Source organism: Mixophyes fleayi, chromosome 8 (genome assembly GCF_038048845.1).
Source record: "Mixophyes fleayi isolate aMixFle1 chromosome 8, aMixFle1.hap1, whole genome shotgun sequence".
Taxonomy (NCBI): Eukaryota; Metazoa; Chordata; class Amphibia; order Anura; family Limnodynastidae; genus Mixophyes; species Mixophyes fleayi.
The window spans coordinates 114,482,577-114,554,665 of record NC_134409.1 but is presented as its reverse complement, the minus strand read 5'-3'; the positions used below and the strand labels follow the sequence as shown (position 1 = coordinate 114,554,665).

Here is a 72,089-nt window from a genome sequence, read left to right as displayed (position 1 = left end):
TAAGGAGATATTACACTATAAAGTGCAATATAAAAGCAAACATCAGCAGGTAGTGATATTATGCTGTATACTGGCAAAAGGTCAGTGTGACTTGGTACTTGTGGACATCCCATTCAGTTGCCTATGTATGGTTTTTTTTCACATGGAGATGACTGTATCTACTGGTAAGACGACAGTTATAGAACTATGAGGCAGTGTGATGTCATGATGTGATGTCACCATGGTAACTGCTAGTAACAAGGGATAAACATTCTATCATCACTCATTGTCATCCAGTCACTGAGGAGATCAGTGTCCACCAGGCACTCTGGTCCACATACCCCAGTCCACATCTGTCCGTCGTCATTCTTCTAATACATCCACTGCAGGTAGACTGGAGACCTACAGAGGGGTAAGTGCGTTGTGCAATTAACCCAACAAAATGTCTATTGGCTATGTACAAAGATTGGAAACAAAGCTAATTTGAGGTTCCAGTGTTAGATTATAATATGAAAGCGTTTTTCTTTTATACCCCACATAACATGTGTCCTAATGTGTCTTCAAATATGTGTCGGCCCTGTGCACAGTAATATTATTTTTAATAACTATTCTTGTAAAGCAGAGACTGGCACTCACAGGTTTACTGAATATTTTAAAAAGATTTATTTTAACAACATCAACGTTTAAGTTCTCCTTGGAACCTTTTTCAAGACAATTGAACCAATTGAAAGGCTCTGAATTTTGCGCCCAACGTCAGTCAGCCATGTGATCACAAAATAACAAACACCTGTTATAAAGTGTATCAATTACTTCACTTTGATGTTTATAAATATTATGCTAAGTGACTACTCTCATAATATTTATACAGTTAAATAATTAATTAAAAAATATAAAGAACTTTTAGCTTATACAAAAGATTAATTAATTTTAAAATGAAATATTAAATTCAGTGTAGTGTCATAAAAATACCAATATAATCTATACTTGTAGGGTTATATATCTTTATGTTAAGCCTGTCAGAGCTTGCTCAGTCCATGATCAGTTTATTACATTACTAATATACAATAATAATAATGATAATAACAATAATAATGATGCCCGATTGGTTTACTTAATCTCTGATGTTTTTACATGATTATCATCAATCATACGTATACATGGAATTTGTATCTTTAAAATGTACGGATAACCCCACATAACGTTTGAAAGTAAACCATTTGAATATTTTTACAGTTAGAGGTGTATACATGGCAAAATAATCTACAATTTCCATTTTAACCATTTATCTATAAATGAAGATAATTGGGTAAATGCATCAAAGATTAAGTACTCCAATATATATATATAAACATAATCTCATTCAGTTGCCTTTGTATTGTTTATTGTATCACATGGGGATGACTGTATCTACAGCTCAGATGACAGTTATAGAACTATGAGGCAGTGTGATGTCACAATGTGATGTCACCATGGTAACTGCTGATAACAAGGGATGAACATTCTATCATCACTCAGTCTCTTCCAGACCTTAAGACAACATGAGCATCTGCCCAACACTCTGCTCCACATACACCAGTCCAAATCTCGGCATCGTCATTCTTCTAAAACATTCACTGCAGGTAGACTGGAGACCTACAGAGGGGTAAGTGTGTTGTGCAATTAACACAACACAGTTTCTATTGGCTATCTACAAAGATCGGAAAAAAATTAATTTGAGCTTCCAGTGTTGGATTTTGATTTGGAAGCATTTTTTTAATACCCCACATAACATATGTCCTCAAATATGAATAAGCCCTCTGCACAGTAATAATATTTTTATTAACTATTCTTAGAAAGCAGAGACTGGCACTCACGGGTTTATTGAAAAATGAAAAATATTTTAAAAAGATTTATTTAAACAACATCAAAATTTCGGTTCTCCTTGGAACCATTTTTCAAGACAATCCTTTGAAAGACCCTGAATTTTACATCCACAGTCAGTCATGTGATTTCAAAAATAAAAAACACCTGTTATAAAGTGCATCAATTACTTCACTTTGATGTTTATAAATATCATACTGAGTGACCCCCCCCCTCATAATATTTATACAGTTAAATAATTAATTTAAAAATATAAAGAACTGTTAGTTTATACAAAAGATATTAGTAACACAATCAAATTATTTTTCAAGCTATATTTCTTTAGAAATATTAAATGTAGTGTAGTGTCATAAACAGGCCAATATAATCTATACCGGTAGAGTTATATATCTTTATGTTAAGCCTGTCAGTCCTGTTATGGTGCTCAGTCCATGAGTAGTTTGTTGCCTTTTAAATATATAAAAATAATAATAATAATAATAATAATAATAATAATAATATTGATGCCAGATTGGTTACTTAATCTTTGATGTTTGTACATGATTATCTTCAATCATAGATGTACATGGAATTTGTATCTTTAAAGTGTATGGATATCCCCACATAACTTTTGACTGTAAACCATTTGAATATGTTTGTACTGAATGCCTTAATAGAGGTGTATACATAGCAAATTAATCAACAAATTCCATTTCAACCATTTATCTATAAATGAAGATAATTAGGTAAATACATCACATTTTAAAAATACAATATATATATATATATATATATATATATATATATATATATATATATATATAGCATCTCATTTAGTTGCCTATGTATGTATATTGTTTCACATGGAGATGACTGTATCTGCAGCTCAGATGACAGTCCTACCGCTTTCATACTGCCGCCCCGGCAATACCCCGGGTTTTTCAAGCCGGGTTTTTGCCGGGGCTGGGAGCGTCCCAGCTCAGAAACACCATTCATACTGCACCTCGGACCCGGGAATTTCCCGGGTTGACCCCATTCATACTGAAAAAGTCTGTGCCCTGGCAATTTGTGGGAGTCATCACCAGAGCAGTTTTCATTGGCTGAAAAATGGTGATGTCATTGAAAGATGACTGGTTTTTTGACGCATAAAGATGATGCAAAAGTGGGTGGTGATTGTTTACCATATTACTTTTCATCATGGCCAATCAGCTTGTTTTCTGCGCAACCCGGGTTGAAAAACCTGGGTTGCACCATTCATAGTGCAGGCAACACGGGTCCGACCCGGGAATTACCCCTCGATAAATCCCGGGTTGAAGACCCGGGTTTTTAGACCCGGGATTTTTGACTTGTACCATTCATACTGCACCAAGACCCGGGACGTTTGAGCTCGCCCCGGCAAAAACCCGGGATTTTGGTGCAGTATGAATGGGGTATTATAGAACTATGAGGCAGTGTGATGTCACAATGTGATGTCACCATGGTAACTGCTGATAACAAGGGATGAACATTCTATCATCACTCAGTCTCTTCCAGACATTAAGACAACATCAGCATCTCGGCATCGTCATTCTTCTAAAACATCCACTGCAGGTAGACTGGAGACCTACAGAGGGGTAAGTGCGTTGTGCAATTAACACAACACAGTTTCTATTGGCTATGTACAAAGATTGGACAAAAATCTATTTTGAGGCTCCAGTATTAGATTTTGACTTGGAAGCATTTTTGAATACCCCACATAACATATATATATATATATATCCTCAAATATGAATTTGTCCTGTGCACAGTAATATTAATTTTATTATCTATTCTTACAAAGCAGAGACTGGCGCTCATGGTTTTACTGAAAAATGAAAAATATTTTAAAAAGATTTATTTTAACAACATCAACATTTCGGTTCTCCTTGGAACCTTTTTCAAGACAATCAATTGACAGGCCCTGAATTTTACATCCACAGTCAGTCATGTGGTCACAAAAATAACAAACACCTGTTATAAAGTGCATCAATTAATTCACTTTGATGTTTATAAATATCATACTGAGTGACCGACCCCCCCTCATAATATTTATACAGTTAAATAATTAATTTAAAAATATAAAGAACTTAGTTTATACAAAAGATATTAGTAACACAAATTATATTTCAAATTATATTACTTTAGAAATATTAAATGTAGTGTAGTGTCATAATAATGCCAATATAATCTATACCGGTAGGGTGATATACTCAGTCCATGAGTAGTTTATTGCCTAATAAATATATAAAAATAATAATAATAATAGTAATAATAACAATAGTGACGCCAGATTGGTCACTTAATCTTTAATGTTTGTACATTATTATCTTCAATCATACATGTACATGGAATTTGTATCTTTAAAATGTATGGATAACCCCACATAACTTTTGACTGTAAACCATTTAAATATGTTTGTACTGAATGCCTTATTAGAGGTTTATACATGGAAAATTAATCAACAAGTTCCATTTCAACCATATATCTATAAATGAAGATAATTAGGTAAATGCATGAAAGATTAAGTAGTCCAATATATATATATATATATATAAACAACATCTCATTCAGTTGCCTATGTATGTATATTGTTTCACATGGAGATTGCTGTATCTACAGCTAAGATGACAGTTATAGAACTATGAGGCAGTGTGATGTCACAATGTGATGTCACCATGGTAACTGCTGATAACAAGGGATGAACATTCTATCAGAACTCATTCTCATCCAGACATTAAGACAGCAGCAGCATCTGCCCAACACTCTGCTCCACATACCCCAGTCCACATCTGGGCAACATCATTCTTCTAATACATCCACTGCAGGTAGACTGGAGACCTACAGAGGGGTAAGTGTGTTGTGCAATTACCACAACTTAGTTTCTATTGGCTATGTACAAAGATTGCAAACTAAGCTTATTTGAGGTTCCAGAATTAGAATTTAGCATGGAAGCATCTTTCTTTTATACTCTCACATAACTAAGCCCAAGGAATGGTTATATTCTCCAAACAATTGCAGGTGTGCAAATAGGTATCTGATATGTTCAAATTCCCAGGGCTGGAGCCAGATACAGGATTAGGCATGTAAGACCTGTACTTGAGGGAATGAGAAAAATCACCAGATGTGAGTTTCTCTTAGGAGAGGATAATGCACCTATATTGTGATCTATGTCAGGAGAGGCCAAGCTACAACTTGTTCTGTGTAAATGAGATGTTGCTAATGCATAGAGTGGGCTTAAGGGAAACTAGTTTCATGACCATACAAGTTTCAATGATGGGCTCTCAATTATGGACTTATGAATATTTTCCCGTACAAATTGTTTCCCATTTTGCTCTCTCAGTAGAGTGTAAGCTACTAATAAGTGATGGAAATATGGTGGGATAGATAGCAGAGGACACTTTCCTAGCCACATTGTCTGCATATGCCTTGGCATTTAATGTGATGACCACCATATCAATGGAACATGTATAAATGCTGTACTTTATAGCAACTTTAAAGTCATAGTTCATATATTGATATATTGATCATATTTCCCTGTCTGTCTATATCTTATGTATAATCATTTATCTATTTTTTATCTTAATGTATAGATAACTTTTTTTCAACATCCACAAATAATTTTGAAATGTATAGTTTCCCCCATTTATTTCGCCATTTTAAAACAAGCTTTATGGCTCAGTTTTGACATTACTTTTTTTATACAGCCTCTTAAAACAGGGCAATCCATCTAAGGGCCCTATTTATTAAGCCTTAAACCATACAGAAACGGCTGTTACCACATGGTTTAGGCACAATTTAGTATTTAGGCAACTAAGGGATCAAACACTGGAGATCAGAAACAGAGCCCAAGGGAGTATCCAAAAGTTGAATCAAAAGAAGCAGAGATAGCAAACAGTAGTCAGGCATATAGCTTAAGAGAAGCAATGGAATTCGCTGAATCATAGGGGATAATAATATAACAATACTCTGCCACCCAAATGGTGCTGGTGTCATCTATTTAAGGGGAAGAGTAATTTGCCCGGCAACCAGATGTGGCTGCAATACTGGAAGCAGGCACTTGTCCCTGTGTGGAAGCAGAGACACAGGAACAGCGTCTGACAATATCATAGATATCTCCTGCATTAAGCTAAGTATCGCATTATACCGCAGTCCACATAATTCTCAATGGAGACTGTGGCCTGGCTTTTTGGAGATTCACCCTGATGGCTAACTTTATCTGCAGATGGCATTAGTTGCAAGTATTGCAGGAGAGAGATCAGAGGTCTTTGGCATGCTTCATGCTCTCCTTCCATTAAATCCCAAAAATGGCTCTGCATTATAATCTGGCCATTAATAAAGAGCCCCTAAGGTTTCCAGATATTTCCTCCACTACAGAGGTTGTGGTGGTATATCATCTCATGAGTGTTAAATAAGTCTCCTGTAGTGTCAATGTATCTGCCATCTTTGGTAAATTGGATAATTCCTTCCTAAACAACTGGAATCTGTTAATGTTACTTTCTACTATCTAGTGCTGGCACATACACAGTGAAGCCCAAATCGGAGCTTCGCTTTCTTTTCACCAGACCAGAGCATGTTCATAGGAGTCTCCACTTGCTATTTCTCAAAGCAGAACAGTAGACTTGGGAGGGCGACCTGAAAATGTTGTATAGAGGTGCCAAGAATGTTCTTTGCAATGTACATCACTTATCAAATGTTCTCTGTATTGCATATCTGTCACCAGATTGCTCTCTTTATTGTATAGAAATTACTAAATCACAAGACTGTTCTCTTTATTGTATATATATATATATATATATATATATATACTTATTAAGATGCTATATATATTGTATATTTGTGAGGGACTCACCTGGTAGTCAGAAGCCCTGGTGAGTCCCTCCAGTATGTCTTTGGCTCCCCAGCGGCAGTGACAGCAAATACGGAGTAATTCGCTGACAGTTACTTGGTGGTTCGGCCATTTTCATTTTTGGCGCCGCATTAAGCCAGTCCAGGCTCGTCAGAATGCCATGTGACGTTGGTGTGTCAGCGACTACTTAAGCCACTCTGCCCAGTGCCATTTTACTAAATTCAATGTAGTGGTGTCAACGAGAGACCAGACTGCTGAATCCAAGAGCATCACTGAATGTTTAATCTGGAGATATGGCTGCCCTGAACGGATCCACTATGATCAAGGAGCATGTTTTCTGGGCCGACTGAAGCCTCAAAGGCCGACTGTGCCAGATGTACGGGATTCAGAAGTTCCGTACTATCCGTAATATCCCCAGGGAAATTACATTTGTGAGCGCTTCAACCAGACCTTGCTGCACATGTTGCAGGTTCTGGACAAGGAGCAGAAGATGCACTGGCCGGAGGTTGTTCAAGTCTTGATGTGGGTCTGCAACAACCACGTGCCTCATACCACCAGTTATGCTCCTTATTTCCTGATGTTCGGCAGTGTTGGAAAGAGTATGCATGAATTGATCCTATAGTCATCATATGAGGAGAGCTGGACGTGGCCAGGATGGGTCATGGAACAGAGGCATCAGTTGAAGACCGCCTGTGACATGACTAAGAAACTCATCAAAACCAAGGTCCATGCCAGACCGGATCAAGGGAACACTGCTCCATTCCGTACATTGTTTGATGACAGTGGGCTCTGGACATTCACGTGTATGAGTGAGAGCCCACTGCGGAGCTGGGCCAGACAAAGATACTCCATGAGGACAAGCTACCACCTTGCTTGTTTTTGGATGAAGATTCATCTGAGAGGAAGGGCGAGGTCTCCGACACTCTCCCCACCCAAGAAGGAGGAGAGTGGTGGATGGCACTATCCACTGAACCCTTGCCCCATTTGCTTCCCATGGGAGAGCCCTCTGTGGACCCCATTACCGTCTCCTACATATTGATTATTTATATGTCCTTTTTATTGTATTTTGGTTATTGGAATACTTTATGTAGTTTATAGGGATCGTAATAATGTTCTATATATATTATAGATATATTTATAATGCTCTGTGTATTGTATACAGGTAAATAGAATGTTCTCTTTATCATCATCATCATCATCAACAACATTTATTTATATAGCGCCAGCAAATTCCGTAGCGCTTTACAATTGGGAACAAACATTAATAAGACAATACTGGGTAATACATACAGACAGAGAGGTAAGAGAACCCTGCTCAAAAGCTTACAATCTATAGGACAATGGGAGTTAGAAACACAAGGGCATGTGCTACATCATATTGCACAATGGAACAGCCAGACTGCAAAGGTAAAAGTACTGAGTGGGCTGTGTGTGTTGCAATGTTGGTCAGAAGGTTGTTGTCTTGCGTTAGCAGTGTAGAGGATGGCAATAGGGTAATCTAGGGAAATTAAGATGATGGTTGAGGAATATCATAACCTTGTCTGAAGAGGTGGGTTTTCAGTGAACGCTTGAAGGTTTGAAGACTAGAGGAAAGTCTTACTGTGCGTGGGAGGGAATTCCACAAAGTAGGTGCAGCCCGGAAAAAATCCTGTAACCGAGAATGGGAGGATGTGATGAGAGTGGAGGAGAGACGTAGATCTTGTGCAGAACGGAGGTGTCGAGTAGGGAGATATTTCGAGACAAGTGAGGAAATGTATGTCGGTGCAATTTTGTTGATGGCCTTGTATGTTAGTAGAAGAATTTTATATTGGATTCGTTGAAATACAGGCAGCCAATGTAGAGACTGACAGAGTGGCTCAGCAGAGGAATAACGGTTTGTAAGGAAAATCAGTCTAACCGCTGCGTGCAAAATAGATTGTAGGGGTTCAAGTCTGACTTTGGGAAGACCAGTAAGGAGGGAATTGCAATAGTCGATGCGGGAGATGATGAGTGCATGAATTAATGTTTTTGCGGTGTCTTGTGTCAGATATGTGCGTATTCTGGAAATGTTCTTTAGGTGTATGTAACATGATTTAGATATAGAGTTGATGTGGGGAATAAACTACAGTTGTGAATCAAGGATTACACCTAGGCAACGAGCTTGCGGGGTGGGATTTATGGTCATGTTATCGACAGAAATAGAAATGTCAGGCAGGAAGCTTCTGTTCTTGGGTGGGAATATTATTAATTCAGTTTTTGAAAGATTGAGTTTGAGTTGGCGAGAAGACATCCAAGATGAAATGGCAGAAAGACAGTCAGTAATGCGAGACAACACAGATGGTGAAAGATCAGGAGAGGATAGATAAATTTGTGTATCATCCGCATAGAGATGATACTGAAATCCAAAGGAGCTTATTAGTTTTCCAAGAGAAGTGGTGTAGATAGAGAATAGCAGAGGACCTAGGACTGAGCCTTGTGGAACTCCAACTGATAAAGGAAGCGGAGCAGAGGTGGATCCAGAGAAATTAACACTGAAAGAGCGATTATTTTACATCACTCATTTAAATGTATCTTTCACTAGAATGATCTATATTTCGATTGCATAGAAATCAGTAAAATGCTCTCTATACTTTCAGAATGTTTTCCAGAGCCACTTAAGTTGTCAATCCGCCTCCAACTAAGTATTGTATAGAGATCACTATAATACTCTACATATTTTATAAAGATTACTATAATACACTTTGTATTGTATTAAGGTCAATTTGATATTCTATTTATTGTACAATGTTTATTTAAATGCTCGCTGCAGTGTATATCTGTCACAAAAAGTTGTCGCTATTGTATACAGATCACTAGAATGCTCTCTGAATTGTATAGAGATCATGACAATGATCTATATTTTGTATAGTGATCTCAAAAATGCTCTGTCACAAACTCAAAAGATTTGATGGATTCTTGTGGCCTGCTTGGCTTAGCACTACCCGACTAGGAGGCATGGAGTCTAATGAGGCAGAAGGTGTTCACCAGGGACCCCGCAAGGAGTTATGGGCTTTGCGGCTTCCAGCCTGCAGATCGCAGTTCTCCAAGTGGGTGCCAGGTGAGACCAGCTAGCAAACACTAAAGGCGAGCAGGTTTGGGTGGAGCAAGAATGCTAGAGGTGGAGATGGTATGAAGGCTGGAGATGTCCGAATGTCCAGGTAAAGCTGCGAAGCTTGTGAGCTTGAGATCAGGTGAAATACTAGTCTGCAGGCACGGAACCACAGAAGAACCAGGTAAGCTAGGAAGCTGATAGATACAGGTGGAACAATAATCTGTGGCAGGGAACCACACAGATGACCAGGTAAACTAGGAAGCTGATAGATACAGGTGGAACAATAATCTGTGGCAGGGAACCACACAGAGGACCAGGTAAGCTAGGAAGCTGCTGGATACAGGTGGAGCAATAGCCTGCAGACATAAGTGTAAAGGAGCCACTGGGAGCCACTTCTGAACTGGCTGTGAGACTTAAAGACCTGGTTCCATAGCAGAGGGTCAGGTGCCTTAAATAGTCTGAGAGCCAAAACTTATTAACCAATGAGTGATGGAAGGAGTTAATAAAAGACGGGTCTGCATATGTGCAAGCCCAAATCCAAAATGGCATCCACAATGAACAAGCCATGGTGCTCAGTGCTAAAGAGCAGAGCAGGGGTACACAGGTAAGCGTGCCGGACTCCGACCAGGTGGTCTACAGGTGCGGGCCCAGCACATGACATGCTCTCTGTATTGTATAACGGTCAATAGAATGTTCTCTGCATTGTCTATTATTTAATAGTTTGCACTCTGTATTTTGTATTGGTCATTAAAATGTAATAGGCACTAGTTAACTCTACTGCTTATGGTCTCTCTATTGTATAGACAATAGAACCTGAAGGTTCTCTGGATTGCATGAAAAACACGAGAATGCATTCTCTATTGTACAGAGGTCCCTAGAATGTTCTCTGTATTGTACATTGTTTAATAAATGTTATCTGTATTGTATATTGTGCACGTGAATGCTATGTGTATTTTATAGAAAACAGTAGTATGATCTCTTTATTGTATAGAGATCACTATAATGCTCTACATATTGCATATTGATCATAAATTTGTTGTCTATATTGTATACAGATCACTAGAATGCTCTGTACAGGGACAGATTGGCCATAGCTTTCAACTGGAGTTTCCTTGGAGGCCAATGGCGGATACTTCATGCGTTTTTTTAAAATAAAATATTATTTTTGTTTTAATTTTATTTTTTTCAGCTGGGGCAGCCCTGGCCTATTAACGTCTGACATTAGACTACTTCCTGGTGGCTGACCCCTTCCCAGGGATTAAGGTGACTACCTTATTACATGTGCCGCGGATCACTCCTTAAGTTACTGTGCGGTTGGGGCAGTGCATGTATTGCATTGCCCCAGCATTCAGTAACTGCAGCTTAGCTCTGCACACGCTCTCTAACATTCAGTCTCAGACACGTGGCACTGGACACCATAGGAATATGTCCAGTGGCGCACGCAGGGGGGGTTTCTGAGTCTGCAGAACCCCCCCCCCCCGCGCTAACTAAGTGGCCGCTATAGCTGCACTGTCCTAAACAGCAGCCGTGGTGCTGTCAAAGAAGTGTCCAGGGCGGTGCTGTAGTGTATACAGCACCGTCGCGGACGCTTCTTAGACAGCGCCGCGGCTGCTGTATAGGACAGCGCTGAAGAAACGGAGCTGCAGCAGCTCTCGCGGGGGGTGGTTTTTTTTGGGGGTCGGGGGGGAAACCCCCCCCCCCGACATTCCTCCGTTCGCCCCTGATGTCCTTAGCCCCATTTGGAGAAGGTCAGAACATGGTTTCAAAGTGTCGCTGCAAAACAGTGCATGTACCACCCCAGCTGCACTGTGGTTCCAGGAGGAAATGGAGGAAGGAGAGAAGGAAGATGAAGAGGAACGATGAGGACAAGAATAAAGTAGGAGAAGGAAGAAGAAAAAGAAGGAGAAGGAAGAAGAAAAAGGATGAAGAAAAAAAAATGATCTCCCCAGTACATAGAATTATTGGGACTTAGTGAGTCTGTATTTCTGTATTTTAAATGGTTTATTTAATATATTTCTATATTGTATAACAGTCATTGTGATCTGTACTGCATAAAGATCACACTATATATTCTCTATATTGTATATAATATATATGTATATATGCTTAATATGATTTGCTTGGTAGTGTATATTGATGATATGTTTTCTGTATTATATATTGGTCAAAAGGATGCTCTCTGAATTGTATATGCATGACTAATATAGGGCAAAAATACTATAAAACAGGATAATATTTGCTTTGTCTTGCTTGCAATACATTATGCATGATGCATTCATGTGAGCATTGTTGTTTATTTTGAAGAACAAATGTATCTGATGAATTTTGATGTAGTGTTATCACAGTTATTTTTAAGTATGTGCTTTTTATGTTTGAAAGCCACACTTGCCCCCAAGAAGGGAACAGAAGGAATTGGGAGGGTGAGACCTCTTCTTGGGGGCAAGGCATTGGCTGAGACACCACTGTGGCTGAGACACCCTAAAATCTTGGGTGCAACAGCCACGCGATAACAGTGTTCTGTATTTACACTGCTAGAGAAATTTTGGACACCAGTAAAAGTGTTCCTTATGTCCAAGTAGTAGGACTTCAAACTGCAACAAAAAGTTTGTATAGTCAGTGTAGTCTCAGATGGAGGAGTTTATGGCAATGTGACTGGATCACTGATAAATAACTTTTGGTATAAATTTATTTAAAGGAAATAGCGCAGGGCGCTTATCTATATAATTGCACGTGCACTTATTTTAGATATTGTGTATATTTTGAGATAAGAAATGCATTATGTCTGATGTATATATCTGATACAAAGAGCCTTTGTTTATAAAGTCTGCTGTGTATTGTGATGTGGGGAAAGGACTTGTTAGAAGTTTATACCTTTCTTTGGGACTGTGTATTCTGCAACTGTTGGAACAAAAGGTCTAATGCTAATCAGGCCTTTGATGTGTGAGGTTTCACTTGGAGACAGGAAAGTTTAATTTAAAATGTGCTGCTATATATCCTGCGTATAAAACAAAGATGTAGGACATCATAGCGTTTCTAGAATTTCACAGATAAGTGTAAATATTGTTAGCTTTGCGATGCATGTAAATCTATGTTTTGGTAAAGAGGGTACATCCTGATTCTAAAAATAGACTGTGTCCAAATCTGTATAAAAAGCACTGTATTGTACACTGAAATGTATCTTTCTGATTTCATCTGACCTGAACGCTGGTACCTTCAATCAGTATTTGAGCAAATAAACATCACTTGCTCCATAGACCTGCTTGAAAATATCTTCCATGCTGAAAATCCTGTGACCTATAGATTAGACCCTAACTCTATCCGTTCTCCGGCTGATTCTGAAATTGTACAGCTCTCCAGTATTACCGCTCTGCCTGATGCCCATGCAGCCCTGGTCAGTGTGATAGGCCAGGGGGGATCCATCCACAGCAACCCTGATCTACAGTAAGAGGTCAGGAGTACCAGCCCAGGTACACCAGCAACGAGGTACGCTAGCGGCGGCAGTCACCCAGAAGGAACGTGGTTCTGAGTGCCATAAAAGGAGCTCAGTGGTGGAAGCAGGCCCCTCCCACTGCAGCAGGAGGGGAGTATTCGAAATAACGAAAAGGGACGGAGGCAAAGTAAGCCCAGCCGGTTCCCAGCAACAACAGACAGGGTGGCATAGGCGGTCCATCCTGTCACAGGCAACTACAAGTGTGAGGATGACAGCCAGAAGAAGAAGCTGAATTACCCACATTAGTGTAGATAGTATACTACAAGGTTGACATACTACTTTATTGTTTAAAACTTTGTATGATAGCTTTAGTTGAATTGTTGATGCTAGTGTTTAAAGAGTCAACCGCAGCTATTTTTAAAAGTATGTGTTTTGTATCCTTGAGAGTCACCCCTGTCCCCAATAAGAGGTAAAGAGGGCATTGGGAGGGTGGAACCTCTTCTTGGGGTAGGGGCATGCCACCACTGTGACTGAGACACCCTGAAGTTTTGTGTACAGATATACAGAGGCAGTGTGATTTACTTTTTTGATTGAGGAATCGCTAAAATGTTCTTTGTATAGCATGAAAACCACAGTAATGCTCTGTTTATTGTATACAGATCCCTAGAATGTTCTCTGTATTGTACATTGTTTTATAAATATTCTCTGTATTGTATATTGCTCATTATGATGATCTCTGTATTGTTTATCTGTTACTAGTATGGTGTCTGTATTGTATAGAGATCATGACAATAATCTCTGCATTGTATCTCTGTAACTAGAACATTGTCTGAACTGTATAGAGATCACAAGAATGTTATCTAGATTTTATATAGGTATATATGCATATTGAGAGGCTCTATGTATTACTATTATTTATTTTTTTATATTTTTATCTATTTATTTATAAGGCGCCACAGATTCCATTGGGCCGGACACAGAAGCAAGTAACAAATAGATGAGGTAATACATGTTAGTAGCACAGATAAGTGCTAGTAATGCTATGGGGACTCTCACAGAGTGCAGCAAATGACGTGACAGGATGCATGCGGGACAGTAGACAGACGTGGGACAATAGGAAGAGAGGATCCTGCCCGCGAGGGCTTACATTCTAAAGGGAAGGGTGTTGAGAGACAGTAGGACCAACTGGGAAAAAAATTTAGATGGCAGACAAGGAAGAGAAGGTGAAGGATAGAATGGTTAGTAGGTGGTAGGATAGGCAAGCTTAAAAAGGTAAGTTTTGAGTGAGCGTTTGAAAGACTGAAGGTTGGGGGAGAGTCGAGTGAGATGGGGTAGGAAGTTCCAACGATTAGGGCAGCATGGCAGAAGTCTTGAAGGCAAGCATGGAAAGGGGTAATGAGAGGTGAATTGAGGTGGAAGTTATAGGGGGAGCAGAGTGTCCGGGTAGGTATGTACCTCAAGACAAGGTCAAAGATGTAAGGGTGGAGAAGTGTTCGTAAGGGCTTTGTGAGTGAGGGTAAGGAGTTGGAACTGAATTCTGAAATGGACAGGGAGCCAAGTTAGGGATTTACGCAGTGGGGAAGCAGAAAAGGTCCGGTGGGAGAGGATGATGAGCCTAGCCACAACATTCTGTATGGATTAAAGGTCAGATGTGCGAGAGCGAGAAAGGCCAATGAGAAGGAATTTGCAATAGTAGAGACGAGAAATGATTAATTAATGGACCAGGATTTTGGTTGCTTCCTGAGAGAGGAAGGGACGGATTTACGTAATGTTTCGGAGGCTGAAGTGGCAGGATTTGGTGAGGGACTGAATATGAGAGGTAAAGCTGAGGGCTGAATCAAGGGTGACTCCAAGGCTGGCTTGGGTGACTGGAGAAAGGTTGATGTTGTCAACCAAGAGGGAGATATTGGGAGGGATGGCAACATTGGGAGGAGGAAAGATGATGAGCACTGTGATGGTTGTAATATTGCTACTGCGATTCCCCTTGCTATATGCTCTTAAGCTGGCTACACACCTATGCAATTATCATGCAGATCGCACGATTAACGAGTGTTTGGTCAGATATTGCGAAAGTGCGTACGCTCCCACGATCATATTTTATTGCACCAAAACACATCTCATCATTTGATTTGGTTTTCTAAGTTTCCTAAAAATCACGATCAACAATGGAACGATGTCAGGCAAATGTGGAAGTCTGGACAGTTGTGTACTGCTCCGGGTAAGTCCTCCAAAAATTAGTGACACATTTTGGTATAACGTTAATTATATGTAATATTATGTTGTTATCATCTTTCACATAAAGAAGGTGCACTCGCACAGGAATTATAATTAACATAAGGAAAAAAAGGAGAAGGAACATGTGCTGTGAGGCACTCATAGGACTCTCTTAAAAAATAAAAAATAAACTTTAATATTGTCACTAAACAATCCTTGTGATTGTATAATTACATTAATCTTCATATGAATGAATAATTTATTAGTGAAATATTAAAAATCAAATGAAAACAAAAAAAAACAAAAAAATATAAATGGTTTAAAATAGCAGATAACTGCTAGTCTGTGCCGCTGTCTATAATTCCCCTAATGAATGTTATTCCTGTCCAATGGTAGCAGGGGCACACGGAGGATTTTTCATGAAGGGTTTCCTCCACCCCCGAAAAAAAACAAACCCCTAGAGACCTGCCGTGCATGCTCCGTTTCAGCTGCACTGTAGTATACAGTCAAAGAAGCGTCCGCGGCGGTGCTGTATACTACAGTGCCGATATGCAGGGCACTTTTTTAGCGGAGGGGGGGGGTTCTGGAGACCCAGAAACCCCCCCTGCGTGCGCCACTGGGTAGAGGTTTATAATTTATTATCCTGATCAAGTGTGCCCTTGAGTATATATTCCATGTTGATAAATGGTATATATTGTTAATCAGGTTAGTTGATATGAGTCATTCATCAGCAATGATCAGAGTCAGGTATGAGCAACCATTAGAGGCCAAGGATACTATAATGAATTTTATCCCATGTATACTCCTTAATGTAATGGTGAAATGTGGAAGTCTGAAGGCACTCACGACCAGCAGTGTAGGCAGATATCTGTAGAGTGTACAGAGTTTACAATCTTTTTTAGCAGATGGTTATGAAAGATGAAGATTACAGATCTGATTGGAAATTGTGTAGGTGTGTACACATGAATCGCATTCTCTTTGGGACTTTAAGTCGTTGGTGAAATCATTACGGAAAATGCATCTGATGTGAGATTGCATAGGTGTGTACCCAGCTTTACTTTGGGTGTTTTAAAAGTTTTTAACCTTGTATTTGATAACCTCATAAAGGGACAGAATACCAAAATATTTTAAAACCATGTTTCCTATGGGTCTCCCGCAAGTGGCCTTTTTCTAATCTTTCACAAGTAGGGCACCTTTTACCCTTTTGAATTTTATTTTTGAATTGTATGTGTATCCCTTACAACATCCTATGTACAATGTTATAATGTAAATACTGTAAATACTGAATAATAATAATCAAAATAAAACATTATTTCATGGGGCACCCAAGCAAGATTTCTAACATTTTCAATGGTATCCTGACCACTAGAGGTATTGATCCATTTGAATCTATGAGGTAAATTTTTCAAGCTGCGGGTCTGAAAAAGTGAAGATGTTGCCTATAGCAGCCAATCAGATTCTAGATATAATTTATATAGTACTTTCTACAAAATGACAGCTAGAATCTGACTGCTATAGGCAACATCCCCAGTTTTTCAAACCCGCATATTAATAAATTTACCCGCATGACCTTTTTTATTTCAGCTCTGTAAGCAACAGAGAGCTTCCATGTTATTGAAAGCCAGTACTCACAGTACAGTTGTTCTGTGCATTTATAGAAAATAAATAAATATAAAAATACTAACCTTATATATTTGGAGACTTTTCTGGCCCTTATAATATAAGCCAGCTCATAGCAATGCTTTCAGATAAGTAATATATAGTAACCTAGAAACCTATGCCACTGAGGTGCTCCCAGACTATTATTTTCATACAGGAGTCTCATCCAGGTACTTTGCAGGGGTACCATGAAATAGAATGATGGAGAAAGCTTTGATGAACCATAAGTAGAACAACTTCAAACACCTCTACCTCTTAGCAAACACATGAAAGTACAAAGTGAGCTGACACGGGGAAATTGCGGAGTCGATATTAATGAAGGGGTCTGGTATTCCTCAATGTTTTCATGTTTGTAGCTCGAGGTTGTGGAATTATGAAGGTCACAAGATAAAGGATTCAACTTCATTTAGACTGGAGCAGTTAAATAGCAGCTGGTAACATGAAGAATGAATTTCACACATAGGGCTGAGCCGCAGAACTTTTACTACACGAGCATTAAAACAGAAAGATGCTATTTTCTATTCGGCTGCAATATCGGTGGTGTTAAAATCAAATTATTTTTCTAATACTAAGGATACAGGCACAGAGTGGGGGAGAGAAATCAGATAATTGAGAGGCTGGTGAAAAAAAGGGGGGAGGTTTGGCATAGGTTGTGATGTGAATAGTGGGTGCCGTAGACTAGGGTAAGTATGGTCTTATATGAGGTTGGTTTTAAAATCATGTATCGTGATTCTAGTTCAAAACTAGAAAAGGGGGTAGTAAATCCCTTGTTGTAGATATGTGTTAGAAGATGGTCAAGAGCAAACTGCAATAACAAAGGTGTAATCTGGAGACTGCAGAAAAGATTTGAGTTTTGATTTTTGTTGCACATGTAATATGCAATATGTTAAAACACAGATAATATTGGAAATATAAGAAACAGGGATAATAATAACAAATAAATAAAAAGGGGTAAAAATCAAGCCAAGCCAATGATATCAAACAGCACTTTGTATCCCTAATTACAATCATTATTGCTTCTGAACCAGCACATACATCACATCCAGAGGCAGTTATGTATCATACTTACCAACTGTCCCGATTCAGACGGGACAGTCCCTATTTGTGGACCCTGTCCCATTGTTTTGATCATGACAGATATGTCCCACTTAGGCCAGAATGTTGGGAGGTAAATCCATTTGCTGCTACTCTGCATAGCACAGCAGCGTTGAAGGCGTACCGCACACACCTGCCACTGGGGCACAGCAATGATAGGGTATTTTGTTTATAGGGGAGGAGGTTAAGGGGCGTCCTAAAACTCAGAATGCTGTTATCTGAATCATAGTGCTAATCACTCCCACTTGGTATAGACAAGCCCCCTTTTGTCGAACTGTCCCGCTTTGAAGTTCTCCAGTATTGGGAGGTATGAGGTTGCATTAACCAACATGCAAAACAATGCCCCCATACATTTTGTGACTTTATTTTTGCATAAATGTGCCGGTTTATATAGGAAGCGCATGGATCAGAACATTAAGGTGGGGATGCAAACATTTGCATTGGTTGATGAGAGAAGCTGGGCCAAATGAAGAGTTCTTAGCCGCATTCAGGCCGTGTATTATGCCAACATGCACAAAATGAGTGTTTGCTTTGAAGGTTTTGGAGGGGTGTAGAGGGCACTTTTAGGAGTGCTTTCCCTGATTAGTAGGAGGCTACAATGCCTCTTTCTCCTGACAAAGGACTGGGATTTTCTTTAGGGATCCTCAGGAGGTGGTGGTAATCAGAAGTCATTTTATACTTTCAATATGGAGGGGCATAGATGCAGGTTGGTGCATTTATATGTGCACAAATAACCATGTAATACATTCAAATGCCCAGACATGACACCTGTAATAATCACCGTCCTGCTGTGTCCTATCACTCTCTGAGTGATTTATGTCATAAATGATGCTCAGAAAAGCAGTATTTGATACCTCCAAAGTGTCCCACTTTCAGCGGGACTTCCCGATTTGCATCCCACATAAGGGGTGGTCTTAGTAGGAAAATAGGAGGAGCTTTGTCCAACTGTGCCTGTATGTGGGCATGGTTTGGTTGGAATGGGGGTGGGACATATTTTGAACAGCTTTCGGGATACTAAATGTTGGGAGGAATGGTATTATAGCAGGGAAATTAAAAAATAAAAACGAAATTAATGAAGTGCTAGTCCTAAAGTGGAAATACTCTGCCTACATAGTTCTAGAAGTCCTTCCATTCATTCTCAGTCCTAGTTCTGCAGGCCTACTGTATACATTTACTGTATATAATGTGCTCCTTTCAGTACTAGGTCAGTGGTGGAACTACCATTGGTGCGGTAGGCGCAGCGCACTGGGGCCCATGGAGATCATGGGACCCGCTGCATGACAGATGCAGAGGGTCAGGGGCCCCGGTTCCCACCTCCCTGCACCGGGGCCCACAGGTCACTAGTTCTGCCTGTGCTGGGCTTATAGATCAGTATAGATTAGGAGTGTAGCGCTTGGTGTTATGTGAATGTTGCAGTGATTATAATGTATTTACAGGAGATGGGCTGTTAGAGGCAGCTTTTGTGAAATGTGCCCCAGCTCAATTTCAGGTTCCTCTCCTCACACCCCTCTCTCCCAGCTGCTTGCCTATATTTTGCTTTGATTTATATTCTGAATTTTGTTTGGGGTGGAGGAGTAAGATATAGACCCCAAAACCCTGTTGTAAATCCTAGCATTAACCCTGTCAAGACTGGATTTGCTCTCTTAAATCTCCCTCTAGATAAAGTGAAAGCCCATTCATCTACTTTTTTAAAATAAATGAAGACCTGCATAGGGATAAATGCAATTAAGTGTTAGGCTTGTGGAATATCAATGCACTTACCTGCAAGGGGTTAAATTTCCTGGCTTAAATTTGAGTTATCCAATAGGTTTGAAGGAGAGTGGATAAGCAAGCCTTTATAGTAAGGCAGAAACATGAAGTCGTTCTCTTTGCCTCAGGAAAATCCCTCCCTCCCAACCCTTTAGTTTATGTATGTTCTGCTGTGTTGTAATTTTGTTAACTTTCTTTTTCCTCATTCAGACGAGGCACAGTCGGTGAGAAAGCAATGCAGTCAGCGATTAATACGTAGCGCATGAGTTTGTCTGGCTGCAGGATCCTTCCCCTTTCGATATATATATCTCTGTTGGGGTCATTTGTACGAATGCCCTGGGTACCATGTTTTGCTAGTGTGCCCGTTAGGACCAGAAGAGACGCAGTTTCACTTACGTCATAATTCATGGTTAGTTGATCATCCCTTTATTGATTAGGTATTAGCTGCTTAGCTGAACTTACATCTCTTTTCATTGCCACCATCATTTACGATAAATCTGTGTCCTCAGTGCGCCAAAATTTAAACATGTGTCCGTGTGTTTATTTCAAGTAATAGGTTAAGACGTAAGAAGGGTAAGTGCGTTGGGAGATTATCAGCCGTTTGCCATTTAATACAAATGAAGATCATCTGAGGATTTAACATTTCACTAAATATATCTGTAGGGGTTTGATACTAAATGCCGACTGCAGAAAACCCAACGCCAATTTGCCCTACATGACAACAGCGATTGACTGCTTAACGACAGTCTGTTCGTGGCAACTGGTTGCAAAACAGACTTCAAAGAAATACGGCGCATCAACAGCTGTCCGCCCAAAATCACGTCACTATAGACAGCGACACTGTCATTGGTGATATTAAGGTGCTCTTTTAAGGAGGCGCTGGCTGTACCGCCTGTACAATACAGAATGATTTGTAAAAGAAACATTGTACAGGTAGTACAGCCTGCACCTCCAGCAGTTAAAGTACACCTGTCGCCTACATACAGTGGAGATCAAATATTCCTGAATGTACAGACTGTCAGATCACTAGGAGATAGTGACATCCCAGTGACACTTCATGACCAATTATTCACATGGCACTGGTTCATGGTGAATTGATGTGTTCTCATGAATTGCATCAGCCCATACAATGGCTACCTCCACTACTTGTAGGTGACAAGTGCACTTTTACTTAGATCACTCCCCTAACAGTGCTGGGTTTCCATATCTTCTTGCTGGAGCACAAGTGTAATCATTACTGATCCACAGATCCACAGGTGGTATAATTATTTCCCTTGTCACCTGGAAAACCTGCACTGTTAGGGGTCCTGAGGACTGGGTTTAGGAAATACTAACTTAGATCCATACTTGCATACTCTCCCGGAATGTCAAGGAGCATACCGAATTCCGAATAAGTCTCCCAGACTCCCGGGAGAGCAGGCAATTCTCCAGCATCCTGCCCCCGACGAGCCTCAATGATGCAAGTTACCATGACTCGTCTAATTTTGGCCCCACCCCTGTGACAAAATGACTATATCATAGCGGGGGTAGGGCCAAAATGACACAATTTGCCCACTCTGTCCCCTTACGGCCTCCCACCACACCCCCTCCTCCTGGATCTCCCAGAGGGCTAGAACAAAAAGTCGCCAAGTATGCTTAGATCACTTCAGGCCCTTTACACTGGCAGTTCTCATAGAGGCAACGACTTTACTGCACTCCCATCCTGATGCTGCTTACCCAAATGTTGTAAGGTATGGATAAATGGCATTGAAGTGTGACGCCTACGAAGAACAGGACAGATGCACACAGATAAACTTACCTTACAAACGATGGTCACCTCCCATCCGCTTCCGATGCACCCCTACCCCAGCAGACCAGCAACCGAACCTCTGTCACCTCCAACCACTTCCCTCTGAGGAAGAAACAGAAATTAAGGCCGTGCTTACCGGGAAAGGGCTGTCCGAGACCACGGCAATGAGCAGAGACACTCAAGTCAATCTCGCTTGCCGCCACCTCGTTTTACTCTTGCCAAGGCCGCGGGACTACGAGTACTTGAGACCCGGAACAGTTCCGCCTCAAGTACCCCACTCACCTCTCAGTGAAGGCCTAACCGAAAGAAGGAATAGAGCGTTATACTCACCGGGCACTCCAACTTCTGGTCCCTGCTCTCCTGCTTCTCCCCGACACCTGTGGACGACAAGCACAACACAGCCTCCCTCTACTCTACCAGTGAGGCTAGTATGTTCACCCACACAACTGCACTAACAACAGGCGACTCGACCCTAACAACTAACTAATGGCCACGAACGCAACTTGACTATCAACTGGGTGTAGTGTACTGCCTAAACCTCCTCTCTCTACTTTACGGGGAACACCAGCCGGTGTTCACGGTCTACTCCGGAGGGCTGTTCCTAAACCCTCACCCAGGTTATACCGAGAAGACTATCTTCTTTTAAGGGGTCACTCACGAAATCCTAAGGACTAGTCGCACATGGCAAGAAAGAGGCTCACTGGAGCAGCGCACCACCGGAGTGTCAACTGCCGCACGGAACCGCCAGTCGTCACTGCCGGAGCTCGAAACGACTACCTTCACTCAAGCGGAACACCTGTCCCACACCGGAACGATCAGAGGACCTGCGGGAACTGAGGACTGGAACACCCAAATAGAACCACGGGACACCCCTGGAACTCAAATGGGCTGTGCTGCACTGCCAGTGTGTTCTTCCTTAGCTATGTGTATGCTCTTATCTACACCTTGTCCCACAGTACAGGTTATTGCAGGAAAACAGCAAGGAACAAGAGCCTACTTTTAATGGGGACCTGACGTCTTGCACCTGTAAAGAAACACACACAGCACACCAAAATACAAAGCACAATGCAGTATTCGCTGCACAGGCGGAATAAGACCCTGCTTCTGTACCTGGAAGGCTGTCACGTAGCACACACACCTGCTATCCAACCAGACGGTTTGGTATAGCACTAACAGGAGCCTTCTGCTCTACTGTTGCCTAGGCCTATCATGTAGCGTACTCACCACACACTGGACCGCATCCTGCTCTCTCAGGGCTCTCACGCTACTGCCTACAGGGTCTTATGCCCTTTGTACCATGGGCCTTATGCCCTACACCATGGGTCTCTCTGCCCAGCTAGCTACAGGGCCTTGTGCCCTGACTATGAGCCCTTTTGCCCCCTCTTTGCCTTGGGCTCTGAGCCCACTAACTAGGGCCTTGTGCCCCTCACTATGGGCTTATTGCCCCTACCTAGGACCTTGTGCCCAGATACACATTGCCCTGGGCCTTGTGCCCCTAACTGTAGCCACGGGCCTTGTGCCCGACTGTGCCCACGGGCCTTGTGCCCGACCTAAGTGCTAAATATACTTACCTGCTATGCGCGGGATACTCAGCTTGACCGCGCCATATTCTTTTCTGGGTCTTCCAGACTCTCCAGCCAGCGGGGCCTCTTCTCCTGTTCGGTGCGGCGTTTCCGGCAGTCTTCTGGACGGGGGCGCTCTTACCCCTTACAAGAGCTCCCCACCGGCGTCTCCGCTGGTGATTTCTGTCAGTGGCAGGGTAGCTCCTTGCCCTGACAAGGGCACCATGCCACTTCCGCCGGCTTTTCTGTCTTGATCCGGCACTCCGGGCATCCCACGACATCCTCTTCTGTCTCCGCCGACGGACTTCTAATGTAATGGCGCCACCCGGCGGCATATATAACCCCCAGCGTGATGTCATCACTGGTCGCTGCCGCAAGCGCTCATTGACTCACCGCGGCGCCAATAACTCAAATGGCCGGAGGTCAGCCAGGTTTGGTTCACTCATCCGGCCGCCGATTGGCCAGCGTGGTGAGGCGAGCCCTGATTGGCTCATCCTCCCTCCGCTGCCAAAACCTGCGGAAAAGAAGAAATACTCACCGCTGGAACGCTGGATGGGTGAGTAGCTTTCCCCTTCTTTCTTCGCCCTCTTCACGTGCGCAGCGGGGCACATCTCTACAGAAGTAAAAATACATTGCACCCAGAGCAGAACTTTAGTTTGCACCTGTTTACAAATGTCTTTCACTAGCATTTATTTTTAAATATCCACCAGGAAGCACAGAAACTCAATATGCAAATAATGTGAAGAACTGATTATGTATATTTATGATTATGTATATTTATATCCAGACATAGATCCTCGTGTGACATGTGGATGGGTCTGAGTGATGGTACATGTTTGTAGTAGACACGATATATCAAATCAATGTCTTGCTGCAGATTTCTATATTCTTGCATTTTCCCTGCTCACTCACTGACTTGTCACAACATCCTGTCCTTCATCCTCACCCTCCCCCCATTCTGACCTCCCCCCATACCCATCATTCTAGAACTAATTTAATATTATCTACTTGTCATTTAAACATATTCATTTTCACTTTGTCTTTCTTAGGGACAGTTAAATAGTCTTTAGCTGCTGCACTGACACTCTATTTTGTTCTAATGGATGAGCATACAAAGTCAGAAAACATTTCTAAATTGTTGTTAAACAGCAAAGAAATATTTAAAACAAACCCATGTGTAACAAGTTACACTATATGGACAAAAGTATTCAGACACTTGACTGTTACACCAACAGGGACTGTAATGACAATGTATTCAAATACATATACTTTAATATGGAGCTGGTCACCCTTTTGCAGCAATAACAGCTTCCGATCTTCTTGGAAGACTTTCCACAAGATGTTGGATTGTTTCTGTAGGAATTTGTGCCCATTCACTCTGTAGAGCATTTATGAGGTCAGGCACTGATGTTGAACGAGAAGGCTTGGCTCACAATCTCCGTTCCAGATCATCCCAAGGGTGTTCAATGGGGTTGAGGTCAGGGCTCAGTGCGAGCCAGTCAAATTCTTGGTAACGTTCTCCCGGCATCCGTCAAATCTAGACTCATGGAATATCAAGTAGGGATGAAATTTCATGAACCACCTTATTGCAAAGGTGGCATCCTACTGTAATGCCCCCTGCGGGGAAAACAGGGACTGACGCAACACAAAAGAACTTACCTTGAAAACGATGGTCACCTCCAGTCCGCTTCCGATATCCCAGCTGCGATCCAATCCCAGCAGATCAGCAGCCGCAACCCTTGTCAACTCCAACCACGTCCCTCTACGGAAGAGACAGAGATTACGGCCGTGCCTACCAGGTAAGGGCTGTCCGAGAATACGTCCCTGGAACTGCCTTAAGGTGTGCTGCACTGCCACCAACTCACTTAGCCACCCCCTCTGGGAACCAGTGTGACCCCGGGGACCTAAGGGACGGGAAAACTAACGTGTGTTCTTCCCTGACTATGTGTAAGTTGGTAACTACACTTGTCCCCCACAGCACGGGTTAGCACAGGAAAACACAGGAACAAGAGCCTACCTTTAATGGGGGCCTGACGTCTTGCCCCTGGACACAATTATGTAGCACACCCAAAATACTGTAATACAAACAATACTCGCCACACAGACAGAATACAATATACAGTACTTTGTAAGATACTTACCAGAGCACACCGCTGCTAGCCAACCAGCCGGTTGCTACAGCACCACAGGAGCCTCCGCTCTACTGTACCTCCTAACTACGTGTGCTCACCTCACACAGGACCGCGCCTACACTCACAAGGCTCCCATGCCTCTATCACACCACCACCAGGGCCTTCTGCCCTTCACACCATGGGCCTCTTGCCCAGTTGCACACAGAGCCTTGCGCTCTGATTAACGGGCCTCAGCCCCCTCTCTACCTCAGGGCTCTGAGCCCACTACTTAGGGCCTTGTGCCCTGCTACCTAGGGGTCCTAGCCCCTGCCTACCGAGGCCTGTGGCCTCCCTGGCTACCTACTAGGGGCCTTGTGCCCTTTATAGCCTATGGGCTACCAGCCTCTACACAGGCCCTGTGGCCTTCCTATGGCCTCTAGGCCACTAACTACCTAAGGGCCTTGTGCCCTTGCACTGGGGCTCTCACGCCCCCTGTCTCACTAACAGGGCCTTGTGCCCGTTAACAATATGGCCTACTGGCCCACTAACTTTATCGGGGCCTAGTGCCCAAGTCCCTGGGCCTTGTGCCCCTAATTCTCCATGCCAACGGGCCTTGTGCCCGACCGTGGCCCCGGGCCTAGTGCCCGACTTTAACGTTGAGTATACTTACCTGCTCTGTGCAGGATACTCAACTTGCCACGCCGTCTTCTTCTTCCTTCTCCGGGTCTTCCAGACCCTCCAGCCGGTGGCGCCTCTTCTCCTCTTCGGCGCTGGATCTGCTGTTGGGGCGGGGGCGCTCTCAGCCCTTACAAGGGCTCCCCGCCGACGATCTCCGCCGCTTCTGGTCTTCTTCCTCTCTGGACGTCCCACGACGTCCTTCTCTCTCCGCTGCCGGACTCTTTCTCTCAAAATGGCGCCACCCGGCGACTTAGTCGCCGGCATGACGTCATTAGCCGGCGCGAGCGCTGATTGGCTCACGTCGACGCCAATATTTTGAATGGCCGGGCGCGAGCCGCGATTGGATCGCGTATCCGGCCGCTGATTGACCAGCGGGGAAAGATGAGCCCTGATTGGCTCATCCTTCCTCCGCGGGCGGGACCTGCAGGAAAGAAGCCACGATACTCACCGCTGGATCGCTGAACGGGTGAGTACTTCTCCTCTTCTTTCTTCCTGCTGGGCACCATCAGGGACCTCTTCAGCCCCTCCAGGGGCACAGCGCTGGCGGACATCTTCGCCCTCTTCACGGGCACAAGGCATAGCAACATCTTCGGCCCCTCCAGGGGCACAGCGCTGACGGGGGTCTCCTCCGGGGACACCTCCACATTTCCGCCGCCTTTTTCCATTGTGGTCCCCACAATCGACATCTTCTCCTCTACGTCCACCTCCAAGGATCGCTTACTGGCATCCCTGACTTGCGTCCACCGGATCCTTCGCAATAAGGCCCTCTCGCGCAGGATCCACACCATCCTGGCAACTTCCTCGCCCGAAGTCGGTATCCAGGGAGTCTCTTCCTTAGCGCCTGCCGGAATCTCCCATTCGTCCGATACCTCCTCGGTTGTGCGGGAAGCTTCTTCGGAAGGTGACAGCATCCACCACTCTCCAGCTGTGCTCTCTAAAGTACCGTCTTCTTCAGGCAGTACTTCTTCAGCAGCTCTCTCTTCCGGGGTACTGATGGCTTCCATCCTCTCAGGTACCACCGGGCAGACATCTTCACATGTCTCCGGATACAACGCTTCCCCGTGGAGGGTCTGCTCAGCTCTTCCTTCGTCTTCAGGGACCAACTCTTCCACAGCCACGGACAAGTCGTCTGACGTATCCGACGTCTCCAATACCCCGGCTCCAGCATCCGGCTGTCGCGGGTATTCCGGTCGCGAATCTTGCTTGGACGGCCTGAACACCTGCGATCCAACAGTCAGCAGGCTTTGCCGATCCTTCCTTCCAGACTCCGACTTCTTTTGAGACCATTTATGGAAGGCTTCCTCATCCTTCCACTCGAAGACTTCTTCGTCTTCCCATTCATCGGAGACTTCCTCGTCCTCCCATTCACCAAAGATCTCCTCGGCAACTGGGCAGTGGTATGCGAAGTGTCCAGGCAACCCACACTTCCAGCACAGCATTTCTTCCACCCGTTGCAGTTTAGTACCTCTGTTCTTCTTCTTCCTTGTCTCACAACGTTCCAGGACTTGCTTCATGAACGCTGCCACTTCGTCACATGAGAGGACACAGCTGTATCCCTCGTACAGCGGAATGATTCCCCGATGAGCCATCGTTGATCCTGCCGACTACGCCAAAATGTAACGCCCCCTGCGGGGAAAACAGGGACTGACGCAACACAAAAGAACTTACCTTGAAAACGATGGTCACCTCCAGTCCGCTTCCGATATCCCAGCTGCGATCCAATCCCAGCAGATCAGCAGCCGCAACCCTTGTCAACTCCAACCACGTCCCTCTACGGAAGAGACAGAGATTACGGCCGTGCCTACCAGGTAAGGGCTGTCCGAGAATACGGCAAAGAACAAGGACACTGTCAGTCCAAGCTCACTTGCCGCCTCCTCACTTTGTTCTTGCCAAGACGCGGGGGACTACAGGCACTTAAGACCAAGACTAGTCCTAGGACTAATCCCGCCTCAAGTACCTTACACACCTGCCGGTGAGGGCCTAACCGAAAGGGGGAATCGAGCGTAATACTCACCGGGACACTCTTCCGCGGACGGGACCTGCAGGAAAGAAGCCACGATACTCACCGCTGGATTGCTGGATGGGTGAGTACTTCTCCTCTTCTTTCTTCCTGCTGGGCACCATCAGGGACCTCTTCAGCCCCTTCAGGGGCACAGCGCTGGCGGACATCTTCGCCCTCTTCACGGGCACCAGGCATAGCAACATCTTTGGCCCCTCCAGGGGCACAGCGCTGACGGGGGTCTCCTCCGGGGACACCTCCACACAATCACAGTACCGCGTTTGAAGTCACTGAGCTCTTCAGAACGACCCATTTTGTATCACAAATGTTTGCAAATGGAGACTGCATGGCTAGGTGCTTGATTTTATACACTTCTGGCAATGGGTCTCATTGAAACACCTCATTTCAATAATTAACAGGTGTGGCCAAATACTTTTGTCCATATAGTGTATCTTGGCCATGACTAAAGAGACTGGAGGGAACAAATACTTAAGGGGTCATCAATCCTTGGACAACCCATCGTCTAAGTCCTACAAACCACATCTAGCAACCAGGTGGGGACCTTTCGCTTATCTGAAGCCAGGGGATAGATTTACTAAAACTTCTAAAAAGGAAAAGTATAGTTGTTGCCCATAGCAACCGATCAGGTTCTAGCTATCATTTATCTAGTACATTATAAAAAGTGATAGCTAGAATCTGATTGGCTGCTATGGGCAACAGCTCCTCTTTATCTTTTAAGATATTTTAGAAATTTAGCCCCCAGAAGCTGGACCACACTTAATATCCAGGGCTGTATATACTATAGAGGCACGTGCCCTGGGAAGCACTGTTTTATGTTAATGGTACTTTTAACAAATGACGCGATTTACCGCAAATCGTTTAATTTTGGCTAGCAATTGTAGGATGCGAGAGACTTGCCTGATCTCCCGCATCCTGCCTACCCGGATTTCAGGAGTCTCCCAGACATTCCGGGAGAGTTGGCAAGAATGGTGTTAGATAAATGAACATTAGCATGTGGGGTGCACGATTTCTAATTTAGGGCATATTAACTTGCAATGCCTAAGGCAACATCAACTCTAAATACAGTCTAATAATTCTTTATGAAGGCAGCCGCTGCCAGTCACAATGCCGGAAGATGCAATCCATGTAGTCCTATTATGAGGAGCCCACTTGAGAGCTCCGATCTTCAGGTAAGGGGAAGAGGTCCCCGGGACAGTGAGCACCCCCCCATTTGCTATATGAGGGTGGAGGACTTAATGAATTTGGACAAGCTCTTAAGCAGTTGTTGAACTTGTCTGTGACCTCATCATGGATCATAAAAGATCCAGGCCTATTTTTGTTCACTAAATAATTGTTGAAATGAGGTCACCATGTCACATGCAATTAGAAAACAAAGATTTTTAAAAGTAATGCTTCCTCTTCAGTGTGTACAATCTACATTGTATAAACATAATTACATTTCAGGTTCAGACAATTATACATTTAGTGAATGATGGTAAATAATTGTCTCGACCTGAACGTATTACTGCTACCATCTGTAATTTAAATCAAGTATTTGTATTTCCATAGAAAAGAAATTCCAGACCTGTCCTACCATCATTTTTTTTCATACATTAGTGAACAATGTGTCTTTTGTTGTAGGGATCATAGGAAATAATTGCAATGATGTAAACACAAGGGCATTAGCAGAAATTGATTCTTAGGCAGGAATTATTTCCTGAAGAAGAGCTCCCTTAAGATCTACAGACGTTCAGGATTTAAGTGTTCAAAATAAGTCCAGTTTAGGGACTATTTCTAGTTCCCTAGTATGCGATGATCTGCAAAATATCTCACTGGGAACTCGAAAAAGGCAACATTTTGTATATCCAGTGGCGCATGCAGGGGGGGTTTCTGAGTGTCCAGAAACCCCCCCCCCCTGCGCTAACTCAGTGCCCACCATAGCGGCACTGTCCTATACAGCAGACGCTTCTTTGGCAGCGCCGTGGCTGCTGTATAGGACAGTGCTGCCGAAACGCAGCTCTCTCTCGTGGTTGTTGTTTTTTTTGGTCAGGGGGGGTGAATCCTCCCCTGACAATCCTGCGTGCGCCCCTGATATCTATAGGGATATGGATAAACCAATAGTTGTGTGGCTGTTAATCTTATTTAAAATATACATTTTGAATATCTCCAAATCAAACATTTCTTCAATTTCCTCTCTAAATAGAACCCTTCTAGATCGTTAGCCTCATTTTCTGGTTTTCTGTTAAACAAGGGCATGGTATCTACCCTTTACAGTACACTTCTTCCAACTCCAATCCAGACAAACGAAATCAAATGGGAGACCCTCTTGGACAGGCCTTCAGATGAAGACGGGTGGACCATATTAAGAGGAAAAATATCTAAATCTTCAATCTTGACTCTAAGAAAAAAAAAATCATAAAAGATTTACTATAGATGATATCTGGTTCCCACCAGTCTTTATAAAATTTACAGATCGCCCTCTGGAGGAAATGTGGGCAATTTCGTCTTTTCAGGGATGACATTTCCCCCTCGCTAGGCAATATAATTAAGTGCCCCATCTCATAAGATCCGTGGTTCTTCTTATCGGGCATGCCAACAGAAGAAATTGACTAAGATACAGACAAAGTGGCTTCCAAAATCTCAATTGTGGCTAAATACTTGTGGCACTCCTACCTTTACTCTATAGCACAATGTGGGCAGCAATGGAAAATAATATGGGCTATCTTAATAGTAAAGCTCATAAATATATCCAGATATGGGCTATCTGGTTCCTATATAGTAGGACACATTTCTGACCCCCAGCGACTCTTACAAACCTCTGTGTCTTTCCTGTCACCCCAACCTATTACCACTCCTATCCTCCCCCACCCACTCATATTATAAGTTTATTTCTTATATCCTGATTTAGTAGAACACGGGGCCTGGTTCATTAAGGATCTTAAATTAAGAAGTTTCATGAAAAAACAGGCAGTATTTAACTTATGTGCAAAACAGAAAAGTAATTTGCACCCCTTGCATTGTAACATGGTTTTGTCCAGGAGACTTAAATAAGAAACTTCTTAATTTAAGATCCTTAATGAATCAGTCCCACGGTTTGGGGGATCTAATATACGACTGTGTGCTTCTTGTAGCTGTCTTTTTATGCTAATATGTTATCCCTTTCTAAATCTATATTTTCTATATCTATAAATGAAAATAAAATGATTTAAAAAAAAAGTTAAAAGATGCCTTGCAAAAAGGGCACTTTAAGGAGTTTTTTTTGTTTTGTTTTTGGTCAATATTTTTTCAATAGTTCAGTTACTGTAAGAAAAAAAAATCACTCAATAGTGATTGATACGTGACCTTGGTCTGCAGCTTTGTGTCTTTATGTGGTCGTGAAAACTGCTGTGACCTGATGTCATAACAATATCTCTTCTTAAACAGCTTTTCATCACATTTCCTATCCACAGTTTATCAGTAATCTACCCACCACCTGCTGCTACATTATGAAATTATATCTGAAAAGAGATCAACCTTGCAAGACACCTTGGTGCAAAGCTGCTTGATCAGAAGTCTGCAAGCCCTTGAAGACTTACAATACAAGAAGCAGAGGACGGGTCCGCCCACGGGTCTGATTGGTTGCTATAGGCAAAATCTCCACTTTTTGAAACCCGCAGTTTAGTAAATATACCCCATAGAGTCATGAGGATCCTCATTCTGATACAAGCACATACTGGCCAGTGTGACATTTGCATCATAACATGCAAGCCGGCAGTACAGGAAGCACAGTGGGGATCTAGCCTACCATCATGGGAGGTCTCCCAATATTAAGGGAGAGTAGGCACACACACACACACAGACAGACACACACACACACAAGGTGACATACATTCACAGAGATGCATAAACATACTCACTTCTATTCTGTGCGCAGGACAATCTCACTGACCAGGTATCCTGAGGATAAACCTGGGTGAAGATTAAGTAATTACTATACCTGAATGCTAGAGAGCATAAGATATTTTCTTGTAGTACTGGTTTTCAAATTGCTAGAGACAAACACTAGAGGAAAATAATAATTAATTTATAACAACACTTGTCCCCATTTAGGAGAGCAGCAGCCATTTTGTTGTAGTATGGGAGGCACCGCGGGCATGTGAGAGATTAGGCTATCTCCTATGGAGTCCAGGAGTCTCCCAGACATTAAGGTAGAGTTGACAACTATAGCTATGTGTATGCTCATTCCATGTTTGGATTTCCTTCTTGTGTTTGTGTTTCCTCTTACAGTCCAAAAACATATTGGTAGCTGTGTGGCCCTCAATATATCAAATTGTCTGTGACCTCTCTGAAAAAAAGCCACATTGTGTCTTCTTTATTTAAATTTACTTCTTACAAATATAAAAGAGTAGGAGCTGACATATTTCAGACAGCACCTAAACTTAACACATAAACCCAAGAAGTAACAGAATAACACAATAGTGTGAATCAACTTGAACCTGGTTAATCAATAATCATAATTTAGATCTGGTTGGTCAAAAAGTTTAAAATCACAATTTCTGTAAAACGACTGATTTCCCAATAAGACAATGGTGTAAAATAAATATTAAATATGTTAATAATAAAGGTTTCAGACATCATTTAGACCTGAATAATTATAGAATGTAAAGTCAAGGCAGTAAAATTGACATGCATAAATCAGAGAATAATCAATTTCACTACCGAACATATGAGTTACTTTTTATATATTATAGTTTTCTACTTAATGCTAACGGAAAAATATATATATATACAACAGAGATCAATTTTAATTTCAATTATTACAGATTACAAAGTGTAACAGTTATATAGATTCATACTGGTTGTTGTAGTATAAGCATTGCTATAAGTGAATTTGAGGATTAGAAAGGACATAAAAAAATGTATTAACTTTCACAATAGGTCACTCTATAATTCACTTTGTTCCCTTGGTTATTCAAAGACATTATCACTATAATGATAGACTTCAAAGTTCCCATTCTGTAGCAGACTTTGATAATTTAGTGACTGTGATCCACTCTCTTCTTGAGGGACATTACGGTCACTGTCTCCTCTTGGGTCAGTGTATGAGGCAGTGATGTCTCAAGAGAAGGGAAGGAGTATGGTGGTTTACACCAGTGTTTTCACCATGAAGAATATGTTCTGATGCTTTACACAATGATATCCTAATCTGTATTTAATGTTGTTGACTGTGAGTGGTTAGGTAAATGGCTTAAGCTCTCTCCTTTTCAGTAGGGTTATTGGGGAGATAGCCTGAAATATATGAGGTGCTGAAGACTCAAAAGTAACTGTGGCATGATTTATAGACTGTCACAGGATTGCTTCTGTGGCCATAAAGTAGTGCATTCATAATACAGTGACTATTGGTTAAGAAGGATCTTGTTAGCTTGGTCCTAATACTCTGTGAGCACAATCCAATAAAATGTGGTCCTCTGGAAAATAAAAGGACGGTTGAAATATAGTCTCTCTTTTTTTGTTTAACAGAATTATTTTTATTGGGGTTTTTAAATGGTAAAGGAAAGAGGTACAGAAAAAAGTAAGGGAATGGGGAGGGGTACATAGTGGGGAGCAGACAAACACAAGATACATACAATCAAAATATGAAGGGGCATTAAGGCATGAGGGTTAGCATACCAGGCATAAGTCAGGCAGGTAAATAGGCTAGAACTAAACTATTACATGTCTCAAAGAGGTTGTTCAAAAGTGATAGTGGTCGACAAGTCTGGTGGGCATAACATCTTAGAACCCTCACCTTCAGTGGGGAGCACATGCGAGGCCATCCACTTGACTATGGGTGAGGATGGTACCATAGAGTAAGGAACCTCGTATGTCTCCATCTCAAACTGAAGTGGATTTTATCTACGATTTTGTGAATGGAGGGAGGGGAAGATTGCTTTCACTGTTGTGCAATGCCAACTCTAACTGCGATAATGGTGTTTTGGTAGTTGTTCGGGAAATAGTTGGAGAAGGGTGATGAGGTTAATTGCACCTTAAGTATAGTCTCTTAAAGTAAGAGTCTAATGCGGAGAGCTCAACCTCTCTAAAATTGTTGCTCTATTATCCTGGTCCTAACGGACTGCAATGACCTGTTTCCACTTCTTACAGATAAGTTATAATGTCCTCCATCATACTTTCAACCTGATCTGTCCTTTCACCAGTAGAGGACAATTCTGTTTTGAGACTCTGAATGGCCTTTTGGATTTCTGCCTGACCTGAACTGTTGAAAGTGTCTCTTTAATTTCTTTTAACAGGTCAGGGAAGTCTTGGTGATGTGTCCTCCCTCTGTGTCCTCCCTCTGAGGCATTCATTATTGTCACATTGTCACACTGATTAAAACCGCCTTGTTATAGCTATCCACATATCCTAACGAATTTCGTTGGCTTCTATGACTCTGAAACGAAACATTCTGTCTCAGAACGAACAAATGATTTATTCCTTCTACAGCACTCTCTACATTTATTCACCGGGACATTCATCGCTAGCATCGGCTGAAAAGAACAAGACTCTGTAAACTCTATGGAGATCGACAGCATGAGTGCATACACACTACGTGATTGGTCGGTTGTTGGTCGGAAAATATTAAACAGTACGACCAACCAATTGAAACGATGAGATCGGCACTTTGGGACAACTTTAGATCATTGTGTCACTATACACACTCACACGATATCTGACCAAACGGTCGGATGTCAGCTGATTGGAGGTTTCTCATGCAATCAACGGGCCAGTGTGTACCTAGCCTAAGTGTGCAGTACAATTTGTTTTAATACATTCACAATTGCAGAGTACAAATTCTATGGTTCTGTATGCTGGGTGTAATTATCATAAGCTGTTCTTATTCTGTATTTACGGTTGATTGCAAATTATCACTTCTTTTGTACTACGTGCTGTAGGTAATGCTTTAAATATTGTTTTATGCTGTATGCTTAAACAAATACACATTAGTATCACTTATTTTTTGCAGCCTGAATGTAATTCACTGTACTTTTTCTTAGTCAGATTGCACAGTACCACTTCTGTTAACCTTTTCAATATCACAGATATAGAGTTAATCAAACTGTACAAAATCTTACCAATAGCAGCCAACATGGTGGTAAAATACTATTTAGAGGCTCTTACTGACCTTCATTTCAATTAGAAAGACTCTTTTTCATGTTGAAGAACATAATTAATCCTGTAAGAATAATTGGGAAGTTGTTCAGACGGCCAGGTACAAATCTTGAAAAGTGCAATTTTAGAATAATTAAAAATTTAATGAGAATGGGGAATTATGTAATACAAATCCGGATCTTGGGATTTAAGTGTTCAGTAATCTTCACCATATCAGTTGTTGATAATATCACCATGTATAGAGACAGCTGGCTACACTCAGCAGGAACGGAACAGTTATTGAATCCCACTAAATTAGTTAGATATCAAGGTGAAATGGCTCATGAAGACATCCCACAGCCAGAGATGAACTTCAGCACTGAAGGAAACCAAGTGGGAAAGGTCCTTATGCCCCGGATTGGTTATACCATACTAGCAATTATAATGGCCATATTCTGCACCGCTTCCCTTGTCCTCAACATTTCTGTCATCATGGTGACAATTAAGTATCGGCAGTTGAGACATCCTATCAACTACTCTTTAGTCAACCTGGCAATTGCTGACCTAGGTGTGACCCTCCTGGGAAGTCTCCTCACTGTTGAAACCAATGCTGTTGGTTACTTTAACCTTGGAAGAGTAGGCTGTGTCATAGAAGGGTTTGCCGTGGCATTTTTTGGTAAGTCCTTCAGATAAAATGAAATGTGCTGAAATTTAAATGTATAAAATGAAATTAAATATGCATTGCAATGTAATTCCCCATTAAATAATCTGTTATATTTAGGGGTAGATTTACTAAAGCTTCTAAAAAGGAGAGGGGGAGGTGTTGCCCATAGCAACCAATCGGATTCTTGCTATCATTTATTTAGTCCACTATGGAAAATGACAGCTAGAATCTGATTGGGCAACACCCCAATTTTAACTTTTAGAAGCTTTAGTAAATCTACCCTTTAGTGCTTGTCCTAATGTTATACCACGTTAATAAATGTCTACTGTAACAGTGGAGAGTAGGCACTAGGGAAATGATCTTCCAAAGTTTGCGGGTAAATTTATCAAACTACGGTTTTGAAAAAGTAGAGATGTTGCCTATAGCAATCAATCAGATTCTAGCTGTCATTTTGTAGAATGTACTAAATAAATGATAGCTAGAATTTGATTGGTTGCTATAGGCAACATCTCCACTTTTTGAAATCTGCAGCTTGATAAATTTACCCCTTGGTGTTCATAGGATATGGAGTGTTAGGGGCCTGAATAAAGTAGGGTAAAGAACAGCAGAAAGTTTGCTGGGAAATTTTAAATATGTGAATTTATTAAACATTTTCATTTTCATTTAAAATGTTGTTTATGAATGACAATGTCCATTCAAAAATAAATATAAACACATCATAAATATTTATATTATAAACAACTTTGTCAAAATGTTTCTTAAGCAAATTTATTTGTGTTGGAACAAAAAGATAAGATTTTGCAATCATTTAGGAAACAAATTGTCACAATACCACAAATATTTTTATGAGTATAACTGTCGGAGATCTGGTATTCTCTAGTGGACCATTCATGGACAGCAGTAGCTTAAAAAACAGAATAAATACAATTCTAAAGAGGAGAATGATCAATACTAATTATAATTAAATATAATGAAACACATTATGCTTCTGGTGAAATAATTTTAGTTTTTTGTTTTTAGTAATTTTATAACAACCTTAATACCCTATATATTAAAAAACTGTATCTTAATCAGACAATTTCTTTAATCAAATAGGATTTTAATGTATAATCCTTGAAATAAATGTATCTCTAAAAGGTATCCATTTCTGAGAAGCCACAAAACGCTGTTACTAACAATAAATAAATATATCTTGTAAATTTAGTATAGACATAGGGTAGACTATGGGGCAAACACTGTTTATCACTTTATTTAAAGGCATATCTCCCAACATCCAAAGTTTCTGAATTAGGACACGGCTTTTGCTCTACAAAAAGGAGACATGGCTGCATCTGCTTAGGGGCATGGTCTGGTCATAGTGTGACACATCACTTGGGGGTGTTTCTTATGCTTTTGAAGGGCCCTACACATCCCTGGAGACATCTCTTCATTGTTGGCAGCAGCCGTTCATCACCGGTCTGCTGTACAGAGCGATAGTGAGCAGAGGGTACCTCCCATCATTCCCAGCAGTTGGGACAAATGCCCACTCTGGCTCACGGGGCCCACACGTGACAAGTGATGGAGGCATGGACAATTTGTGCCAAGCAGAATAGTAACAATATGCACACATTTAATGGCCTTTCTCCTACCTTAACTGGGAATGTTGCTGTCAAGAAAGAGGAACAGGCTCCTGTAAGCAGCATCCAAAAAGTACCAGGAACATGTGCTGCTATAAGCACTTTTTTTGCATTTAGTGCAAATAATAGCTCGTAGCAGTATACTGTATATCCTTGAAGCATCCATTTATCATGTGGAGGTTCCTGAGAGAATTTCAGCATACAGCGACCAGGATTCTTCCTACTGTGTCTTGCAATATGTAGCCATGGCTAATAGGGTTGGTCAAAGTGGCTGTGCAATGTGATTTAGCAATGGTAAAGTGGCTTTGCAATGTGACTCAACTTAATTTGTTGATGTTGCTGGGTAGTGATGAGCAATTGGGATGAACAGTATGTTTGTGCAATGACACTGTATAACATTGGGTGTCCATGGGGCTATGTAACGTGCCTGGCAACTTGGCCATCAAAATAGGAGAGCTTCTTTTGTGTTATAATGTGAGGGCTATATTACTGCTGTTACAGTGTTTACGGTACTGCCGGTTATAATTCCTACCCTGTCTACAGTCTAAATTGGTTTTAATTTAGCTCTGCCAAGCATACATCTGTCTGACACTCGATATTTGGCTTAACAATGCATTTCTATGGCTGCATTTATAGGGTTGGGACACACTGGGGACAAAGCCCTGATCATTGGGACCTACCCTAAGCAAAGTCACAAATAATCTTCTATCTGCCAAATCCAAAGGCCCCTTCTCTCTGCTTACCTCCTGGACTTCACTGCAGCATATGACACAGTAGATCACCTTCTCCTGCTGTACACCCTTCACACCATTGGCCTTTCTGAATTTTTCTATAACTGTTCTTTCTCTGTTTCTACCTTGGGCTCCTTCTTGCGTCTTTCCCAGCTTCCTGTAGGCTCTGTCCTTGGCCCTCTGCTCTTTTCTTTGTATACCTCCTTCCTTGATAAATCTATCAGCTCCTTCAGCTTCCAGTACTATCTCTATGCCGAGGACTCACAAATCTACCACTCATCTCCTGACCTCTATCCTTCTGGTACATTGCTGTCTCTTTACCATCTCTTCCGAGGATGTCCCAATGTTTTCTTAAACTCAACATGTCCAAAACTGCAATTATTGTCTTTCCTCCCTCACGAGTCTTCTCCCCTCTCCACCTCCTCATCACTGCTGACAATACCAATATCTCCTCTCTTCCTCAAGTTCGATCCCTGGGTGTCATCCTTGAATCCTCCCTCTCCTTCACAACCCATAACCAATCCCTCATCCAAACCTGTAGCTTCCATTTCAGCACCCTAGCTCGTATCAGACCCTTCCTCTCCAATAATGCCACCAAAAACTCTCATTCATTTCCCACCTTGACTACTGCAACCTCCCCCTAACTGACCTATCTGCACCCGTCTTACTTCTCTTCAGTGGTCTCTAGGCCCTTGGAATCCAAATCACCCTTCGCACCTCAATCACTAGCTCTGATCCAGTTAGTTGCACTGTGTGCCAGTTGTGGCGCCCTATAAATAAAGAATAATAGTACTATTAGACACTGGAAATTCCTCTTTGCCCATGTGCTCTTATGTTCGCTTAAATTTTATTATAGGTTTAAGTTTTATCCTGCACAGTTATTAAAACTAAGAAGAATTCTCATCATATCATGCTGGTAAAAAAAAAAAATCATATTTATTATGCATGTTAAAACTAGGGATGTGCACCGGCGACTTTTGAGGTCTCGTGTTTTGTGTTTTGGATCCGGATTTTCGTTATTTTTGAGGTTCGGATTTGTCTCGCAAAACACTTGACGAAAGGTCTCGGTTCGGATTTAAGGTATTGGATTCGGATTTTTTTTGAAAAAAACATAAAAAGTTTAAAAATCAAGTTTTTGGGCTTATTTTCACTCCTAGGCTATTATTAACCTCAATAACATTCAATAACAAGCATTTCCACTAATTTACAGTGTATTCTGAACACCTCACAATATAGTTATTAGTCCAAAACGTTGCAAAAAGGTATCTTTCTGGACTGCGTAGAGGAGTGGGTCACCACAATATCTTAAAAACCCTGAACTTTTATGATTCGCACCAATAAATGTACCTGGACTGCGTAGAGGAGTGGGTCACCACAATATATATAATAAGAAAACCATCAACTTGTTTGATTCGCACCAATAAATGTACCTGGACTGCGTAGAGGAGTGGGTCACCACAATATATTAAAAACCCTGAACTTTTATGAATCGCACCAATAAATGTACCTGGACTGCGTAGAGGAGTGGGTCACCACAATATATATAATAAGAAAACCATCAACTTGTTTGATTCGCACCAATAAATGTACCTGGACTGCGTAGAGGAGTGGGTCACCACAATATATTAAAAACCCTGAACTTTTATGAATCGCACCAATAAATGTACCTGGACTGCGTAGAGGAGTGGGTCACCACAATATATTAAAAACCCTGAACTTTTATGAATCGCACCAATAAATGTACCTGGACTGCGTAGAGGAGTGGGTCACCACAATATCTTAAAAACCCTGAACTTTTAAGAATCGCACCAATAAATGTACCTGGACTGCGTAGAGGAGTGGGTCACCACAATATATATAATAAGAAAACCATCAACTTGTTTGATTCGCACCAATAAATGTACCTGGACTGCGTAGAGGAGTGGGTCACCACAATATCTTAAAAACCCTGAACTTTTATGAATCGCACCAATAAATGTACCTGGACTGCGTAGAGGAGTGGGTCACCACAATATATATAATAAGAAAACCATCAACTTGTTTGATTCGCACCAATAAATGTACCTGGACTGCGTAGAGGAGTGGGTCACCACAATATATTAAAAACCCTGAACTTTTATGAATCGCACCAATAAATGTACCTGGACTGCGTAGAGGAGTGGGTCACCACAATATCTTAAAAACCCTGAACTTTTAAGAATCGCACCAATAAATGTACCTGGACTGCGTAGAGGAGTGGGTCACCACAATATATTAAAAACCCTGAACTTTTATGAATCGCACCAATAAATGTACCTGGACTGCGTAGAGGAGTGGGTCACCACAATATCTTAAAAACCCTGAACTTTTATGAATCGCACCAATAAATGTACCTGGACTGCGTAGAGGAGTGGGCACTGGGCACCACAATAAAATATATAAAAAACCTTCAACAGGTCTGCATTACACTACACATACGGCTGCTCCTCCATCCTCTCCATCATATACATGTTGGAGTTTTAGCGTGTGACAACCTCTTGTTTTTGATAATGTCAGTGCATTTTGAATATTTTTCAATTTGCCCCACACCACTGAATGTACTTTATCTATGATACGCATCTATCTATCTTGACTGCGTAGTGTGGTGGCCCCGGTACACAATTTGGTACCGAGGCCACAATATAATTAAAAAACCCTCCACGTGTCGGAATTCCACCAAACAAGTATCTGGACTGCATAGTGGGGTGGCCCCGGTACCCAATTTGATACCGGGGCCACAATACCTCCTCAAAACATGCTCCAGACAATTCGTCATTGACAGACCCCAGACAGACAGGGTCGTAGTGTTATTGTTTGACTTTGTAAACCCAAAAAAATGTCCCTGTTGCACTTGCACATAGTCGTGCAATGAAGACTGACTTTTTCATTTAAAGGCACGATCTTTAAAGTGTCAGAAAGAGAGAGAAGACACAGGAGAGGAGAGTTGTAGCTGGGGACCTGGGGTGGAAGCTCCCAGGCTCCCCCAGCATTGCCTGGAAGTCTGAGCGTGGTGACTGAGCCAGGGCAAGGAATGTGTGCCCTGGATGAGGGGGAGAACTCCATGCCACTATAGTGAACCCAAGAGAGAGGGGGACACTGCACATGGAAGAGGCCCTGGAGTGAGGGCTGCTACAAGAGGCATGGTAGCTGTAGTGTCAGATCCTGAGGCTGAGAGTACACAGAGTGACGTGTCAGAGCACAGGAGACATTATCCCCGCAGAGGAGGGATGAGCTGCAGTTGAGAGGTCTGCTGTTGAAATAGGACATGCACACTTTAACAAACCAATCATTTCAGCGACAGGGCCTACCAAACAACTTTGACTGAAATGATTGGTTTGTTTGGGCCCCCACACCAAAAAAGCTATTCATCTCTCCCTGTACAGACTAAACAGGCTCTACTGAGGCAAGATGTCGTCCTCATCCTCAACCTCTGATTCCTCTCCCCCTACAGTGTGTACTTCCTCCTCATCACACATTATCAATTCGTCCCCGCTGGACTCCACAACCACAGGTCCCTCTGTAGTATCTGGAGGGCAGTGCTGTACTTCATTGAGGAATTGATTATTCATTTTTATAAACATCATTTTTTCAACGTTGTGAGGAAGCAACCTCCTTCGCCGCTCACTGACCAGGTTCCCCGCCGCTCACTGACCAGGTTCCCCGCTGCACTAAAAACTCTTTCCGAGTACACACTGGAGGGGGGACAACTCAGGTAAAATAGAGCCAGTTTGTACAGGGGCTTCCAAACTGCCTTTTTTTCCTGCCAGTAACAATATGGACTGTCTGACATGTCTACTTGGATGGTGTCAGCAAAGTAATCATCCACAATTTTTTCTATTGTGACAGCATCCAATGCAGCGAGAGTAGACATGTCTGCAATGGTTGGCAGGTCCTTCAGTCCGGACCAGATGTTATCAGCATCCCCGCCAGTGCCTCTTTTGGGAAAACTGAGCCTTTTCCTCGCAGCCATAGATGTGGAAGAAAATGAGGGTGGAGCTGTTGGCATGTCACGGTCCTCTTCAGAGGACAATCTCCTGACCAGCAGGTCTTTGCACCGCTGTAGATTTGTGTCCGCCGGAAACAGAGACACAACATACGCTTTAAACCGAGGATCGAGCACGGTGGCCAGAATGTATTCCTCTGACTTTAAAAGAGTGACCACCCTCGGATCCTGGCAAAGCGTACGAAGGGCTACATCCACAAGAGCTACATGCTTGCTGTAATCGCAATGGCTTACCAGCTCCTCCCTCACTTTCTCCAGCTGCTTCTGCAACAGCCTGATCAGGGGAATGACCTGACTCAAGCTGGCAGTGTCGGAACTGACTTCTCGTGTGGCAAGTTCAAATGGCTGCAGAACCTTGCACAACACGGAAATCAGTCTCCACTGCGCTTGACTCAGGCGCATCCCCACTCCTTTGCCTATGTCGTAGGTGGCTGTGTAGGCCTGAATGGCCTTTTGCTGCTCCTCCATCCTCTGCAGCATATAGAGGGTGGAGTTCCAGCGCGTCACAACCTCTTGTTTGAGGTGATGGCAGGGCAGGTTCAAGCTTTTTTGATGTGCCTCTAGTCTGCGGTAGGCACTGGCTGAATGCCGAAAGTGTCCAGCAATTTTGCGGGCCACCGCAAGCATCTCCTGCACACCCCTGTCACTCTTGAGGTAATGCTGCACCACCAAATTAATGGTGTGGGCAAAACATGGGACGTGCTGGAAATTGCCCATATTTAATGCCCGCACAATGTTACTGGCATTGTCTGACACCACAAATCCCCATGAGAGTCTAAGTGGGGTAAGCCACTGGGAGATAATTTCCCTCATTTTCTCTAATATGTTGGCAGCGTTGTGCCTCTTATTAAAGCCTGTAATGCACAATGTTGCCTGCCTTTGCATGAGCAGCCATTTTGTAGATGCTGCTACTGATGCAGCTGTTGCTGTTGCTGCGGAAGGGGATGCATCTACCCAGTGGGCTGTCACAGTCATATAGTCCTTCGTTTGCCCAGAACCACTTGTCCACATGTCCGTGGTTAAGTGGACAGTGGGTACAACCGCATTTTTAAGAGCACTGAGGACACTTGATCGTACTTCTCTGTACATTTTTGGTATCGCCTGCCTAGTGAAGTGGAATCTCGAGGGGATTTGGTACCGGGGACACAATACCTCCATCAACCCTCTAAATCCCACTCCACTGATGGCGGACACCGGGCGCACGTCTAACACCAACATTGCAGTTACAGCCGCAGTTATACGCTTTGCAATAGGGTGACTACTATCGTATTTGGTGGTCATGGCAAACGACTGTTGGACGGTCAATTGTTTGGTGAAAGACTTAGCGGTCTTACGACTTCCCCTCTGGGAAGATGACCGACTAACAGCAGCAACAGCAGCAGTGGCAGTAGTAGGCGTACCGCTGCAGGATTCCTCGGATGAATCCCGTATTGAGGAGGACTCAGTCTGGCTGGTGACTTGGGCTGCAGGACTGAATCTGATGGAGATTGTGGAGGAAGTTGACGAGGAGGGTGTTGCTGGTGTGTATCCAACTGGACCACGGGATTTAGGTGTCCCTGTACCAATGAGGGTCCTAGCCCCAGTTCCTGAACTAACCACTGAACTATGAAGGTTATTCAGGTGACGTATAAGGGAGGATGTTCCTAGGTGGGCAAGATCCTTACCCCTGCTTATTTGAGCTTTACATAAGCTACATATTGCCATACATTGGTTGTCTGGATTTGGATAAAAATAACTCCAGACCGAAGAGGTGCATTTTTTGGTCTTCTGACCAGGCATGACGATGGGCTTTTTCATCCCATGGACATCAGCTGTTTCCCCCCCTGGTGCCTCATTTACAATAACCACATCACCATCCTCATCATCAAGTTCCTCCACAGCGCCAGCTACATCATCAATAGCCTCCTCCCGAGCCACCTCTTCCCGTACAGTGATGGGAAGGTCAGGCTTGACAACCACCAACACCCTTGGACTCGCCTTGGGGATTTGTGATAATTTCTCTTTAGAAGGCAGAGTTGTTTGCTGTTTTGTTGCTGACAGCATAACTCTCTTCAATTTTTTGTAGGGGGGGGGAGGAGGAGGAGGGCTAAGATCCGTGGGTGAAGCTGAACCACTAGTCATGAACACGGGCCAGGGCCTAAGCCGTTCCTTGCCACTCCGTGTCGTAAATGGCATATTGGCAACTTTACGTTTCTCCTCAGATGATTTTAAGTTTCTCTTTTTGCTACTTTTTCTTAACTTGGGCTTTTTGGATTTTACATGCCCGGTACTACGAGATTGGGCATCGGGCTTGGAAGACGACGTTGATGGCATTTCATCGTCTATGTCATGACTAGTGGCAGCAGCTTCAGCATTAGGAGGAAGTGGGTCTTGATCTTTCCCTACTTTATCCTCCAAATTTTTGGTCTCCATTATATGTAGCACAAGATACTGCAGAATGTGTGAACTTGGTAATATTGCAGTACCAATGGACTTATAATGCTGGATTGGTTTTGCAAATTTGGTTATAATTATTATATATATTTTTTTTTTTTTTAATTTTTTATTTTTTTTTACTTTTTTTTTATTTTTTACAAACTTGGGAATAATGGGGAAATAACTATGCCCTTAGAAGCACAGAGCACAGGACACAGCACCACTGGACTGAACAGGACACGGCACAGGACCCAGCAGCACTACGGAACTCAGCAGGACAGAGCACAGGACACAGCACCACTGGACTGATACTGCAGAATGTGTAAACTTTGTAATATTGCAGTACCACTGGACTTTTACTGCTGAATGTGTGAACTTGGTAATATTGCAGTACCAATGGACTTATAATGCTGGATTGGTTTTGCAAATTTGGTTATAATTATTATATATTTTTTTTTTTTTTTAAATTTTTTTTTTTTTTTTACTTTTTTTTTATTTTTTACAAACTTGGGAATAATGGGGAAATAACTATGCCCTTAGAAGCACAGAGCACAGGACACAGCACCACTGGACTGAACAGGACACGGCACAGGACCCAGCAGCACTACGGAACTCAGCAGGACAGAGCACAGGACACAGCACCACTGGACTGATACTGCAGAATGTGTAAACTTTGTAATATTGCAGTACCACTGGACTTTTACTGCTGAATGTGTGAACTTGGTAATATTGCAGTACCAATGGGCTTATACTGCAGGATTGGTTGTGAAAATTTTGTGGTAATTAAAAAATATTAAAGTAGTTTTTGGTATTTTATAAAAAAAACTTTTTTTTATTTTTTTAAACACAGGGGAATATTGGGGAAATAACTATGCCCTTAGAAGCACAGAGCACAGGACACAGCACCACTGGACTGAACAGGACACAGCACAGGACCCAGCAGCACCACTGACCTCAGAAGGACAGAGCACAGCACACAGCACCACTGGACTGATACTGCAGAACACAGCACAGCACAGCACAGCACAGCACAGCACAGCACTAAACAGCACAGCACTAAACAGCACAGAACTAAACAGCACAGAACTAAACAGCACAGAGGACCACCTAACACACCCTCCCTCTACCCTAATCAATGCCCGAGTGAAGATGGCGGCGACTAGCGGGGAATTTATAGGATCCGAGTATCGCGAGATCCGACAACGGGATTATGAGTCAGAGCCTCAGTTTGACTTTTGAATTTGGCGCCAATACCCGGATCTGTCTCGGATCCGACTCGGATCCGCAACGTTCGGGTGGGCTCGGATTTCAGAAATCCGAGCGCGCTCATCCCTAGTTAAAACATAGTCTTTTAAATTTACCTAATAACACAGAAGTAGTCCATACCTCTTAAACGTTTGTCTTTTGGAAGGACCGTCTCTTTTTGGACCCAAATTGCTTTTCTTCAAAACTGTCCTGCTTTGGGACTCATATACATGTACTCATATAAGTACATTCCACAAAAGCTCCATAAAGTACCTGTTTGATACCTAAATTGTTAATAGCAATTACAGAGTACATTTGTACATGCTTAGCACTTTGTAGTAAATGTGATTTATTTTATGATCATTTCTATTGGAAATTCTGTCAAAATGTGTCCATATACAGTATGTTTGGATGAAAAGTGTGTTTTCATGACTATTAGGCCCTAGGGATTGTGCTTTATCTGATCGCCAAATGGTGTGCACAGATTTTGCTGTAACCATATTATGCATAATAATTGTCACATGTCCTGGCTGTGGAAACCCTATCAATTCTGGGCCATAGGTTACCTTGTTCAGCCCACATTTTAGTCAGTTCTAGTTAAGCTTACTCAAAAGCATATTGATGTGAAGGGGATAGCAGTGTGCTAAAGCAAGATTTTACCTGTGTAAGTGTGCAGTCTACACTTGATGGCTTGTTGATTTTGTATGTTAGAGCAGCAGATCACAGCCAGGAGAAATCCTGTGGCTGTGATTTGTTGATTAGCTGCTGAGAATGACTAAAGAGAAGTCTACACTTCTTTCTTCGGAATATAAAAATCTCTTCAATAAAAAGTCTTGTTGTCAACAGAGGGTCCATCCACTGAGCCCCTGATAAGGTTGAAATATCAATTCTTCTGATTTTTAGAATAGAAGGGGTGTTTAGCATGCGTGTATTGTTAGGAACACCTATGTAATCTGAGTGGATCGTCAGGCAGCGGTTAAACCAAATACTTGGGATTGGCAATAGGCGAGATGTAGTCAGATAGTTAGGCAATTGGAGTATGAAAAAGAACAATATATCATCAATTTGTAGTAGGTCTGCAAAGTATAACTGTGCGTCCAACGTGATAGTAATTCATGCTGGAGGAAACAATTTGAGAATGCTGCCTATGACTTAGTTAATAAGCAAATGAAGAAGAACCTAAGGGTGCAATTTACAAAAACTACACTCATAGCCAGAAGTTTTGAGAATGACACAAATATTATTTTTCACAAGGTCTGTTGCCTCAGTTTTTATGATGGCAATTTGCATATACTCTAGAATGTCATGAAAAGTGATAAGATGAACTGCAATTAATTTAATGTCTCTCTTTGCCATGACAATGAACTATCCCAAAAACAATATTTTCACTGCATTTCAGGCCTACCACAAAAAGACCAGCTAACATCAGGTCAGTGATTCTCTCGTTAACACAGATGTGAGGGTTTACGAGAACAAGGCTGGAGATTACTCTGTCATGCTGATTGAGTTAGAATAACAGACTGGAAGCTTTAAAAGGAGGGTGGTGCTTAAAATCATTGTTCTTCCTCTATTAACTATGGTTAGCTGCAAGGAAACACATGCAGTCATCATTGCTTTGCACAAAAAGGGCTTCACAGGCAAGGATATTGCTGCTAGTAAGATTGTACCTAAATCAACCATTTATTGGATCAATAAGAACTTCAAAGAGAGAGGTTCAATAGTTGTGAAGAAGGCTTCAGAGCACCCAAGAATGTCCAGTAAGCACCAGGACTATTTCCTAAAGTTGATTAAGCTATGGGATCGGGGCACCACCAGTGAAGAGCTTGCTCAGGAATGGCAGCAGGCAGGTGTGAGTGCATCTGCACGCACAGTGACACGAAGACTTTTGGAGGATGGCCTGATGTCAAGAAGGCCAGCAAAGAAGCTACTTCTCTCCAGGAAAAACATCAGGGACAGACTGATGTTCTGCAAAAGGTACTGGAATTGGACAGCTGTAGACTGGAGGACTGAGGTAAAGTATTTTTCTCTGATGAATCCCCTTTCAGATTGTTTGGGGCATCTGGAAAAATGCTTGTCCATAGAAGGAAAGGTGAGTGCTACCATCAGTCCTGTGTCATGCCCACAGTAAAGCATCCTGAGACCATTCATGTGTGGGGTTGCTTGTCAGCCAAGGGAGTGGGCTCACTCACAATTTTGCCTAAGAACACAACTATGAATAAAGAATGGTACCAAAACATCCTCCAAGAGCAACTTCTCCCAATCATCCAAGAACAGTTTGGTATCGAACAATCAAACACAGTAAATTCGGCGCTGTAACACTAGACTATAGCCAATTAAACTTGGGTGTATGTCTAAAGAATCGCTGCTGTATAAACCTGTTGGTAGAATGAATAATTAAAAGATATGTATACCAGCGCTGAAACTTCAGACTGCACCCAATGACGAATCCACGTGGAATAATACAATTGTTTATTTATTGTTTACACTAAAAACAATTGAATACAATCAAATATCAGTGCACTGATAACAATCCCACTCTGCTATCTAATGCATGCAAAACTCTTTGTATATAAAGAGTACTAAGATGTTTGTTGGGAATCTGATTGATCGTTCCCTTGAATAGCATACAATGTCATTCAGAATCCCTCGAAGGATGTTGTTAAATAGAATAGCTCCAATGGAAACTTGACTTAAACAGCTTGAGTGCTGGATGTAGTACCATACTCAAACCATCGGAATCTCCACAATAAATTGAAGTTAATGAAAATAGGCTCAAACACTCTGGCTTTCGGCCGTATAAATGTTACTTTGCTACTTGTAATTTGTCTTTGACCGTGATGAACCAATACCCAGATTCAAATGGAAACATATCTTGAGATACGCTTGGATTGGCTTACAAATATATATACATACAATTTTTTTTTAAACAAAAGTTGAGTTTATGTTGCATTTCCAAAATAAATCAGGCCCATGATGTTTGAGTTTTGAGAATGGAGTAGAGAAAACATATGGTGTATAGCGGGCTGAACAGACAGGAGAGTTCAAATCTTCATCCTGGGGTTCCAGAGAGTTTTGGTTTAAGTGTGTTTCCCCTTCATTAATAAGGGAGCCTAGTGATATGGGAACGGTATCTCCAAGACCAAAGTCCTGAGGAGATGATGGCTCTAGAAGAGGTTTATCCCAGAGCAAAATGGAAGATGGAGGTTTTGGAGCACAAAAATAGTGGCTGGAGTCAGTTCATGGTGCTGGTCAAAGACAGACCTCCAGGGTCTCCGTACAATTGGGACAGTTAGTGGTGAAAGGTAAATAGTAAAGTAAGATTAAATTATAAAGGTATATGTAAGTTAGAGTTAAGGTTATTTATATGAAGAATTATACATTTATGGTTATAAACATGCTAATCACTTTCTCCATGTATATAATCAATAAATGCTGTGGCCAACTTGCTTCCATTCAAGTGTTGGTGTCAGTTCTTGATGAGTTACAGGTATGTCATCGTGTGGGTGGAAGAAGACCCTGGAACAGACAAAGATTTGTGGAATGGGAACATGAGCTAGGAATGAGCAGTACATGAAGGCATAACGGGAAAGGCATATAGCAAGGCAAAAAGTAAAGATCAATTGAGGCAGCTAGAAAGTGGGCGTAAGCTCGTATTGGGGTTATTGGGGTTATGTATAGAGTGAAGAGGAGGAGTGTCATCAGAAAGCAGTTTGCAAGTGACAGCATCACCGGCCCTCCCACCCATTTTTATTAGCTTAGTGTGTGGTAAGAATAGATTCATGTGGAGTTACATGACACAGCATGGTTTGCAATGGTTCCAGAGGGTCATGGTTAATGTGGGTTACCCCTTTGTTGGGCAAGGTCCAGAGGGGATGGTTTGTGTGGCTGACCTCTGAAGCAGACATATACCAGTACACAGTGTTGGTTATTGTCAAACTTCTGAGACATCCCATGGTCTTGAGAGAGTTAACAGAGAAAGAGAAATAGATAAGATTATGTTATAAAGGGGTTCTTATAAATTAGTCTTAAGGTTAATTTATGTACAGTGTTCTATATTTATGGTTATAAGCATGTAATGCTTACTGCTTTCTCCATTTATGCAATCAATAAGTACTGTGGCCAATTTCTCCCCATGCAAGTGTTGGTGTCAGTGGTTGATGAGTTACAGGTATGTCATGGTGCGAGTGAAAGAGCGCGGATCTGACGCTGAACAGTCGCACACGGGTAAAGGAGGTTTTACAGCATGGGACGACACCTTGATGTATCATCCATACAGCATATCAATAGGTACACTGCTGCTATTACTTGGAAGTCCGACCTAGATCATTGTTCTCCCGTGCATTTGTATTGTTCACAATATTGTTTAGAACAATATTTCAGAGATTTATGGTAAGCGCACAGACCTTTATAAAATCTGAAAAAAATATTTCACATCAGTGTTAAGTTAATAAAAAATAACCTTTAAATACGTTTGCCATTTTAGTGCAACCTGGAAGAGAAGTTAATTTACATTTTTAGCTTAGTGTGGCACATATCTTTCATTTTACAAGCCATAAATTCATTTTATAAAGCCATTACCTTTTCATATGAAAAGTCTGCTGGAGTTTTACCACTTCATCATGTGTCTTAATATGCAGAAGCTAGGTCTAGTCTCCCCAGCCTCCACATTGTAAAGACACTCAGGGGACTATTAGGAATAAACTACAGATATAAAAAGCTGAATGGTTACAAGAGGAACATTACCAGCCGTTTCAAACGACATGCCAACCGAGCATCTCCATGATTCATCTACTTTCACACAGCCAATGCACAGTGGGGTAAATGCAAAGCTCCTCTGTCTTATATATACAGTAAATCTTGGTAATATATTTACCAAACAAAGCTGCACAAACGTATATTTGCATTGTGTATTGTTAGACTTCAAAGAGCGCCTGTCATCACGACTTCTGTCCAGATTAATAAAGCATCATATACTAGTAATATAACTATATGGACAAAAGTATTCGGACTCTTGACCATTACACCAACAGGGACTGTAATGACATTGTATTTAAACACATAAACTTTAATATGGAGTTGGTTCATTCTTCTTGGAAGGCTTTCTACAAGATGCTGGATTGTTTCTGTGGGAATTTGTGTCTATTCATTCTGTAGAGAATTTATGAGGTCAGGCACTGATGTTGGACTAGAAGGCCTGGCTCGCAATCTCTGTTCCAGTTCATCCCAAAGGTGTTCAATGGGGTTGAGGTCAGGGCTCTGTGCGGGCCAGTCACTTTCTTCCACACCAAACTCATCAAACTATGTCTTTGTAGTCCTTGCCCTTTTCTGCTGCAACAGGAGGCACAGTCATTTTGGAATAGAATAGGGCCTTCCCTAAACTGTTGCCACAAAGTTGGAGGCATAGCATTGTTCAAAATGACTTGGTATGCTGAAGCATTAAGACTGTCCTTCACTTGAGATAAGGGGCCTAGCCCAACCCCTGAAAAACAGTCCCATACCATTATCCCTCCTCCACCAAACTTCACAGTTGGCATAATGCAGTCAGGCAGGTAACGATCCCGCAGCATCCGTCAAACCCAGACTCATCCATCTGACTGCCAAACAGAGAAGCGTGATTCATCACTCACCGGAACATGTTTCCACTGCTCCACAGTCCATTGTCTGTGCGCTTTACACCACTCCATCCGACGCTTGGCATTGGTCTTGGTGATGTGAGGCTTGCATGCAACTGTTAGGCCATGGAAACCCATTCCATTAAGTTCCCGCCGCACAGTTTCTGCACTTACATTAATGCCAGTGGAAGTTCGTAACTCTTCAGCCATGGAATCAGCAGAGCGCTGGCGACTTTTATGCCTCCTGCGCCTTAGCAGTCGTTGACCCCGCTCTGTGATTTTACGTGGTCTTCCAGGAAGACATCATCCAGTCGATCATTGTCTTCTGTAGATCTGCAAAAGGGGTGCAATTCCTGGTACACTGGAAGGGCTTCAATACTGACGATCCAAAACATTACCAACTATAGACGACAGGCGGCACTGCACTGACAACACTGACAACTCAAACATTCCTTATCACTTACTGCAAACAGCCCTTCTGCTAAAGGTCGAGTCAATTAGAACTAAGAGACCTCACTGTAATGCAGCATTTATAAGGCCTACACTCCTCCCAAGCTTTACACAGACAAAGTTTGAATTTGCTTTTCTCTGCTGGTGTTTCAAAGAGTTTTGTTTTGTTTGCATGTTCATGATTCTACCTTCTTCAATCCATTGACTTCAGCTTTGTCTCTCATGTCCCTTCGTCTCATGTCTAATTGGCTTGGTCGAACATGGCGTGTCTCTGATATCTATCCCAGCCAAGTTGTCCTCTCCTGGAAGCAACTAGCAAACTGACAGACTGGTGCCTTGTGGTCACCCAGCTCTGTATATTAGGTCTTTCAAATGGCGCTATATAAAGAAATGATGATGATACCCCACCTTTACCCTCTATTTTATGTTATTATATATAAGTTATGTCATGTCATAATCTCCTCAATGTACAGTGCTTTGCAATGTGTTGTCTATTTATAAATAAACAGAAAATAATAATAATTTAACAAAGGTGCTATAATTAGCATGACTACATCTAAAGTAATAAATACGTAACTAGCAGACATCACTAATGCAGATTTGCTTTGTTGCAGGAATTGCAGCTCTGTGCACAATCGCAGTTATAGCTGTGGACCGTGTGTTTGTGGTATGTAAACCCATGGGGACCTTAACATTCACCCCAAGGCAGGCCCTGGCTGGTATAGCAGTGTCCTGGATCTGGTCACTCATATGGAACACGCCACCGCTTTTTGGTTGGGGCAGCTATCAGCTGGAAGGTGTTCAGACATCCTGTGCCCCTGACTGGTACAGCACTGACCCTGTGAATATGTCCTACATCATAAGCTTCTTCTCCTTCTGCTTCGCAATCCCGTTTCTTACCATCCTGGTCTCCTATGGATATCTTTTGTGGACTCTGCGGCAGGTAACCATACCCTTCAAGGGTTGAGTTTTAAATCATTCTGTTTAGTGTCTCCGTTATATTTTCTTTCTTTTTTCTTTTTTGAACAAAACAAAAATGTAACCTTTTGAATGCCCAAGTTGCAGCAAAAAAATCTCACTGGCAGTGCAAAACTGATTCTCAAGGTGTTGATGTACATTGCTTTAGGCCGCATCATCATCATCATCATCAGCTATTTATATAGCGCCAAAAATTCTGCAGCGCTGTACAGAGAACTCACTCACATCAGTTCATGCCCCATAGGAGCTTACAGTCTAAATTCCCTAAAACACACACACACACACACACACACACATAGACAGAGAGAGAGAGAGACTAAGGGCTAGATTTACTGAACTGCGGATTTGAAAAAGTGGAGATGTTGCCTATAGCAACCAATCAGATTCTAGCTGTCATTTTGTAGAGTGCACTAAATAAATGACAGCTAGAATCTGATTGGTTGCTCTAGGCAACATCTCCACTTTTTCAAACCTGCAGTTTAGTAAATCTAGCCCTAAGGTCAATTTGATAGCAGCCACACAATTAACCTGCCTCTTTCCTGTAAACACTTTAATAGGATTTATTTTCAGGACGAGTTTAGCTATTACTTTGCATCACCCTTTGAACTGAATTTCATGTCTGGTCATAAATATGGATGGAATATTTCAACAAATTAAATCAAGAGATTAAAACTATATTCAATTTGAACAAGCTCCCAAGTATGTTGGTAATTTATATATGTGTAGCCCCCATAACATTTGTGACCACTGCAGAACTCAGTCTCAACAGGACTTATGTACATAAGTGTCCAAAAATACCAACAAGACCCACAGAAGAATATCAGAAATTAACAATGAATAATTGTTTTATTACCACTAAAGCCCATATTTCCTGTAACTAGAAAAACATGAGAATTATAGTAATTTTCAAGTTTTTATAATTTATATACTTATTTTTTCCACAACATACTCTACTTTTGCCAAAAATCTACAAAAAACGTTACCTGCGGCTAAACATGTCACACAAACCCCACATACGGAGCATAAAACCCAACAAATTGTGAAACCACATACAGCACTGAGTTACATGGATACCACAAGTGTATAGACTCACATACGTGTTTGCAGGAGTCCTCACTTACAATGGAGTTGGTGGAGCAGTATCACTGGCAGATTGGTAGTATTGGGTGTTTCGGGGTGTCCATTATACGCAGTAGGATGTAATTGGGCACTTGGGGTGTGCAGAAGGATGGCGATGCTTGCTTAAAATGTATGTCACCTGACACCCACTATTACCTGACAATTGCCACCAGTTAAATCAATCTTGAACACTATAACCAAGTTCATGCTCATTTTCACTAATGCGATGACATTGCTCCATAAGGCGGAATTACAGTCTACTTGGGGAAGCCTTTAGACTTTGAGGTCACCTCTAATCACATGAGCCAAGTGGCTTTATCCCCTTTCCTGGTGAGTTTGTGTGAATTATCATAAGTCTTTTGTTAGGGAGTCGGGCATGGGTTTCCCTGAGTCAAACCCTGGAAGACCTTGCAAAGAGCTGTAAGCCAAGACAGAGAACATGACTCGAGTGAAAGCACTGGTAAGATTGCCCTAACCATGAAATATAACATCCATCTCCCCTACGGGTACTGTGGTACCTGGCTGCGTAGTCTTACAGCGGAGGCACTGCTGGGAGCAAAGTAGCTGCTCAGGAATTTGCGTATGCTATCAAGAAGTCCGAACTAATGAATGAGGAGGCCCAGGCCTGGTGTGATGACAGATTTATTGCAAAGTGTTAGGATACAAGTAGGTCTGGGAGACATGCCAGATGATCATGTCATACAGATGCTTCAAGTGAAATATGTAGCCAAATGATTCGCAGTGAATGCACAGAGATAGGACCAGGAGATCCAACCGCTCTACTGCTAGAGAATGCCTACCTGTCCTTCTAAACACCCCAAGTGAGTGGGGAGACCGTATGTAGGTGATGTTGCTCAGAAGTGCTGTTGTGGGGACCCTCAGAATCTGAACCCAACACCACATCGATCAAGACAAGAATTGCCTTCCACCCTAGGAATCGGGACAGCTCAAGCCAAAGCTAACCTTTCCAGATGGCGATAAGCTAATTGGTGAATCACCTAGGAGTTATCCAAGTGATGAAGGCTATACGTGCCTACATACATTCTCAGGGATAAAACATGTGCCAGTTAGAGAAGAGGGATATAAATTGTGGAGGAACACTGCTATTGAGTACTTGGAGGAAAGGCAACGTTCAGAAGCAGCCAAGCAGCAGAGAATTGGAAAGAGTCTGAAGGGTGCTCCCATGAAGATAATGCAGTCTGCCTGGTGAAGTAATCTACATGTCAGAGCACAGGACTATGTAGAGGCCTCAAGGATACATATGTGTCACTCACCGGACCGTGAGTGCCTCTTCCCGGACTTTTAGGAACCGTGGCCGTCCACCATCCTGAGGGTCTGCGCATGCGCAGCCCTTTTCTATACTTCAGTGTATACCCCTTTAACTCAATTGGCAGATCAGGCAACACTCCCTATATTAAGCACCTGTGGTCAACACCACGTAGCCTGATCTTGGAGTCTCATTCCTCATGAGTCTCTGAAGGTGTTCCTGTATTACTCGTGTATTCAGCGCTGCTGATTCCTGTGGTTTCCAAACCATTTCTACTACTGTGGCTCCATACCACTTCTACCATCAACTGTATCATCATGACTGTTTGCTGATTCCTATTCGCTGCCTCCGTGCACTACAGTCTTCTAAACCACTTCTACGTTACTTTACATCTATGTGACTGTTTGCTCATTGCTATCCGCTGCCTCCGTGCACTCCAGCTTTTACTTCACTCACCTGCTTCTCATCAAGTCTGTTTGCTGATTCCTATCCGCTGCCTCCGTGCACTACAGTCTCCTGCTGGCAACTCGCCTGTGTTCAACATCGTGACTGCCAGCTGATTACTATCCGCTGCCTCCGTGCACTACAGTCTCCTGCTTGCAGCTCGCCTGTGTTCATCATCGTGACTGCCAGCTGTATACTATCCGCTGCCTTCGTGCACTACAGTCTCCTGCTTTCAACTCGCCTGTGTTCAACATCGTGACTGCCAGCTGATTACTATCCGCTGCCTCCGTGCACTACAGTCTCATCTCATCTTTGCTGTGACTTCCTCAAGCCTGCCGCTTTCATTACCATCTGCTACACTTCATGATCAACAGCTCCTGCCCTGCGCTGCACTCCTGTTTCCCATCGCTGTTGGTTCCTGTGGTTGCTACTGGTTACCTCCGTGTGCCGCTGAGTCCTGCTGCTGTGGTCAGCGCTATCCTCCATCTCCTGCTGATCCACTCTCCACGCCTTCACGTGTTCCACTGGTCTCTACCCTCCTGTCAGCATTTGATTTGTATCTCATCTACTACCCTCTGCTGGATCATCTCCATTCTCCTGGGTCTCCTATGAGTCCAGTTCCACGTGTTGCTGACTCCTGTGAATTCGTGTCCCTGTTGGTCTACTCACCTGTGCGCTGCACCTGCTAGACCGCTGCCTCACCTATCCAGGGACTTTCTATCCAGGCGGCCTCCCGCCGCTCAGGTAACGCTGCTATCCCATCTGACTGCTACTGCTGAACCACGGTATGCATACTTCTCATTGACTGTGCTGTGTATTGCATATCTTGCTGGACTGTGTTTGGTTCTCTCTGGAGTCTGCTATCCGCTGAGTCTATTGCCATCATTGACTGTGTTATTATTGTGCTGGACTACTTCAAGAGACTTTCTAGATTGCAGACCTGCTCAGTCATTTATATCTATATGTATATCTATATTGTGCATATTACAGTGGATCGTGTATAAGGTGCCTGTGTATATCCTGTGTTGCAGTCTTCCCCTGTGCACCTCCTCACATATATATTCAGTGGTACAACTTGCTGATGTCAGACCACTGATCCCTGTTTCCGTTATCACCTGTTCCATCATCCTCTCACATAGCAGTGGTACAACTTGCTGCCGCAGACCACTGACTACCCGGATACCTCCACTTGGATTCCATTCCTTCACTCAGACAGCGGTACAACTTGCTACCCGCAGACCGCTGACTCTCATCACCTCCTTGATTCTGTTGGACATTCCTCCTCCCTATAGCAGTGGTACAACTTGCTATCGCAGACCACTGACTATCTTCACGTGTCCTTGTCCATACAGTTCCTTGTGTATTATTACCTCATTATTACCAGTGTTGCTAGTCATAGACTTTCCTGAGCATCTCATCGGCCATCATTTCATGTTCCGTGATCACCTAGCTACCAGAGTATTCGATTACCATCTACATTGCTCTGGTAAGCCTACCATCTGGTGATCCCTGGGTAAAGACTCCTAGTGCCCGTGACAATATGGATCCATGTTATATCAGCTGAGAACTACTTGCCAATAGCCTTGGGAGAAGGAATCAGATTAAAACTGTCTTGACAAACTCCAGTACCGAATGGTGGCAAAGGAGAAATATCTGCTGAAGAAGTGGGCCAGCACTGAATGGCAAATCCGCTCTGTGGTGCATTTATCCATTACCCAGTGGTCAGAGACTCATATTGGGATCTTGTACACTTGGAAGCATCTGCTAAAGACATCCAAATTGATGAATCCTAGACCAGAAGTACACGGCGTGAGTATGAACTGTTCAAACTGATCCAAGGGACACCAGACAGCCAAACTGCTTACCATGCTGAGGCTTAGCGATAGATATAAATCTCCTGAGATAATTAGTGCTGGAAGGTGGGAGGAGAGAATTGCTCCAGAGAGCATCGCCAAGTCAAGGAAGATACAGAGGAGTGGATTTAGGTTCCAGCCTCAGATGTGAAAGGCATATGTCACCTAGATTAAGTTGTGAAAACCATACCATAGGAATGCCTTGACTCTTTGGGAGCATCTGAGAAAGCACTAGACATGGAATACCTGCCTCAGCTGGGACATGAATAACCAGTAAGATACCAGCAAGAAGACTCATCAATAGGAGCAGAGAGGTAGCTGTAAAAGAAAGGGTGGCTTGGCAACAGAAGAAGCCAAACTGTTAGCCCACCAACAGGACTACTTGGAGGTGGGCAGAGGCCTACTCTTCCAAGAGACAAAGAGAAAGCATGGTTACCTTCCTTCCAAGTACTGCAAGTTGATATTGAGAGCTCTTTATGACTAGCATAGACATGTAGGTGTTGACAAAACCCCAGGTCTAGTCACTGACAGATTCTATTGACCTTGCATGGAAGCTAACTCAGGAATGTGATGCAAGAGTCTGCTAACAAAACCTGCACATCTGTCAACATCCCCAGTAGTGGACCATTTGAGTTGGTGTGCATAGATTTCATGTCCATTGTTCCAGACAAGTGTAACATCAACAGTGTGCTAGTAGTGCCTGGCCAATTCACTGATAAGCACAAACATATATGCATATGATTGTTGTTAAGATTCCAATATAACAAATATTTTATTTTTACAGAAATTTATTTGCAACACAACTTGCTCCATGAGTAAACAAATAAATATTTACACACAAATAATTATTACTAGACTTGATAACGTTTGCATATTTATAGAGCTGAGGATCTCTCAGCTGATATGTCCATCAAAAGGATATTTCTACATTGCTGCTAAAATGTTGTAGGAGAAATTCTTTGTAGACTGTGGGCAGTTCACATCTATTCTGACCAAGGAAGAAACTTTGAGAGTAGATTGATCCAAGAGATTGATCCTTTGCAAGGTGTGTAGATCGGAAGTCAAGAACCACTTCCTACCACCCACTGGAAAATCTGCAATGAGAGTGATTCACTGGATATTCATTGTACCATCTTATTTTTGTACAAGAAGCCAGATTGCGGGTCGATGTATGCTTTGAAGTAACAGTGAGGGACCCTCATGATGTTTCATACCTCCAGAATATTCAACTACTGATGGAGGAGTAAAGACAGGCTTACAATTTAGCTGAAGAAGTTTCAGGGAGGCTAAGGAAGAGAAGACAGACATGATGCAGGAGTTATAGCGAATGACCTCAAAGAATGTGATAAGATATATTGGCTCCTGCCCTGTTGCTCAGCTCCTGAGACCAAGTCCTCCTAGACAGGTAACCACTGGGTCCAGTGGTTATACACATCTTAAATAATTAATCCTGACTGTTTTTATTGCATGTGTTCCGTTTGTACATTCCAATGGGTTCTATTTCATTGTAAGAAATAAAATCCACCTGGACAGCGCAAAAGGCATCCTTTTGAAGATTTAGGATGATGCTGATTAACCGGCACCACTGAGTATGTGTATAAAGCAGGTTGTTTTGCTGGAGGATAGAGGCTTTGTGGAAACCACAAAACCCCATAAGTATGCATTCTCCACCACATGCAGCTCATTCAGTATCTTGCGTCACAACACAAAAGGTTGTATTTAGAAGCAACTGACTCATGTGGCTACATTTATGGATTTCCACCATGAACCTTCACCGCCCCAGATACACTCCCTTCCGTACAAAGTATAGCAACAACGGGAAATTCCAGGTCAGCCAAGACTTTTCAGGGATAACCAGGAAATTCATAGCCAGTTAAGAGTTACTGGTTTTAGGAAAAGAAAAAGAACAAAGTCAGAAAAAACAGCATAATAGGTAAACTGTGGCAGAGAGAAGCAAAGAGCAAAACCTGACAGAATGTGGGCAAAGAACTGAATGTTAACGGAAGGTAATAATTACTTGTTCATGAAGATTACAGAGTGAGTCTTCTGGCCTCTTCTTTTCCTCTTCAATTCTGCTCTGAACTATACTTATGAAATATGTACTTAAAGTGTAACTAAACTCAAAAACTGAAAACACTTATTTTAAAATGTCATGTATTTACATTCAGGTGAATTGGTAAACTAGTTTTTCATACTGACTGAAATCAGTTTTAAAATCTTGTCCTCAACTTGCAGAGAAGTGTATTGACGAGCACTCCCAAAACGAGTGGTGTTGCTTATTATACACTAAGAGCAAACACAAGTGAAGAACAATGTAAATCCTTTGCTCTATTATTTGTAAACATGTGAAGGAAGTATAATTAAAAGTCTGTTGCAGCATATATCGTTCAAAACTGGCCTGACTAATAAATAGTTAAAGTCAATATGACTTATTTAAAAATCTCAAATACTGCTGACCGGCGATGCGCCTTTATTTAAGTGCATCTACTTGTCTGGCTAGTGCATTTTCAAGCTGGGCTTCTACTTTCCAGTTCTGGCAGCTGCCCACAGAAAATCTACTGCAAGTTTGTAGATGAACATATGCAGACATTAAAGTCCAACCTAATATCACTTAAGGACCACCCAATTCATTAATTGATTTTTTTATATTTCATCAAAAATACTGTTCTGTTTAATTGCATTTATTTCTTAAATTAATCATGACAGAGGGCGACATCAATATTGTCTTAATTTATGTATAACCCCCGGTCCCAGATCTCTCCTGATAGTCCCAGGAGTTGATCGACATAATGGGAGGAGTAAGGAGCAGTATAATGGAGACTTGGGTGCTAGAAAGTATCCCAACATGCCCAAGCTGTATGAAGCCAGGAAATGACATCACAGCTTGCTGAAATAGAGGCTTTTGGCACCAGAAAGGAAGGAAGCCATACCCTAGGGAGCCATACTTCCACAGATGCAAGTATATTCCCAGCTGCTGAGCCTGCAGAAGAGAGAGAAACACGCTGTGCATATTTGAGAGTCCTAAAGCTGGTTAGAGAAGCAGAGAGCCTGCACACCTCTTAGCTACTGAAACTTCTGTGGAAGACAGAACATACAGCCAATGTGAGTACCGTGTACATGAGTGTCTTGAAAAGAGTAGATAGAGTAAATCATTTTTATAGACTAAGAGATTAGTAGGGTTTTACACCCTATAGACAGAACCACCAGTTTTACAGAACGAGTTGCCCCATTGACAGACAGAGCTGCAATCCTTGCAGACATGGCTGCAAGTCTAGTCATCAAAGTTGCCAATCTATCAGGAAGAGCTGCAAGATTGCTAGCTGTAGCTGCAAGACTATGAGCAGGAAGTACAAATCACAATAGGGAATCTACCATAGCCAGAGATTAACTTGCCAAATGGTCCTTGTCATTGTGCTAGTTGCTACCAGGAGAGAAGCACTTGGCTGGGGTAGAAATCTGAGATAAACCATTTATGGCCAGGCTGCTTTAACCTGAGAGGATGGGTCATGAGGGACAAAGTAAATTTCAATGGGCTGGAGGATTTAAAATTATGTGGGACAAAGCCAAAGTTGATAAACAGGCTAACAACACTCTTTGAAGCACCTGCAGATAAAAAAAAATCCAACTTTTCTTATGCAAAGCATTGTAGAGCCTTCTAAAGTCTGCATATAAGTGATGTCTGCCCTAATTGGCTTGACCTTTAATAAAGTGCTGATTGCAAATATAATTTGTTGATGGTGTACTACAAACAGATATCTGTAACTAGTATTGCAGCAGATCCTCACAGTCCTGAGCAAGCAGCCAGATAAGTAGGTGTAGTCCAGGTCCAGCCCAGTGGAAAAGAGAGAGAGCCAGATTCCAGCCCAGAGGAACAGAAAAGATTCACTACCAGACCAGAGGTACAGAGAGTCCAGACCAAACCCAGAAATTTACCCCTGGGGGTAAATGTATCAAGCTGAGAGTTTTCCGGCAGGTTTGAAAAAAACAGTAAGATTCTAGCTATCATCTATTTAGTACATTCTACAAAATGATAGCTAGAATCTGATTGGTTGCTATAGGCAACATATCCACTTTTCAAACCTGCCGGAAAACTCTCAGCTTGATACATTTAGCCCTAGGAGTGCTCCAAGTGTTTGTTGATTTTCCTCTTTTTTTGCCATTGTTTCAGATTCTTGCCGTTGATATTGCTGCTACCCCATGTATTTTGCCTTATGGTAAGGAAATTTTACTGGTGTATATTCCAAGTCTTTGATTAATGTTCAGAGAACACTCTAAGTTTCCAGACTTGGCCAGTGCCCTCCGCATGTGTGAGTGACCTCACTAACACCGCACTGCACTACACCCAGAGCTATTTGCCCATGTGATATACTGTTTGAGACAGAGGTATTGCATAGCTTTGCTGTAGAATGCTGGGACTATGCCTCCCCTCATCCTAATTCTACCCATACACTTAATAGCACTTACAACCTATGGGACTACTCCTCTCATATACACTGAAAGGAAGAGTATATCTACAGTTGAACATACTGCTTGCCACCAAAAAAGACTCTCCATACTCTAGCTTTAAGATTGGAACTACAACTCCTATTCAACCTGTACAAAGATATCTACTGTTACAGAGACATTGATACTTTATATATAAGATTCATGTACTTTTTATTCTAGATTCTACACTTTCTCCATCTCACCCATATCTCCAGTAGTGAGGAGGTCTGATAGGCATGTAAGGGGAGTATGTTGAGGTCTGGGGAGCATGCGGTGAGGTCTGAGGGGCATGTGGGGAGGTCTGAAATCATGAAAGGAGCATGTGGGGAGGTGTGATGGGCTTGTAAGGGGGGTCTGGGGAGCATGTGGGGAGGTCTGGGGAGCATATTGTAATGTCTGCGTGGCATGTGTACATGTGGGAGGTCTGAGTGGCATATGGTGCAATTGTGGATCAAGTGATGGGCATGTTGGGGGTATGGGACAAGGGTGTCCTTGCCTGTTTCACTTGTTCTCGACCCCACAGTTTCTGATGGCAGCCCTGCATACATCCACACATTTGCCTCTGTATGTGAACATAGTAGGTGTGTGATATAAGGAGCATTTCTGCTGTGGGTGTGCAGTTTTGTACTATTTGTAAATGAGCCTTAGTGACTAATGTTGTGGAATGGACAAAAATATTCCAGCATTTAGATACATGCAGTGAGCAATTTCTAATTAGTTTTCTGATTAACCAAAGCTATTCAGACAAGTAAGGAGAGACAATGCCTCCTCTACAATATGTGCAAATATTTGGGGGGGTTTAAAAGAAATAGCTACAACTGAAAACAAATTCAACATGACTACGGGTGGATTTAACACAGCATAAAATTGAAATATTCTCAAAAGAAAGCAATTACCAGAGCTGCACAGGTGTATGGAATATATGCAGGTAGGTAGTAGAGTGTTCAGCAATAGCAGAGTCATTATTAAAGTTAATACAGGAAGTACAAGATATATACATAAGCATAGGTTAATTTATTACAATATTAAAATAAATGACACTAATAATACTCAATATTGTGAGTGAAATATTTACTCTAATAAATTATTATTTAACTCGCAATTGTACCATTTTTTGTTGACATCCATGGGCTAGATTTACTAAACTGCGGGTATGAAAAAGTGGAGATGTTGCCTATAGCAACCAATCAGATTCTAGCTGTCATTTATTTAGTACATTCTACAAAATGACAGCTAGAATCTGATTGGGTGCTATAGGCAACATCTCCGCTTTTTCAAACCCGCAGTTTAGTAAATATACCCCCATGTGTTTTTACATGGCAGTGACATGAGATCTCAGTAACATTTATCCTATTTTCCTCTATTATGAACATTAATCCATGTCTCTTTAAGAAACGTAAGCGACTGGATGCTGGCTTCATACAAGTCTGTGTTATGGAAGCACTTAGCTGGTGCCAGGGGAGGGCTATCAGGGCTACACTTGTTATAATAGTTTCCATTTAAACATTTCCCGAGGTGAAACATAACTGTGAACCAACTCCGAAATTCTTTTAATCTAATCCAATCATCCAGCTTTATTAGAGTATGTAAATGAATGGCAACTGAAGGGAGATAATTACTCCAAGACCATTAGTAGTTGCTGCCGGTACTGAAAATATGTAATTATAGTGTGGAAAGTAATTAATTTAATAAGTACATTAGTGTTTATTTTTTAATTCTGCATTTTGTTTTATGTTATTCCTTTTCAGTATATTTTAGAATATGTTGTAGATCTTGGATTTGAAGGATGATATCATTATATTGTATTGTTTCTATTTACTTGTCCGTTTTGAATTTCATGGAAATATGTATAATGAATGTAGCTAAAGGGGGAAGTACAGTCAAAAGTACCACTCAAGATGTAGCAAATATGGGTCCTCCCAAATCCCTGAAACTAAGAACTTCATCTTCAGGGGAGGGCTGGCAAATATTAGCCCGAGATGCAAGAGTCGACTCCGCCTATTAGGAACATTTTAAAGGAAAAAAAATGCAGGTGACCCAGTCCAAGGTAGCCCACTATGGGACCGGCCTGGGGGGCAGATGCCCCCCTGCCACCAAGCCCAGCGTGCCCCTGCTCATCTTGTTGTGAGGACATGTGGTGAAAAAAGGTATTAATATCATCCTAACCAGCCTGTCCCTCGTTTCTCACAAAATGTGGATTATAGCAGGTACTTTTTATAGCCCTTGCTTTTGTTCCCCAGCCCAAGAGAGTACAAGTGCAGTGTCTAATTACATGTGGATAAGGGGACATTGTAGCTCATTGTAAATATGTATATTGTGTATTGTATATTGATGATGTGGCAGTGAGGTTGTTATTCATTATCCTTAAAGTGAAGCCAGGCGGGTTATGGGTAAGGATTAGATTGCAGGATACAGGTGAGGGGGAAGGCCAATTAGTATCCATTGTTCTCAACGTGACTAGTTCAGACATTTTGTCTAGAGCCCAGCAGGGGAGCTCATCTCCACTCCCCCTCCAGTTCCCCCTGATACAGCACCCACCAATGGGTTTGCCCAGGGAGGGAGAAACACTGTGTAAATTTGACCCTACATATAAGGAGCCATACATTGGTAGATCCATGGGTTGTCAAGTCTGGACAGCCAGGTGACTGTAACTCCTTAAGCTAGTGGAGTAAGGGTCAGATGATGTGGTAAACCTTCATGGCATTTATTTACTGTGTGTACATAATATTCTAGTGTTTGTTTTTATTACAATAAATGTATTACTTTACTTTCTAATTGCCCGAGTGACTGCTAAAAACCTTAGAAGGTACTGGGTAGGCTTCCCTGACCTAGGAAGGCACCCTTGGGTGGCCATCTAGAAATAAGTGGGTAGAATTGGGCCAGAAAAACCAGTATCTTCACTGGACATCTCCGTTTCTTCAGTACTACTGCCCTCCTATAGTCATGTTCTAATCAGATCTATGGGAAATTAATGGACTGGGCAAATAAAACCAAAAATAATCTTTACTACTTTTCCCCAAGTCCTGCCAAATTAAATAAATAAATGGCATTTTATCCATTTTATGAGCGTATTCTTCTTTGTTTCTCTCATTCTCTAGTTACTGCTTAGTACAGAAGCTGATTAAGGCAGGCAGATGTTTTCACTTTGATCCCACTGTCATTTATCTCCCTCCTTTATAGCTGCCTCCACTTCCCCCTTGCAATTGTTAGAAATAGTTCTAGCATTTATCTCTCACTATTAAAATAATGTATATCTTTATATATGTCATATTCATAGTCTTTTGAAATGTACCATAAATGCAGAGTATAATATTAATATATTTGTACTGTGTACGGCACTGCGGAAATCTTGTGGCGCCTAACAAATAAATTATAATAATAATAATAATAATAATAATAATAATAATAATAATAATAATAATAATATATATTTAGCCAACACATGAAAACAACTTTTGAATTTGCAGCAAAATGTAAAATTGCTTACTTTAAATAAATTAAATACATAAAGAAAAATGGGGAAGAATAATTAAATATTTCAGCAATGGAATGGATTTGGTCACATTGTTTTGTTATTATTAAGAAAAGTCTGTATTCTACTTGTGGATGTTTAAGATTCTTTCTTACCATAGTTTTTCTTTTTGGGGGGAAGAGGGGAGGATATTAAAGTAGGAAAAGTGGATCTGCCATTTATACAGTTTGCACCGAATAATTTCAGTGGCACACAGCAAAGGTTGAAAACAGTGGGTATTCCATATCAGAGAGGGAGGCATCATTATTAATAATAGTAATAATAATAGTAGTAATAATAATAATAACAATAATATTATAATTTATTTCTAAAACGCTAACATATTATTAAATGCTGTACAATAAAGGGGCCATGACACCAACATATAGCAGAAAGAAGACCTTACCAACTGAGCTTGCAATCTAAGCAATTTGATAGATAAGGCAGTGAATCCGCAGGAGGGGAAAGTGTGGCTGGTGCAAGGTATATATTAAACTCAGTAAAATTAATTATTTTGATCTATACAAATTTTAATGTTTCATGATATTTCCATTCCAAAATAGAAAAATATGTTGTGCTTTCTCTCTAGGTGGCAAAGCTCGGGGTAGCAGAAGGAGGAACTACCAGCAAGGCTGAGGTCCAGGTCTCTCGCATGGTCCTAGTGATGGTTATGGCATTTCTCATCTGCTGGCTCCCATATGCAGCCTTTGCAATGATGGTTGTGGCAAATCCTGGCATGTATATTGACCCGGTTATAGCCACTGTGCCAATGTACTTGACCAAAACCAGCACTGTCTATAATCCAATTATTTACATATTTATGAACAAGCAGGTAAGGGTACAAATGAAGGTCAGCAGGAAAGTAGGATTATTTATACCTGCCAACATTCCCAATTGGAAAATCAAGGAAAATTAGGCCATGCTCCAGATCACCCAAACCATACCCATTTATTATGAGACCATGCCCCTTTCCATTAGACCAGAGTCCAATTGCCACAGTTGGCAGGTATGGTATTTTATGTTGAAATTGATAACATTGGATAATACTATATGCTAGATCAGTATTTCTCAAATCTGTTTTCAGTAGTCACCTGCATTCAAGTATAAAGGTTCTCAGACTTGCACCTAGGAGAAGAGATTTCATGGTTGGTCTATATGTCAAAGAAATAAGTAGGGATGAATTCTGCAGAATATTCCCCTTATTCCACATTTCCCTGGGCCAAGCTGCATGAAAAAGTTTCTTTTCCACAACATCACCCATCTCAGATACACAAATAAATAGAATGGCTAGCTTGGCCCGGGGAGAGCAGGATCGCTCTAATGGAATATTACTTTGTCTCACTCTTTGTGTGTTCTTCACACCCCCAACAGCTTGGCTTAGGGATCGCAAGTCTACTTTCTTGTTCTGTTTCTAATGTAAGTACTCTTCAAACAGCTTGACTTGAAGGGCAGGGTACACTCACTCCGCTTCTGTAGGTGGCAATAAAAACTTGGTTCAAGGGATGACTATCATTATATTGTGAGATAACTGTTCTGCTATGCATGAAACCCAGAATCTGCTCTTGAGGTGAGTGGGAAGGTAGCTGGCTAACACAGGCCAACCTGGGCCTGTGGCACTGCGGTCTCAGCACATTTAGAAGGGATTTTAATTTTGAGGCATTTAGTCATGATCCCACAGATAATAGCTTTCCCTGACCTCACAGTATAGGAAATGCCCAACTGTATAAATATACAAGCAATGCTGTACCTCAGTTATTGACGACGGGTCTCTGAAAGGAGCATGCTCTCAACGTTGTGTGAGGGGTTATTATTTTATTAACCCGTGGACTCAGAGGCGGAACTAGCGAGCTGTGAGTCCCGGTGCAGGGAAGCGGTGAGGAGGGAACCGGGGACCACAGCTCGCTAGTTCCCCATCCATAGGGACCCATTATCTCCATGGGCCCTGCTGCACGGCACCTGCTGCACCAATGGTAGTTCCACCATTGCGTGGGCTACTTGTTGGACCACCAAAAGAGACCCTGCACCCTAAGAATTTCTGGCTGTCATGAGTACACTGGCACTTGTGGTACTACCAAGATCCACAGACACCTTGAAAATGTATTAATGCTGATGTCATCAATTAATTCTATTTATATTCATTAACCCCATCATTACCTCCTTCAATTGTATCAAAAGACTATTATGCATGCCCAGTGTATGTGTTTCCAGTGTCGCGTGCCCAGTGTCTGTACCAGTATATGTGTGCCTAGTGTGTGTCCAGTGTTTGTGTGCCCAGGGTGTCTGTCCCTGTATATGCGTGCCCAGTGTATGTGTTACCAGTGTTTGTATGCCCAGTGTCTGTACCAGTATATGTGTGCCCAGTGTATGTATGCCCAGTGTCCGTCCCTATGTATGTGTGCCTAGTGTGTGTCCAGTGTATGTGTGCCCAGGGTGTGTGTGCCCAGTGTCGCGTGCCCAGTGTTTGTACCAGTATATGTGTGCCCAGTGTCTGTCCCTATGTATGTGTGCCTAGTATGTGTCCAGTGTATGTGTGCTCAGTGTGTCTGTACCAGTATGTGTGTGCCCAGTGTCTGTACAAATATATGTGTGCCCAGTGTATGTGTGCCTGTCCATTGTCTGCTCCTGCGTATGTGTGCCCAGTGTCGGCGTGTTCAGTGTCTGTACCAGTATGTGTGCCCAGTGTCTGTCCCGTGTATGTGTGCCAAGGGTGTCTGTACCAGTATGTCTGTGCCCAGGGTGTGTACCGGTATATGTGTGCCCAGTGACTGTCCCTGTTTATGTGTGCCCAGTGAATGCACCAGTGTAAGTGTGCCCAGGGTGTCTGTCCCAGTGTATGCGACCCAAGTGTGCCTGTCTCAGTGTATGCGTGCCCAGTGTATGTGTGCCCAGTGTCTACAGCGCCCGTGCACTGCAGCCAAATGCTAATAAACTGAGACAGCCTCATTAGGGTATAACCCCTCCCCCCCCCCCCCCACACACACACGCATAGTGCAACCTCACCAAGTGCTTGAAAAAAATAGAAAATAAATTTTATTCATTCATTACTGAGGCAGCCTCTGACTGGGAAACATCAGATATGGCCTATTGCTAATCCGCCCCTGGTGTGTGATGAACCCTAGTGCTTTCTGCATGGGATTGTTTTTTGGGGGGGAATTAAGCCCCATGCTGAACACACAGTACTGGTTGCATGCGGACCCCACAGGTTACGATAACTACATATTAGGAAATTGCATATTTTATTGTTGCACGCCTACTTAATGTGCCATTTCGCCTCTCTTGTCACTTTTACTTCTAGAAATAGAAGTCTGTTGTAACTGCTGCAATCCATTTTCACTTATAAAGATATTGCACCTAGTATGCAACATTTCTCCGCATGTTGCCCTTTTCCACTTTAATTTTTAATAGACAGCTCATATCCCACAAAGGTGCAGAAGAGGAGATATTCATAATTACAATTATGCGGTCAGAGACCAGGTCTGCGGGTGTTGACTACTGTTAAACACCTTTCCATAAGCAGCTGCTTTTGTAAAAATGTGAAGTGGTTTTAATATACAATGCACCATGCTAGCCCCCAGGCCAGCTGTCCTATGTAGGGCTACCAAGAGGATTCCCAGGACCTCAGGGGAGGTGGCTCATCTGCCCCCACATAATCTCCATGCTGGACCCTCAAGGGAGGCCAAGACCGTGGTACTTTGCACCCCATCCTCTTCCCTATTGGCCATCTGGTCCTACGTCATTTATAGATGGTGATGTACTGGCAGTGATCTACTAAAATAGCTGAAAGGTGCAAATTTGCACTAGAACAACGGGAAATCAATCAGAAATTCACTTTTCTCTGTGTGGTACAATGAAAGCAAATGTATGATTGGTCAATATAGTTTTTGGTCGTCGTTGAGCAATGTTATTAAATGACCCTAAGAAGATTGTGTAGAAATATTACACATTAAGTTACTACTTGGTATAAGCTTTCCTGGCCACACTAACTGTTATTATCTTTGCAGTTCCAGGAATGTATTATCCCTTTTCTGTGCTGTGGGAGGAACCCGTGGGCCATTGATAAATCTTTGCCTGAGACTACTAACACAAGCAGCTCAAACTCACGAAAAGGACAAGTCTCCCCTGCATGAAATGTACATAGTGCTCATCACCATGATCCCTTCTAAATCTCTTCCCAATAATGATACTTTGGTGTGGGACCTTCCCCTGGAATCACCAACATCAACCATATCTAGCAGGGTACTGGCACTTACATATCGCCGGGACATCTGTCGCTCAACTTTGGAATTGCTCAGCTCATTCATTGCAAATCGCATCATTTTGACGAGTAAGTTGACGTATGCGGGATACTTGCCTGCTCTCCTGGGAGTCCGGGAGACCTACCCGGATTTCGGGAGTCTCCCGGACATTCCGGGAGAGTTGGCAAGTATACACAAGAGTACCCTTTAAGAATTGCCTATAGTACTTTACTAAAACAAAACTCAAACTATGATAGTCCTAATGTTAGTATTTTGCTGGGTTCAACCAAAGATACAAGTAGATTTATTGTTTATTGTATAGGTACAGAACATAATGATATATATAAGCTTATACCATCCAGAATCTCAGTATAATTCAATCTAAAATCATTTCGATTTCAATCCTACCCTGGTTTAATTGTATGATTAAACATGTATATAAATATATCTAGTATTGATATTTCTCTCAGGATTAGATGATTGTATTGTACGAAAGCATTTAATTTCGTGATATTAAAATTTAGAAATGATGTACAATAAAAAGTAAGGTTTTGAAAGTAAATGAAATTAGAATATTATGTGAATTGTGTTGTTTTATTTCTCAGAAAAAAATGTTTGTTTTCCTACCCGTAATACAAGCAACTTAGCAGGAAAGCAAAATCCTCTTTTGAGGTGATGTGCATCTTGATTTGCGGAAATGCGCCTACATTTCTACCAGTGGATATAGGTTTACAAAGGAATATAGCAGCCTTTGTGAAGCAGCTGAAGTTTGTGCAAGCTGGTGGGAGGAGCTAGGCAGAGCTGAAGGTATTTCTGGAATAAATACAGAGTAAGGAAGTGGTGCACTTAATTTTACAAAGCAATACAAAACCAAGGGTTGGAGAGGGTGCATTTTTAGGGGAGTTCTTTGCTATGCAGAGGGGAGCACGCCCATTTCCACTACAAAAATAGATTTGATTTTTGCACTAGCTCCAAGCTGGTGAAGATCAGGTCTAGTCCTATACTTTTAATGAGTCACATCTTGCATACTCCAGTTGCACTTTGGGGGAAAAGTACATATGTAGGACAGTTTGTACACTGCAAGGTGTGGCCACATTGTGTTGGAGGCGTGATCACACCACATTGGGGTGTGGTTGTGACTCTTTAGGGGCATGAGAAGCACTAAGTCACCCCCCCGCCCCCTAAAATAAAAGCCTGCATTTATTTCTTATTTCTTTAACACCTGATGCATGGTACATGGGGCACTTTATGGCTGTGGAGTTGTGGAGTTCTGCAGGAGCGAGGAATAGGGGCAGACATTTAATTACTGGGAATATTATTTAATATCTCACAGATTTTAATAGATTCCTGGCAGTGTACATACTAAAATAAGGCTCTATGGGCTTGTCCTTTCTTCTGTGCTACCGGCTGGCTTCTCCTGTCCCAGCTCCTCAGCATTGACAGCTTTGCAACATACCTCCCATCTTTTGGGTAGGTGGCATTGGGGCAGGGGGCATGGCAATGTCATGAAGGGGGTGTGACTTAGTCACAATGGGGGTATGGTTACTCACTAGTGCTTTTGAAACAATAGACTGCCCCGTTCTCTCCTCCAGATACCTTCATTGACCTGCGTACTGTACCCATTCACCACTGCTCTGCCATGCAGGACAAAGCTGTCCCAATCATGATGGCAGGATAAAGCTCTCACATAGGGACTGTCCCGCCTACTTCAGAATGGTTGAGAGGCATATTGCAATATCATTAGGTGATGTCCACAGCGGTCAATGGCGCAGGGACTCCTGTATGTACAGACTGTTCTTTTGAGGGAATGGGGTCAAAAGACAGTTCCTTGGCATGCTTCCGTGTCACCTGCTGATGTTAGAAAGTTTTAAATTACTAGCGAGCACAAACTATTTTTTTCAAATTGATTGTATGGTCTGCCCTCCCTTCCTTGTCAAGGACGTCAGGCAGCGGGTTCACAGGGCATACCCACAGTAGCCAGATGGGCCAGTCTGACACTGCAATACAGCATACTTTCGGCAAGTGCATTCCTGGACACAGGCGTGACTAGTGGGCAGGAGGGGACGGGGTGCGGCCAAACGCGTCATTTTGGCCACGCTCCCCTCGACGAAAATGTAATTTTGTCTAGGCAGGTTTGGGATGCGGGAGACTAGCCTGCTCTCCCAGGAGTCTGTGAGAACGACCTGAACTTCGGGAGTCTCCCGGACATTTCGGGAGAGTTGGCAAGTATGCAATACAGTACACAGGCAGGGCTAGGTCCAACTCAACCTCTATGTTAGCTATAGAATGGCGTTGCGTTGC

The 72,089-nt window shown here is 42.3% G+C and overlaps 1 protein-coding gene across 1 annotated transcript; it reads left to right on the top strand.

Moving 5' to 3' along the window:
• Positions 1-35,478: 35,478 nt before the first annotated feature.
• LOC142100261 (parapinopsin-like) lies at positions 35,479-70,291 on the top strand. Its single transcript, XM_075184192.1, has 4 exons — positions 35,479-35,818; positions 52,511-52,839; positions 66,143-66,385; positions 69,555-70,291. The coding sequence occupies exons 1-4, from the start codon at positions 35,479-35,481 to the stop codon at positions 69,678-69,680; spliced, it is 1,038 nt and encodes a 345-aa protein (XP_075040293.1). The 3' UTR covers positions 69,681-70,291.
• Positions 70,292-72,089: the final 1,798 nt, after the last annotated feature.

Excerpts from the sequence above, each read along its gene's own strand:
- LOC142100261 (XM_075184192.1), top strand. The coding sequence starts at position 35,479 with ATGGCTCATGAAGACATCCCACAGCCAGAGATGAACTTCAGCACTGAA. Across the intron at positions 35,819-52,510 it reads GTTTGCCGTGGCATTTTTTG|GAATTGCAGCTCTGTGCACA; the intron begins GTAAGTCCTTCA and ends GCTTTGTTGCAG. Across the intron at positions 66,386-69,554 it reads ACATATTTATGAACAAGCAG|TTCCAGGAATGTATTATCCC; the intron begins GTAAGGGTACAA and ends TTATCTTTGCAG.